The following is a 72,089-nucleotide window of genomic DNA, read 5'->3' as shown; positions in this document are numbered from 1 at the left end:
GAGAGTCGCAGTCAGTGGTGAACATAGATTTCTGATCGATCATCGCCAACTGACCAAGTCTGGCTTTGAAGTTGAGCGCTCAGTCATCAGCGAGAAGGCAGCCTAGCGTGTATCATTGAAGAAGTGTAGGAATGGACGGGTAGTAACTACCCGTAGCTTCCAATATACTTCTTAAGAGTGTTGATATATATGTTTTACTTGATGACAAATGTGATTTATATATTAATATTTGGACGTACTGTATTCGACCGGTGAGTTAATTGTATTTACGTTATGTTTATCGATATGTTTAGGTATCATTATGTTCTATAAATGCTTACTATTGAAATATCGTTCACTATTTAACAGTGTTTATAGAATTAAATATTAAAATTACGAAATCTTCAAGAAATACTTGAAGAATTAGTTGTAATCGATAATAGTCAACCCATTGTATCTTTTTACTTTGGCCTAGCTTTCATACACGTGTGCATTGTAATGGTGACTCTATAATGCTAAACAAATTTAGATTATTGAAGTGCGGTATTTTTGGTTACCGACTTAGGTTTCAAACTGTCACAATAACCCGATTATAAAATACTTTGTTGGAGATCAGTGACAAAAATTCTTTTTGAATCTAATAAGAAACAAGATACCTAGAACATACGATAGGCAAGATTGGAGGTTTTCAAGTTTTGGCTTCGCGTCTTAATATTTCGGTTCATCATTGTTACTGTTTAAAGAATTAACTTCGTGCTATAAGTATCAAATGTTTGATACAGGCTGTTAATTTTATCGTCCTTGTTTAAAAATCTGGCGCGGAAATTCCTTAAACTGGACTAGAATCCGATACAAACGGTGTATTCATATACATATACATTATATACCTGACAGATCACTGACTCGTAGCGAACTTGGTGTATTTACTAGATCTTAAAATATTCTATATAGATTGATTGGCGCTAACGTCACTGGAGTCGTTTAGTCTATTATCAATATCATCGAACTATATTTTTCTTTATTTTAGGAATTTGAAATGTGTATAGACAATGGCCGAATCTCCAAACAGTGATAGAAGTCACAGCCACGCAACAACTGACAATAAAGGCAGTCCGGCAACATCAATTCACGGCGACGTTTTGTCCCGGATTAACGAAAGTTTTCACGAATCAAAAGCAAACCAGATCTTCCGACTTCTACAAGATCAGGAAAAGCTTAGCAAAGTATTTACACCAAAACCTGTTCGAGGAAAACCAGCACACAAGGAAGAAGACGACGACAGTGACGATAGTCTGAGTGAAGATTCTTTAAAGGAGACGGAAAAACGACTTTCAGTTCGGTTATCGTTACACAGACAAAAAGGTGGTAGGTCGAAGTCTTCTATGGGATTTTATCATAATGGTGATGATATAAGTTCTGACGACGACAACGAGAAAACAAACGAAATGGCAGAACAGGAAAGGCAGATAAATACGAGGATAAACAGGCCTAAATCTAGCTATGTAAGAAGATCTACGATGTGTCAGAGTTTTGGTGACAGTGACGATGAATCGCGTCCTCAGGTTCGCCCTAAATCACGTTGTGGGGTTCGAAGCGGTGATCCGCGGAGCCGTCGAATGGTTCTTAAAGAAACCAGTTACAATCACCAACAGGAAACTCCCACGAGGGAGTCGTTGGATGCGGATCTCGGCAAAGATTCTGCGGACGGAACACGGAATTACGATAAATACGCAAATACACGATATGCGCCAACGACTGGTTTGATAAGGCAGCGGTCAAGGATCAGAGGATTTTGTGATACCAGCATGGCGACCGATATGTCTGTGTCCTCTTCAAATACCGACTCTGCTAATAACTGTCAAATACAGGAACAGACGACAGTTCTTTCTATAGACCCCCAAGACTCAGCACGAGAGTCTTCTCCTATACAAAAACACCGAAGGCAACAACTGAAATCCGCGCGGTCGAATAGACCGACGTCTGAAAACGTGTTCTTAGTACGACAACGGACGGAATCACGTCTTTTAAGGGGTTCCCATACGACAACGTCGAGGCCCAAATCTGATAAAACTTTACTGAATGCCTCAGGGAATGCCAAATCACTCTTGTCTATTGACATGAGTCCAAACCAGGGTCCAACGCCCTCAAAGACATATCAGACACAGCAGGCCCCTATAAACACACTTACGCAACAACAAAGGGTTCAACGGGACAGCTACGACCGGAAACCGCAATCGAGACCGGTCTCCCGTAGGAGTTCTATCCGAGCAGAAGGGTCGGGGCCCGTTCGGGGTACCACCAAAAACATGTCTGTGTATGGGGGCAGGGCACAGGCCATCGGACTAATGAAACTTCCCCCTCTAGATCCGGCCGTGAGTCAGCGAGCCGAACGTTCGCTAGTCATCCCTACAGGAGAAACATGTGCTTAGGTAATCATAGACACTGCCACGTACTTCCTTACCAAAATGTGCACAAAGTACTTCCGGTTCCAAATTACGGGAAAGATTGCAGAAAGGAAATCTTAAGGGAAGTTTAGGAACGGACTACCATATTTTTCTGGCTTGAGGTATAAATTCAGTGTTGTGCCATGCACAGTACTTTCAGGTTGGACAATACATATGGGGACTCCTTAGTTCTTAAGAAAGCACCCCGAAAATACAGGAAGATTACTTTTTATTTATTTCCATGCATGGAACAGTCATATATATGCCTTGTAATATTTTCAGAACATTTTCAAAATGTCTCTCTCATAACATTTGTCTTCGGGAACTTCAATTCTTAAAGCACATTTATGGATTGAAAATCTATTGAAGATATTATCAATTCCTATGACGTTCGATGACATGAAATGCTTGATTTCAACTCTTTCAGTCTGTATAGCGGAATATGTATAAACAAATCATATCTGGTTCCGGTGTGCAATTACCATTGACTGGCGGAAATCATGTGATCATTACCGGAAGTGACAGTGGAATCGCGAATGTTTCACTTGCCCAAATAAGAGTGACTGATGGATTTATAATGAACCGATGATTAATAAGGGCAGGTACGTTGAATGACGCATTTCCGTTCATTCAATCATGAATATTTAATGCAATATTGGAAGAAAATGTTTTAGCTTATTGGTCTGTCATTGGAAAGAGAAAAGATAACTAATTACTTATTCAAAACCAAATATAACATCAATGATTACGTTGTTTATCTATTCTCGCTTCCCATAGCCATTCCTTACCCAAGGTAAATCGTCGACTGTTCTGAAAACAAACCGGCAACTTCGTTTCAATTGATATAGCTAGCTTCTAAAAACAGCAAGCGATATTGGCCGTTTACAACAGATTGTCAGACAAATATAATTCTTTGCTTTCAATTTCAATGTTATGATTGAAATTTAAGTACTTGTTTCAAACCATATTTCTTGATTAAACACTTTAAGAAATGTTCGATGAAGTTGTTTCTTTTTACTGCAGTGTAGTCACAAGTGGTTATCTCGTGTATCCAGGCAACGTAATCACTTTGGCCCTAACGTGACCAATTCCTTTCAGCCTGTGATTAATTTGTCAATTCAAACGTGATTTATACAGAAGCTATCGATTTAATTTCTTATCTACACGACCAAAGTCCTGCATTTAACAAGAGTGTGTCATAACAGGGGTCGCAGAAAAGGGAAAATAGACATCACTACACAAAATAAATGGATACGTTAAAGAGGAAATGAATTATACATATTTTAACTTGTATAAAATATCTTTGCGGTTCCTAATCGTATTGACTTTACATATGTTTTGTGATCGACTGTGTATATATTTGTACTGGGGGCCCTTTAACGTGTTATCTCGGGATATATCATATAACTTCTGGCCCATCTGTTTGTAATGGCGGTCTCCTTGATCACAAGCTCCTGTTTACATACATACGCAATCAGAATAAACATAAATTATTTATATATGTTTGTATTTGTCGTCTTGTTAGCATTGCAAATATATATAATTATACGCTCTACTTCAAATTTAAACTCCCGTTAGATAATACGAGCGTGTCACGTGCACTGAATTAAATTTTCACTTTCACGCCCTTAATTGCATTTTATGATAATATTGCACATTGAATACTAATATGAACGATTTAGCATAAACGAGATGTACCAGATACTGATGACATTAACTTGAACCCCAATCAACGTTTATTTAGAAACATCACCCTCCAGGAACTTTCAATGGAACAGTAATTCTTTGCCATTTACTGCAACTAAAGCAATGCTAAGAGAACGTGGCGAATGATTCTTTCTTAGTGTTTTTGTTTTGGTATGCACTATTGTTCAGATATTTTAACATTCACCCTGGCTAAAGTTTAACGTGACGTGCATAGGCACTTGAGACATTCGTACGGACGAGAGAATTTGACACCAAAAGACTCCAAAGGCTATAGCGTCATTGACCATATGGTACACGGAGAATGGTACATGGAAAGGGGCTAAATATACATTTTCCGGAATAAGGGTATTTGAAAATTTGACTTGAACCTTGACTGGCATCATTGACCTCAGATACAATAGGTCTTGAGCGAATTAGATTGGCGCCTTTGATGCAAGAAACGCCAATTGCCTAAGTGAATTACTAACATTGTCAGTTATCACCGGATTGGTGATTGGTGATTGGATTATTTGTATTGAAAAACAAGCAGATTCATACTTCTACACTCTATACCTGTAAGCATGTTTCCTGCTGATACATGGCTGCAATTAAACTCTCGAACCAGACGTCATACCTAACTCTTCGTTTACACAAATAAAACATTGGTGTAAGAAGTCCATGAAATTTATACCAGAAACCATTAATAATTAAAACACCAGACCTGTAAAAAAGCAATCTTTTAAACGCATGTTATATGAATGTCGTATTAATGGTTTAAATAAGAATGTGTTACGGCATGTAATCTGTTTCTACATCTGCCTGCCGGGGGTCTTAAGAAAATATAGCTTTAAACTTTTACGTGGTAGGTTGTTTACGAGTCTCTATGGTTTCCGCTTTATCTGTATCCTCAATATCATGACGCGAAATGCATCTTTATTCCTCCCGATTGGGCTTTTAAATTGTACTTGTATATGTATATGTTTTTCAAACGCAACGAGATTGATCGTGTTGCATTTAAATACTACTTTTGGTCTTCAGTTCAGCGAGGATCAAGGAGTCAAACTGGACGAGAGATATGTATCTGTTAACTTTTTTGGCGACTGATACGAAAGCAACTTGACCGTTATTGTATCATAGCTACGGGGATATACACAACCCGCACGTAATACAGACTTTCTGCTTTTCCACTTGACATATGGTCTGACGAAATGTCGTGAATAAATTATGTAGAAAAGCACATTTACTTTTTTATGACACTTTCTGACAATCAATAGCTTGTTATCGTATGCATAATGAATCGACTACCGGTCTCGTCAGCCACCCGCTACGGTGTGGCTCTGCGCGTGGCAAACAGGGAGATATGTCACCCAACCGTTACGGTGTGGTTCTGCGCGTGACAAACAGGAAGATATGTCACCCAACCGTTACGGTGTAGTTCTGCGCGTGACAAACAGGAAGATATGTCACCCAACCGTTACGGTGTGGCTCTGCGCGTGACAAACAGGAAGATATGTCACCAATCTGTTACGCTGTGGTTCTGCGCGTCACAAACAGGGAGATATGTCACACACCCGTAATTTTTAATTCAAATTGGAATCGAAAAAGAAACATTCAATTACAAAATAGTTACACGGTTAAAAATAATGTAGCGTTTATCACATTGTCAACAAAAAATATCTTTCGCATTTAATTTAAAACCAAACACGCTCTATTTTTATTGTTACACAATTACATAGAGTATTTTCATCGTCACGTATCATCCGAGATTCTTATAAATTAAAGGAATTCTTTGAGAATTCAAAGTACAATGTCACCTAATGTTTCATTATGAAGTCATCTGATGAATTTCTGATTGAAAACCTCAGCTATTGGTTTGGTGCAGCAACCTTTGGGTATGCGATTCTGTTGTGTCCAAGTGTCGTGAATATGACTAAACTAAATGTAAATGTACTCATTCAAGGTTCAAGTAAAACTTCCAAAAATGCAACTGGGATATTGAACGGATCTCATTTAAAACTCGAACGACTTTTTGTTTTGTTTTTCTTTTGTTTTTTGTCTGTTTGTTTTTATTTTTTTTTTATTTTTTTTTGTGGGCATGTGTGAGTGTGTGTGTGAGTGTGTATGTGTTTGTATGATATTTAAACTCAGCAGATGTCAAATGTATATCAAACAGACAACATTTTCCTTTTCACAGTTACCCCGTTAAATAGACAAAAAACCTACATGTACACATAGCTAGAACCAAAATGACACACGCATGCTCATAATGTCAGTCGAAGCAACTCAGTGCATTTTACTATATCGTAAATCAAGATCTTAAAAAAACCAGTTGGTCGTGGCGTATTATTCTGCTAAGTTGGCTAGCAGTATACATTCTATACAAATCCCGAACATCAAAGGCAATCGTCCCATGTCTCTTATTTACCTACAACACTCAGGCCGAACGATTAGCGGAAAATTATTTTAAAGCTAATTCTATAATTATAATATTTTCGAAATTATCTCGTAAAAATGGTATAACTTTTTTCACGTGTGGCTCTGATTAACAGGTGCTGATTACAGGTTGTGCCACGAAGAGGTGATAGAAATAACAGCTTTGTTATTTTGTAATGTTACAGAAAGCACTTGAGCTGTATATACTTGGTCATGGAGCCATTCTAACTTGGCGTAATCTGCCATAAAAGAACGATGTCCGCGGTAGCGGTAGAGTTTACAGGCGTGTGGGACGCTTCTAATCAGTTAAACAGATTCAAAGTTGGTAACTAATGATATTCTCTGGCCATCCGTTCAGTGGTACATTTGACGAAGAAGATATCTTATTAAAAGAATATTATCAAATACTTGATCATAAAGGGAAAATGACATTGTATAGGCCAACGGGTCTGACAAGCATGTTGTGCTCGTGACTGCTCGTATTAACAAGGTGTATTACAAATTTCGTGTTATATTTCGAAGCATCAGTATACTTATTAGTTCAAACTTTTTCATTTAAAGACAATACATATTCAGCCACGTTTTATTAAAACTGGAAACGGAATCAGGTATGAAACGGTTTTTTATTTAAAAAAATCTATAACCATGACATATGACTTTAATTCATAAATAATTTAAGTGTTAGAATAGAAGGCTTTTCAATACTAACGTTCCATTTATTGTGATTCACACTCCATGGAAATTTATTCTAACTATGTTCGTTGTCGGCTACATTCATACTGCTGTATACGCCATTAAAATAACGAACAGTCTTTATACAGTCTTTCTTCAGTTCTGTAAACCGAACCCTCCTTAAACCGGTCAAGTGTTCATCTCCAATTCATGTGTCCACCGCCCAAATTGTTGAACCGAACCCTCCTTAAACCGGTCAAGTGTGTCTCTCCCATTCATGTGTCCACCGCACAAATTGTTGAACTGAACCCTTCTTAAACCGGTCAAGTGTCATGTGTCCACCGCACAAATTGTTGAACTGAACCCTCCTTAAACCGGTCAAGTGTCATGTGTCCAACGCACAAATTGTTGAACTGAACCCTCCTTAAACCGGTCAAGTGTCATGTGTCCAACGCACAAATTGTTGAACTGAACCCTCCTTTAACCGGTCAAGTGTCATGTGTCCAACGCACAAATTGTTGAACTGAACCCTCCTTAAACCGGTCAAGTGTCATGTGTCCACCGCACAAATTGTTGAACTGAACCCTCCTTAAACCGGTCAAGTGTCATGTGTCCAACGCACAAATTGTTGAACTGAACCCTCCTTAAACCGGTCAAGTGTCATGTGTCCAACGCACAAATTGTTGAACTGAACCCTCCTTTAACCGGTCAAGTGTCATGTGTCCAACGCACAAATTGTTGAACTGAACCCTTCTTTAACCGGTCAAGTGTTTCTCTCCAATGTATGTTTCCATCTTAAAAAGTGTTGAAAATAAATGTTCCGAAATCCAACTTGTAAGGGAGATAATTCTCACACAAAGCCACGACTACCAGTCGTATATGATGAGCTTTAAATTGTGACATAACACCTTAAGTAATGTAAGTTACATGTACTTTATTTTGATATATACGTCCATTTACTGTGATAAGGATATTAAAAATTGGGTTTATGAGGCAGTAAAACGTATATTTGTGATTGTATCATTAGAATATACGGAAGCGACTATAAATAATTCTCAATCTAATCCACATTAGCCAAAATCTCTTTGTAAAAGGAAATGTTCATTATGTATTTTTATCAATCTTGAACATGCAGTCATTTGTTAGTGGCGCCAATTAAACTTGTTCAGTTTTTATTTCAACGAGTCAATCTAGATATAAAGATGACTGCGTGAGATATCATCAAATTTATGCATCACCCTTACAGAAGTTTAAAATATCGTACATTTATTACATTTAAAATTTAATATTAATCGAAGAAAAATGACAATTTATTGCACTCAAAGCAGTTTTTAATTTATGATTTAAAATGCAACCACATAAAGTACAACTGGCGATAAAAATCAGGTTTTGCAAGTTTTCGCAGATATTATTTGTTTTTTCTTTTTTCTTTTTCATGTCTTAACCTGAAAATCTTTAATTATTAATTAAAACCAGAACCAATGAATCTAATAAAGGCCTATCGGCGGGTGTGTGTGAATCAGTGCGTAGTCACATGATAAATTTGCTTCAAACCAACACCTTTTAATAACCCAAGTAGTTGTTCAGATAAGTTAAATCAAATTTTGAAATTTCTTTTTATACCAGGTTTAAGCTGAATTTGATAACTTACGGGGTACATTGATTGAATTTTTAAAACTCTAACTTTTTCCTATACATGTATGTTAAAACAAAATGTTTAAGTTTTCAAATCAAGAAAAAATAAAACTAAAATCAAGGTGCGATTTGCATTTTGATTTTTGGTGCTTTTTCATTTAATTCAGTTTCATATACATCAAAATGAAAGAGTAAGATACGATAAATGGTACGTAAAGATGTTTTGGAAAGTTGGAAAGTTAGAAATTAGCCTCCTAAAAAAGAGAAAATGCTTCTAAAATATATACACAGCTAAGTCAACTCTGTATCAAATATATAAAAAGTAATATGCTAGATATACATTTCTTTGTTGGACGGAAAATAATAGGTCAGTATTCATTCGGAACATTTTGGCCTTTAACGGAAGGTACTGTAATCGGGACAAGGTGTTCCTAATGTATGTTTCCCACTATACGATTGTCCGAGGCGATAGGGGTTCTATTGAAAGGCGACCAATGTGGGTATTGTTAAGAATTATTGTTAAAGATCCCTCAAAGTAAAACTAGTCGATATGCTGAACCATAATACTTTAAATAATGTCTTTCTTTGATATCATATCTCCAGATGACTAAGGACACACATAAAGAATAATTTATTTACAAAAAAATAATAATTTCCTATAATTCAAGTAGTGTCAGATATAGATGTTTTAAACCACGGGCGTCTGTATTATATGTACATATATATGGTATAAATGTAGGCCTAGCAGGTAAATAAACAAAAGACTCACACTATGGTTTTACATATATATTTAAAGATAAATTACATGTACAAATATTATTCTAAAATACCCTATGGCCATTACGGTCAATACTGTCAATCACATAACAATACTGAATAAGTGACCATGTTTTGTTTTTCCTGACGACCTGCGATCGCCGGCCTAGTTTCAAACATGATCTGTGTAAACTCCTTGGTCTTTGTGTGTGCATTACGGAACCAAAATGTTTATGTTAGAAATTTAGGTGGACATAACGCCAGAACGGACGATATAGATATTTGACCGACAATACAGGTCATTTTAGATGTATTGCAACCAATACTCGGCTAGGCTAACTTAATTAGCCAGTGATCATGAGGCCGAAACTCTCTGGCCACAGTCCAGTATTGACATATAGCAAGGCTTGTTTTTCGTGTACCTGGCGAAAGTATACATACATATCTCAACAGGTTTTATCAAACGTCCATGGCTATATCTGTAGACACAGCTTGACTTTGTCAGAGGTAAGGTAATAATCATAAAAACAAACTCGTTTGACGTCATGAAAATTAATTTAGTTTAGATTCACAACATACGGTGACGTCTTCGATATATATTGCAAGCATGCTTTGGCTTCACAACAACGACGACGACGGCGGCGATGACAACAACGAAAACAACAACGACGATGATGACGACGACGACAACAACAGCAACAACGATGACGGCGACGACAACAACAACAACGCCGCCGGCGGCACCAGCAGCATCGACGACAGCGACAATATTAACAACAACAACAACAACAACAACAACAACAACAACAACAAAAACAACAACAAACAAACAAACATGATATTTAAATGTTATTAATGGGTATTTCACTATTTATTATTGATTAAATAACTACATTCAGTATTTCCAAACTAATTTGAATGTGGTACATTGTAAAATTAGTACAAATCATAATTGTATATGGTATACCATCAAGTATACATATATATATATATATAGCCTGTCCAAAGTGCTAAACTATAGCAAGTTTCTGGGTCGAGTACTGGTCAAAACCACTGATTGTCATTCTGGCTGCGTTGGTGTCATAAACACATTTTAAAATAATTTCCGTTTCGAGAAAGAGGCTATGTAGCCAATCATATTTAAGTACATGTAAACACAAATCGCCGATCGCCTTACAAATGTTTAACAAATACAACACCCTTACAGTAGACAGCTCCACACAAACATGCATTAGAAAGTCAAATACTGTCTCGGAAAGCATGCCTTGAGATCCCGGCGGTCTCAGATACAATGATGACCCCTCCTAAACAAACAACATTGGCTTAAAGGACTCGTACTAAATATAGACATATTTTGTATTGCTGTACAAAACAGGCTATATTATTTTGATGGACAAATTGTAGTAAACTTTTAACATAAAAATTAAAGGGAACTACTACCTTATATATGATTAATGTTTGTACAGGGTCGGTATCCGACTATACACCGGTTGAAGGAAGTGACGTAGCCGGTGAGGCATGAATACACGTCCCCGTGTTGACAGACATCGTCATTGGAACCCTGACACCATATTTGTAATGAACTCCAAAGGAATGTTAATGAGGCATGCTTGACGAGGTTTTGAGTTAAATGGTAAACGAACACGTTGTCTTCGTCATCGAACCATTAGAGAAGAATAGCGACGATATAATACTGTTCTATTGTATTTGAGTTCGAGTTGGCATCGCTTTATCATGGGAACTGGTTACCTGTTGTACCATATATAGATACAACAATGAAAATGGTACAAGAATATACACTAATACACACCTACATTATCGTAACGATATATGTATTGATCTTTCTATTTAAACACATTAACCGTTGTCTAATAGTTGTGTTCGTCTTTTAGAACGATTTTGTTTTTCAAGTGGGCCAACCAAGGACAAAAAAAGAAAAGAAAATAATACAAAGCTGGCCTTCATGACCCATTTTAATGTTTTATTTTTGCATTGTTAAAATGCCACTTCCTGTTTGAAGAAATTAAGTATTAAAGAGAAAGAGAAAAAATAACTCACTATTAAATAACATCGTGAATATAATTAATTTATAGATGTGAAAAATTCATACATATTGCAATATTTACCATTGTATGGCACTGCCACTATATAACCCTACCAATTCAGTTGCGAGTTCACCAGCTTATGAACTGCCAACTGAAATTTGAATTTGAAAATTTCAAAAAAAAAAAAAAAAAAATCGCACGACAAATAAAAAATCGCAGATGGTAAATATAAGCATTGAACGGCTTTCAGTTGGCATTCATAGTCAATATGAATGCCAACTGAAAGCCGTTCAATGCTTAAATATATCCCGAATCCTTTTACTCGATGATTTGGGAATAAGGCAAGTTGTGCGTAAACGCGCGGACGTATAGGCCTACATGTTGAGGGGGCCGACACTTTATCACTAGTCCTCCACCTCTGGGTTGCGAGTTCGAAACCTACGTGGGGCAGTTGCCAAGTACTGATCGTAGGCCGGTGTTTTTTTCTCCGGGTACTCCGGCTTTCCTCCACCTCCAAAACCTGGCACGTCCTTAAATGTTTGGTTTGGTTTGGTTATTTTGTTTAACGTCCTATTAACAGCTAAGGTCATTTAAGGACGGCCTCCCGTGCGTGCGACATGCATGCGTGTGGTGAATGCGTATGTGTGTTTTGGGAGGCTGCGGTATGTTCGTGTTAAGTCTCCTTGTGATAGGCCGGAACTTTTGCCGATTTAAAGTGACCCTGGCTGTTAAAAGGACGTTATACAAAATAAACCAAACCTACATGTTGAATTAGGTCATCTAACGTCATAATACGGTCAGAAGCGCACCACTGGACACGTGGACGTTTGTCTGTAATTAGGTCAGATAGCGTCCGTGGACGAGCGGACATACACGTTTGTAATAAGGTCAGATGACCTGAACATTAGTGTATGAAGGTATAAATTAGTGTTCAATAAGTACAATCGTTACAGCTAAGGTCTGTGCCATATCCCTGTAGGTAGACATTGTTGAGTATGGTCCAAATCATTGCGATGCATATCATAATTACATTTATGCAGTATCGGGAAACTTCTGGACATGAAACGCAGAAATATGGACAGATTGCCAGATCGTCGATTTATCTATGTCACATGCTATATATACCTATATGCAGATTTATATCTGAACTCGTGCCACGTGGCGCACAGTTAACGACACATGGCAGATACGTCACATGTCTTATCTAATGGAACAATTCCGAAGATTGCCCGAGTTTCTACGAGAAATGGCTAAATAGGGATATACAGAGGTATAATACTCCAACCTCCATTTTGTTTGTGTTCCAATAAACAATTAATCAGGAAAGTAGAAATCTAGCACAACGTTTGTGCTCAGCTAGTGATGGACCTAGAAAACAATGTTATCTACTGGGCGATCCATCGGAGGCGACTAATGTGTCAATCCTCCTGCAGAACCCGGGATTATTTTGTGTACTGTACACGGAAACGACACATCGGCACCCAATGAAACATCCTTTTTGGGTTTTTATTTTCTTCTTTACTTTCATTATCATTTTTTACTTTTAAGTTCCGATTGTCTTGCTCGGCAATGTCTCCTTTTTATTTGAAATATTGAGTATGAGGTAGACTTAGCAGACGTATGGTTTGGCTAGCTAGATTTTCTGACTCGCAGTTTTTTTTTACATCTCTTTATGTAAGGATATTATTTTTTTATTCAAAGATTTTTATAAGCATTAATGGATATCAGGATATACTCTTAGATAAGGAACTTTCTTTAAATTATTACTATACTTTACCATGGATAATTTTACTTAAAAAATTTAAGTTAAAGAATATTGATAAAACTTGGTCCTCAAACTGTTAACCCTTGTTTACCCTTGTTTACCCTTGTTTACCATACGGATTGAAACTCGTCTCCTCTTTTGTTTTCTTTGCCGCTTTGCATTGCTCCCTGTGAAACCATTGTGATGATGTTTATTGTATTTCCCAGTTGATTGCATTTACGTAAAAAAAACTGCAAAAAATACATAAAAATTAAAAAATAAATAAAAAAATGAATGGACATTGTTAACTGGATTGAAGCTGCTAATAAACACTAATATAAAAATTTTGTATATAATTCTGATTCCATTGATTTTGTGTGACACCTAGCTTTAAAGGTTAAAATAGCTGCGCGCCAGCAGGAGTGTTGCTAGGGACGCTTCTCTAACAAACTTTGGTTGCTAACGTGAAAAATAAGTGATCAAATATCTCATCAATTTTGACACGAAACATAATGAAAATTCTAACTGTTAATCAAATACCGGTTACACGGCCAGACGGGTCTGGTTACTGCGCATCCTACAGACCGCGACGTAGAAATTCAGTATTGACGCATGTGACAATCATGGGATTTTTTTTTTGTGTGCGAGTAAATGTGTTACCATTCTTCTAAAACGAACAATTCACTAGCATTAAAATACTTAAAAGGGTAAGAACACTAAATAAATATTGTGAATATGTTGGGTTTTTTTTTATTATTTTTTTTTTTTAAATAAAACACGAAGCCAGTTGGCCTTAACGGTCATCTAACACAAAGTACTGAATTAGCAGTATTGATAGTAGGGACAATCATAAAACAATCATTTCCATTTGTTTTAGAAATTAAACTTTCAACCCAAATTAGGATGAAATCCGCTCAGGCCTTCACGGGGAAGTTAGCTTTTTTAAGAAATAAAATACGGATGGAGGACGGCGTATGACGGCAGACGGACCATGATGGCAATAAGTCGTACCTGCCATTCGACCCATACATCGATTCTCGCGACAATATGTTTCGCGGGAGATATACGATTCGCACCACTTGTCATTTAGTCATAACGAATTTTTAATGTAACTTTGACATCTGACGGGTATACTCCAGTGATCGGGGTAATGTCATGATAGGACAATGTCCGACCAATATCTTGTTAAATAGCCTTAGAATCAAACCCAAACACGTCTCCTCGCGAATTAAAACAAATGTATCGTAAATGATGACGAGTATTTCTTCAATGGTCTCAGCTTAAATAATCTGACAAAATTCACATTTAATTTCGAACGGTTTTTGGAATTGTCCATATTCGCACCGTTCCATAATGGATGCCATGACACTTCCTGTTAGCTTCTACGATCTGCGCTAATTGAAGTTTTGAATTCAAAAACTATATTTTTTACACATTGAATTGGCTTTTTTTCTGATAGGTAGCATAGTCCATATGATTAATGCTTTGTGTCAAGGTTACTTAGTGCAGAACTCTGGATTAATTATTGATGCATTTTACAGTAATGCAGTCTTTGTGTACATAATTCTTAGACGGAATTTGATGCCCGCGAGTCTCTCAACATTTCGCACGTTCTTCACAGTACCGCAGGCGTATCATCTTCTGTCAATCAACCTTCCAAATTACACCATATTTGACAAAAACTTTTGAACTTGCTTTGTCATCATATGTGCATGTCGTTATGTTAAATGGTCTCATCGCAATACACACTCACGGATATCAAACACAGAATGGCCACACTGGAACGAGTTCGGGGTGCAGTGGAATGCCTAGTCATGAAATAGGTAATTTTAGCCAGTCTTAATTGAACGGACAAAGGGCTTTTAATTAAACTGACAGCCTGTATCACATCAAACCACCTTGTCTATAGCCAATCGCTTATCAAGAGATTGTTTCGTGTCCAAAACATAGTCTTATCATACGATATTGATATATTCGTTTGTCAACAGTTTCTGTTAGAATTCTTATACCTATTTTTGTGATGTTCCATTGTCTTGTTTACATTGTAATTACAAGTCAGTCATCTATTGTTCTCCGCACTGGATGACTTTATCACACGCGAAGGTAGGCTTTGGAACTGTTCGGTGTTACCCCAATTTGACCCCCCTCAAATAAGCATACGAATCATATTTCAGTAGATAATCGTGTATATTTAAACCACTGGTCTTTAAAACATTTGATTATTTACCGGATAAGATATATATATTTACATTTTGATGATAGTTTTCAGTGGTATACGATTTTGACATTTCATATTGACTTTTAATTGGACGACGTTATTTAAGAGGAGAAATTTATGCCAACACCGGATTTCCAGCAATCTTTGTGACGACACCAGCTTCGAAACAATAACAACTATTTTGTATACATTGCCAACTATTGCCGTATCTCAAAGAGATGATCTAAATAACACACAACATGCCTTCATAGCAAAATAGAAACGGGACGGATCCGTTGGTCGTCAGCAATGTTTACATAAAACTAGTTCAATTGAAACTTCGTTGTCAAAATGAAAAGTTGGAAACAGATAGACAAACACTATAAAACCGAATATGGGGAGGAATTCATTGAACTTTCATCAAGTATACTTTTATTTTTATTGTAGGATAATAAAGTAAAAGCAATGTTCCTCAAAGAAAAAGTGGAAAGTTGTTAACGGGAATCCCGAGTATCGTTAGAACTCATATAGGCATTCAGCCAGTCGGATAGGGACCCAAAAGAAAAATTATGTATATTTTTTATAGAGATTAAAAGACGAGTAATGATCATAATTAATCAATGGGAGATAATGCAGTTAAGATTTATAATTAATGATTTTATATTCCTTAATTAGCCAAGAGTGGTAACTCTACCAGCCTGTGCTTATTAAAAGATATACAATACACAATACCCGATAAGCATTGGTGTTTGATAAAACATTTCATAAGAGTTAATATAACTCAATAATATATCAAAATAATTAATATCATTTTAAACATGAGATAATTGTTAAATGTCTTTGAATCTCATATTGTTATCTTGTGAAATATTGTTTTCCTTTTTTTTTATAGGGAACAACCAACCAATTAAAAAAATAGGCTTTTGAAACATCCCCTATAAAAAATAGGTTTTTGAAATATTCCCTGTGTATGGAAAGTTTTTCCAGGGAAAAAAATGTCTGGCAGCCACTGATTGGCCAGTATGTTATGAAGTTCCAAAATAGATATATAGCCTGATAGGTAACTATCCATAGGTAATGTTGATATGGATTTTGTAAGTCCGATTGGATTATTTTTCAAAAGTTCAGGTCATAATAATCAGCAAGTAATGATATTAGATTTTTGAGAATTTTTACAGCGAAATTCACCCATTTTCAGAATGACTTCCCTGGAATAAGTTTGAGCTGAAGGACCCAACTTTTTTTTTATCAAGTGTTATATGAGACCATATACTTTTGTTATATATCATAATTGCCATATTGAATTCAAGAATTTTAATGATATGCTCCAAAACATTTGGTTGGTTGGTCTCTTTTAATTATTGTTTTGTTTTTTCACCAATGATATATGGATACATTTGTCGCGCAAGTGTTCGTCTCAGCTTTACGCACCAAAAATCAAATATTTTTATCAATCAATCAATCAATCAATCAAAAAATTGAATCAATCAAAAAGTCAAATCAATTAATCAATCAATCAAACATCTTTATAGTACTTGGGTTATATATAGCAATCCATCTTTTTAACATTTGATACTTTAAGACCCAAACAGCTACAAAGACCTGTATATATAATTGTATATAAATGGGCACTGATTCGGTACTGGTATAAACTTTGTCATTAATGATACTTTAAATTCGAGAATGAAAAGACATCGACCATAAACCGTCTGTTCCCAGACGTCAAAGGCGATATTTATTTAGCTGTTGCCCAGATTTGCTCTTTGGCATTCATTGGAATCCCTTATATCTAAGATTAACTTATAAAGAATTGAAAAGCGTGCATAGGTTGCTACAGAAGTCGTTATGACTCACATGACAACACACAAGATATGGTTTGGCTTGGCGTTTAAGTTCCCGGCGTTTTAACTCGACGATATACACCGCTGACCGACTACCGGGGTTTTCATCTACGTTTGTAACCATTCACCTTTCTTCAGGTCAGATAACCGGTTTCAACATTTTCATGTCAGTATCGACGTCATCAAAACGTTTGTTTGGAATTGAAACATTGTGTATATTAAGCGCTCTCTCAACAGACGACAGACGAAAGTTTAGCTGACCGTTCCCCAGTTTTAAATCTTGCGCGATTTACACATTTCATTGGACTATAATTTCATCCATAAAAAATCTTTATCTGATTTGCCGTATTTTATTTACAAAGATTAGGGATATTCTATTGCATTTACGAAATTATATTTTAGTACTCGATCCGTTAATAGCTGTGGCAGAATATTTCCACAGGGACATGAGAAGTTATTGTTTCAGTCTATGATTTGTACCTAAATTAGTGAGTATATGGCAGTTTTAGACGTTAAATGAACTAGACGATATTTAGTAAAAGTGATGCCCCTCATTGCTGAGCTTATTACGGTTTGTTTACCAAGTGGTAAGCCCAATTAACGTCTGAACATATGCTATACACACTAGGATAGGTCCCAATATACATTATAAACTGTACCGTGTTCTCAGGTCCCTGTGGATATCATAAAGAAGACTTTCGGCGCCAGCTCCATCACAACTATTTCAAAACTGTATTTGTAGCAGATAAAAGGTATATAAAAGTACATATACCCCTCTACCTTCCTATCTTTCTATTAATGATGATAACAGCTGTTAAAAAGTCTGGATAATTGACCTAACTATCCGTGATGAACCTTTTAAGTTTTTAAACATTATATTCACTTTTAAAGTACATGTCGAACGCGCCTTTTACTTGATGTGTATCTAAATAAGGTACCGTTGCTAATGATACTCGGTCTATCTGTGGAGGCATCACGTGATTAGAAATAAACTGATTTTCTAAGGGCGTATACATTTTTATGTCACAAATTAAAAGTTGTGGCACAAAATAGTGTTTAAGAACACAGTCAATGATTTATTGTTTCATTTTAGAGTTGAACAGAATCTTTTTATTACTCGTAGAAAAGCTACCCCAACCGTTAAAATAAATGGCCAAAAAAATATATATATATATATAAATAAATAAAAATAAGAAAAAAAATATGCTTATAATAATATCAAAACTTAAAGATCCGAAATTGAATTAAACATGTTCTCGTGCTACCGATTAGGAAATTTACACAACTTAATGTTTTATGGCCGACGAAACAAGTCACTGTGTACAGTAGATGAGGATTTGGTTTACGATGTACCGAACCTTTCACCTAGGTAAACAGTCTGCACCGAACGGACCTGCTTTATGACCCACAAAGAAAACTATTAAACATGCTGTTTACATCCGTATACAGGTCCTCGGAGTATCACAGGCTAAAAAATGTCGCCAGTAACGAACGCTTCAGAGGCAGTTGTTCTGAGGTTGTCTTGTCAACGACAGCAATGAACTCCCTGCGTTATGCAATCGAACACGCTTTTCTATAAATCATTCATCATCATATCCGTGTCATATCAACTCTTCATAACAAAGATCCCTGGATACCTAACAACGGAAATGACGTCATAATTTATAGTCTCGTATGTGATGTAAAGGTACCTTTTTGGAGTACTCATATTTCGTATATGTGATTGAAAACTCGCAAAAGAAATTACGTCACAAACATGTCGTTAATCTGCAGGCCTATTCAAGGATGTCAACTTGAATAACTAAAGCTATAGCTGTCTAAATAATACAAACGAAATTCAGAGGACTTGGTTTGGCTTTTATGGTTTTCATTAAAATGAATTGTGATATTCCTATGATATACATTGTACGTCAAAACAAGATTGAGTGTGGTTTGATTTTTTGTGTTTCATTGTCTGCCGACTGTGTACGTCATTTTAAGAAAAATGGTTTAAAAATGTAAACAGGATGTTGTTATATCCTTATTTTGAGAAGGTTCATTGTGCATAAACTAAATTTCGTTTAATCTTCGTCAGACTCTGGTCAAACGACTTAGAACACGCACTTAAAACAGTTCATGTCTACAGCAATCTGCTTATACTGTATACACATAGCATGTCAAATCCATGTCTAGAAATCGAGTATCATTTGATGTCAGCATCACCCTCTCAATGGATAATAGAAATGAATGTTTTACGTGTTTACAAGTTTTCTTCCCGTAGGAACAACATCAAGCCGGATGGCAATCACCTTTTTAACACTGTTGTATAACACACGCAATGTCAGCCCTCGGGCTTGCTTACATTCAGTTCAAAGCATGCCTCTTAAATAAACCTCGTTCTATACAACTATTATAGAATCATTGTTTTTTTTAAAGTAACTCTGAAACTTCGATTTATACATTTGTAAATTACATTTGTATTATATATATATATATATAATCAACTCTATGTTAAACGAACTAAATCTGATACTCAAATGATAAATCTGAGAAGACCACGGCACATTAAGAAAGATATACAATTTCTAATCCGTTGCCATGACAATATGGAGAACAACAAATCTATTTTCGTCGCGTTGTCAAGGAGAAAACCATTATCGTTATTGGTACACACGCATTGCGTCAGGGCAACTCGGTGCAAATATGATGAAGCCATGAAGTCGATAAGTGCTCATAATTTTTTAGAAAAAATCTGCATTAAGTTTTGTCACGTATAGAAAATACCGCGTGCATTATAAATCTGGTTTAAGTATCTACTCAAAATAAATTTTAAAAAAGACCAAACAAACTCAGGCATGTTTGTAATGCGACAAATATTATTTATTAAAGGAAAAAATGAACATTGAACCCCGATTCCCACTATGAAAAAATAAAATGATAATAAAAAAAAAAAAAAAAAAACGAAAACAAAAATAATCAAAATACCTAGGGTAATTGCACCTATCAATACATAGAGGATATATTACAGTGATTTCAGTAATACCAAATAAATTTCAAGAGTGGGGTTAATATTTCAATATTTAGAGTGCATAGCACCATCGACCCGTGACAATGCACTTGGCATTTTTTTATTTCCTTTATTTTTTTTCCATTTCGTCCCCACTAAATCTTTACTGTGTTGCATTCCAAAACCCGTACTATCGGAAAAAATGTCCCGCCTCATGTAAACAGTGCTGACAATTACATAGGTGATATGTTACTGATATCAATATTTAAAGATGCGAACAAAGTTAATTGAACAGTTCATTATTTGTCTAGTTCGTGTTTCAATTATCTCTTACAATATTGCGTCAATTTTCGAGTACGTTTTGGGTATCAATTTTGCCATGCATTTTATCATTTCCATCCATCGACTCATTTTCCGATTAATTCATCTCTTCTGACCGTTTGCCAAGAATAAATTTTGTTTGGTATGTTTCATTCGTCTCCGTGAACTTCACGTAGTCGGTAACAGGGAGGAAATTCACAATTGTCTCTAGATTTCTTCGATGAGAATATGGCATTCGATAAGGAAATGGACCCCTATGTCAGTTACCGTTTTACCACATAACTTACAGACAACGGGATCGGCTTCCGAAACAAATGACAGGTGTATTAGTTCGTCCAACTGCCATGTTTCTCTAACACTAAGTTTAGATATTTCCCAGAGGGGATGCATATCTTGTTTGACATGAACACTGGTAACCATCCTTTTCTGCCAATGATTCTCTCTATTTTTTCTCTTCATACGTCTGTAACACTCTTTTGATAAATGCTTTCCATGGACCTACAAAATGGAATGTCATCATCAGGATTGCATAATCTGAAGAATGCCTCGATATTGTACCTTTCCATTATCTTATGTACGTCCGGTATAAGTCCCAAGGAACGCTTGTTGTTGGTCAGCGATGCTATCAATCTTGTATCAAATACTGTATTCGTTAGCGAGCTGAAGTTAGCTGCGGATTCGTTATTCGTTATTGTGGATTCGAATCCCCAATCCGCTGCTGCAGCGGATTTGCAATTTGAATCCAAATGTTAAAATAATTATTAAAAAACTGAATTCCCAATCCGCTGCTGGCAGCGGATTCGTTATTCGAATCCCCAATAACGAATAACGAATCCACTGCTAACTTCAGCTCGCTATATTTGTTTCCACAGAAATATTTCCTCTTCTGTACAAACCTTTTTCCAAAGTAAAAGCTTGGACTGTTGAATTCCCGTGTTAATCTCACGCAGGCCTAATTATGATATGGCTATTGCGTTCGGAGAACGAGTGTCGAAACCTTGTAATTCTAATTGCGGCTTTACGTTGGAATATTTCTATATTATTCAACGAATAGTTAGAAAAATTGCTCGACAATTCACAGCCGAATAAGAGAGATAGTAAAATGATCCTTTTCCATATTGACAAACTTGTGACTCGGCTCATTCTATTTCTGTGGACTACAATTTAAATGAAGCTATTCAGTTTCTTCCTATTTTTATTAATGGATTCTCGTTAAGCAAGATCGCTTTTGAGGTTGATACCCGTGTTTATTTTTGAATTTTCTGTTGGATGTTTTCCCTGGCCGAGCGATACTTTGCATTTTCCAACGTCGATCCTTCTTGTTTCAGGACGTAAAAGCACAGCTGTACTCTTTGCCAATAGCGTTGAAGACGCTTTCTATTCCCGAACATCTAATCTTATTCTCCTTGTATTTTATCTTCGTGAAAAATCAACCTTTATTCATTTTCTGTCCTCCAATTATCCATCACTATTGTTTTACCATAATTTGAAGTTTGAAAATCATTTTTTGTAACAAGGTTCATCGAGGTATCCTATAGAATAAAGAGATATGCAGTCTGATTTGTAGTATTCATTTTTACGGTTTCTACAACAAAAACCGCGAAGATTTAAGCAAGCAAATATTTCGTGTCATTGAGTATGCTGTTTTATTGAATAAAGGATGACATCGTTTACATATGTCAGGTATTGTAGTGAAGAATAACATCTTAAACACACACACACATATACATATATTTAAGATGAAAACGAAAGATTTAATGCTCCTAGGATTTGAATAAATTACAACACAAAATCCAAATCGTTAATCAAAACAATGAACGTACCTCTTAGGCATGAAACAATGACAGGATCTGAAGAAAGGAAAAATCTTAATAAAGTTCCGGAATGATAAGCGTTTTCTTTTCTACTTTAGCAGCAACATTTGTAAATCTAGGCCAAATACAGGCTTTGCTCGACCTTATGCTGAGAACATGGAGTACAGGCGTGTTTAAAGCAGATAAAATATCGGCCGAATTATGAAGATATTGAAACCTTGAACTGTTGAAAGTGAGATGACAACATTTTGATCGGTTGTTTGTCTAGGGATCCTGTATAAGGGAGTGAATCTGTATCCAAGATAAGGGTTTGACCAATATCCCCTATCTGTGTGAGTAGGGGATTAAAGATGGATTGCAGTTATTGTCAATCATACGGTCGATTTTAACATGAGCTGTTTTACATAATAGTGTTACTGACCCACCTGTTAGAAACAACCAAGGGGGGCTAGATTATTGTTCTTTGAAGCAGTGTCAGGAAGAATATGTTAGTTGTGACATTTATAATCTTGTTCAAACTAGATATTGAAGTGCCTATATAATGCTTTATAGATTTAACACTTTCTATAACAGCCCTCAAGGCTATCCATTAGAATTGCATAATAGTGTACTTTATTTTTTGATCTATTGTGGTTTTTTTTATTTATAGAGTGGTCGAGTGGCGCAGTGGTAACACATTTGTCTTTCATCTCTCCCCGATTTGACGTAAAAAGATATGGGGTCACCTGCCCGACCACGTGAGGTTTTTACCCAGATACCCCGGTTTCCTTCCACAGAGAGACCTCAAGCGGACCAGCAAGGGCAATTAATTTAAGCTGATATAATGCGTATCACAATTGTTTTAAAATGAACAAAGATTCCTTTTCAATAGTTTTTCATTTTTTTTTCACTCAGAACTGAGAATATATATTTGTTTTCGACTTTCAGCTTGCAGAAATTATATTTTTCCATTAAACATGTTTTTCTCTCTTTTACACTCATTTAAATGGACACACATTCGCATATAACAAAAAACTCATCTTACACACTTTATAATACATGTACACCTCGCTTTTACAAGGACAACAAATTGATATACATTATTTAGACGGAGACAAGAACACGAAACCAAACCACCTTACCGAACACATTCTATTTATACTTATAGTTTTTCATTCTTGCTACTCTTGAATGGAATAAAACAAAAAGTTTATTTGAAATGAAAATCAAGATGAAATTTGATGGCCTATGTCATAATTACCTTTAAATATTTACTTAAAGCTTTGTTTTCCTGTTTAATGTATTATGAGCTTTAGCATGTGAAAAATTTAGGCACATTCCTTAAAACTTATTACTCCGGTTCTTAGGCTTAAATGGCTAGATATTGGATACATTATCCTAATAATACCGGTGTAATCTGACCAGTGGTCACTTGATGCTTTATTAACCTGGTTGGATATTTGACCAGTAGGATAAAGTATAGCTTACATCGTAGATTGTAAATGCCAGCCCTGTCATCCTTATCATACACCTTTCCAATCTTAATTCACTAAAGTCGTGATATTTTCGGGAACACAGGGATTTCATTTTCTTATTTAGAACGCCTCTGTAGGCTGTTTTTGCTCAATAGCCACCTAATTTTATAGATAAATTCACACCGAACGAGGCGACTGTATTAATAAAAAAAAGATCTAAATCATACTTTTATTGATCTTTACCAGCAGATCAATCATTGTTATCAAAAGATTTCCATCTCGACATAGGCTATTTTCTCGCGGAGATAACAAGCCGTGTCTGTGTCGTTCACGATATAGCTTAATTCATCAAAACATAATATACCGAAAATCGTTGGAACGTGGTTGTCATTGACGCTTATTGAAAGCGAAATTGATATGCCAGGTAGCGTATCGCGGCAAACCGTAGTTACACCCACTGATCACTGAAATAGCATGGCTTCCGGCCATCCCATAATGCTCTATTGCATGGAGTAGGCCGGATTTCGGTCAACACTATAGAGTGTTTTGTTTTGGAGAGATTATAAAATATCAAGTAAGCAAACATTCATTTCATATAAAGTCAATATTAAAATTCTAAAATATCAATTTTTCAATTATGTTTTTTTTTGTTAATACATAAAAATGTAACTTTATTTTAAGGGAAAATGTCTTAAAATAACATTTCTTTTATATTGTCGAGACCGCACAGCTGTTTTATCTGTGTTGTTTGTCTGCAGCAAATATGCCGGGAATTAATTTAGAAACAAGAGATAGAAGAGGAATGAAGCTCTTTATATTGATATAAAAATAACACGCTTTGCATAATATGTATTTCAATTCATAAAAGCACGTCACTATAAGGAATGTATCCATTACGTACAAAACCTATACCTCCATAGATGTAAATGGACATTTTCAAGTGTGGACAATCTTATACAAACGTATATTGTGTATACCGAAACCTGTTTATCACGCTTAAATTCATCTGAATAGTGACAGGGTTCAGAATATACACGTGTACTTAATGTTCTTTTGAAATCCGATATTCAAAATTATTAAATTCCACCTCTGCATCTAGATTTTGACATTTCCTTCTACCTGGTAACGTCGTCTTCTATAGATATCAACACTTAGACCCTTATTATCACTGACAAGTGCTACAAGGACGAAACAGCTGTATGATGTCCCTGTCATCACTGACGAGTCCTAGACGGACTAGACAGCTGTATGATATCTCTGTCATCACTGACGAGTCCTAGAAGGGCGAAACAGCTGTCTGACGTCCTTAGCATCACTGAGGCGTCTTAAATAGTTGAAACAGCTGTATGACGTCCTTAGCATCACTGACGAGTCCTGGAAGGACGAAACAGCTATGATGTCCCTATAACCACTGACGAGTTCTAGAAGGACGAAACAGATGTATGATGTCCCTAGCATCACTGACTAGTCCTAGAAGGACGAAACAGCTTTATAATGTCAATTGGCACCACTGAAGAGTCATAGGCTCTTCTCTATCTACAACGTAATCCTGAAGTATTGAAAGGTGCTAATGCCTTGTGTGTCCTTTGTAATCCTTTGACACTGGTTGTATTGTCTTGTGTCTATTGTCTTACTTGTTAAAAGGACACTTAGCTATTATTCCCACCCACTGCTTCGGGTGACGTCATAGCAGTTACGATGACCATAGATAGAGACATTGGTGTGATATCAACGATTCATTGAAACGAAGATAAATAATGACTATCGATTAACACAACGAATCATATGGGAATGACGTATCATTATCAAGACACCATATAAATGTCTATCAATTAAAAACATCTATATTAAAGTTATTCATGGCCACGTATAAAGATATGCATGTGCGCATTTTACTTATAACAAGAAAGTATGAGTTCCTTCCGAAATGTATTAATGGATGCAAATAAATTAACATTAAAAAATAATTTTAGGCATACGCAGTTTGCTTAGACGATGAAACTTTAACCTTAGATATAAAGACCATTCTATTACTATATCATCAACAACGCATCCAGTTTTATTCCTTGTACGCACTGTTGTCAATAAAGCGTGAATGCTTTGAGATTGAATATCCGGCTTAATACATATGGTGATTTTGATATAAACAGAAACGTGGGTTCAAAAGAAGGACTTTCAACGCGAAGGTGACTTAGATTTCAGTACAAGGCATAGTTTGGTGACAAGTATTCACTTCTGTGGTGATGTTTCACCACGATCTATACAGCACTGTAACCTTCGTATTTCATATGACGTGTTAGAGTTCTTTGTGTGACGTTACAAATCGATATTGCAAGTTTATTTGCTTTTCAAAGTGACAAATTGCCTATTTCTATAAGTTTGGACATTCGGGTTAAACGGTCGATATGATTTTTTTTGACTAGCAAAGGCTTTGACCTTCCATGAACCAAAGGACACAAAAACCTCAAACGGTGCCTACCATTGTCGATGTATTGTTATGTAAATAATTTCCGTCTATGTTGATCGGCTTGGCTCCAGTATGTCAGTACTATGTTGACAATGTCGCCATTTACGCCGATCTAAAATACACACTCTGCAAGGTTACATATAACACATTTCTGTTACCGAATTTAGTTTTTGTCGGCATTGTTGATTTTGCTGTTGTTGGTGTCGAATAAATTTGATTCGACATTATTTAGAATTGCGTAAACATGTTGTAAATATGCATAGATTTCCAAACAAAGCATATTCAGGAAACTGTGAATAGTTTGAAGTTGATAGGTTGAAAACTATGGCTTATAAATGGTCCTATTTGAAGCTAAAGACACTTGCCTTCCAAAACATCTGGTCTTATTTTCCTTGTAATGTTGCAAGGGTCTCTATATTGTATGTTTTACTAATAGGTTTTCCTTGTTTTATCAAGTTTGGGTTCGAATTTTCATCCTGATTTAAAAAATGCCAAATCATGTCGTGAAAACTGGTGTTTTGTCATGATAGCCAAATTTGTGTTGTTAAAATTAGGAATACGCAACCTCAGCCCATACCACTTAGACTAATTAATTTGTACAGTGTTTATGGAAGGTCCTAGAATAAAGGTACACTTTACGAAAAAAGAAAATTGTAAACAGATATTCAAGGTACTGGGAACTAAGACCAGGTGTTTCGGAAGCAGAAGGGGTCCAGTTTCAGGTACTACCAGCATGTAGTAGTCTTATTTTTGGCTCTCAAATCAATACCCCCTGAACAGGCATTGGAGAAACCATCTCAGATTACCGTAAACGACGTTAAATATTGTAAATCATCCTAAAACTAACAAATTGATGTTCCTCTTGTTCGCCTAGGTCCCCCTACCATCATATGTTGTCAGACTGACGCGCCTCACGTGATTTACAGCTGATTTACGTTTATTTTACATAAGTGACAGTAATCTACGGTATGTCGTGAAGTGATGGCCCCTACTGGAGGGTTTCCTAGGGGCCATACATGTGAACGGCTAGTTAAACACATACCTAATCCCTTCTGCCATCACGACCATCAAGGGACAATCTGTGCATTGTTGACACGCTACAAAAAGATTATCTAAGCAGACAGGCCACAACATAGCCCGTACATAACCTGGTGAAGCCGATGGAATTTACAGCTTGGATTAACATCGCGCGCGGTGCCGTACAGCGACCTCTAGTGACATCGAAACACTTTCGAAAGACCTAACAACGGCATGAATGCGGCTTACTTTGCACGTGTATAGCCTTACATTGATCGCCCACGTGCTATAGGGCCTTGGATTTATGGTAAAACGTCCAATAATTCAGAAAGACCGATAAATGCCAAGTGATTGTTTGTCCATTATAACGCATCAATCGAAGGTTTTACCATTTTGCAAAAGATTTGGCATGGTCTTTCAAATCCAACATCATTGCTGGACAGAAAATAAATACTCATGGATTGATAAGTGAATAGTTAATATCTCATAGCATACTAATATGTTTTGGCAAGTTTAGTTAATTACATAAGGCCTCGGTTTTGACAATAAACAATACTAAATGCCAGTAAGAAACGAAGAAACATGCTTCATAAACAGTTTGCAAAAGGTTTAGCATTTCTGAGCGGTTTTCTTTTCATCGCTAAATCTAAGATATTAATCAGTTTATGACAGCTTAACTGTTGAACTAGAATCTTATTCGTAATATTTAATTTTCAATCCACGATTTTTAAGGGGTTTTTATTGCTTAATCTAAGATAATAATCAGCTCATGACAGCTAGAAATGTGATCCTCTTCGTAATATTTAATTTTCAATCCATGTTTTTCGTTTTTGAATTGATAGGAATTCAGGAAACTATTGATAGAGTTATATTTCGACAGCCATTGACAGAAAATTGTTTTTGATATCTTCAATCTTGAAATATTTATATAATTAAAATTTATAATGTTTAACCGTCCTTGTATTGGAATATTAATATCAGAAAAGAAATGTACAGGATGTTCTTTGAACAGTCAATCTATTTTTGGTGATTATTTTGCATAAAAGGTGCGGTTTCTGTGCTTACGTCAAGAAATTGATGAATGTGACACAAAGCTAGGCCAAAGTCTCGTTGAGCGATTACAGACAGTCTTGTCCCCAGAGGTAGGCCATTTTTTGTTTATTTTTAATTACATGATTTATTTCCTGAATATAACAAATTAATTAACGACCTACGGTCTATAAAACGGGTGCCGATTTTAAATTTAGTATATCAAGTTTATTTGTGATAAAAGATAAGATAGAATAGCCGTTTAAATATCTCTATTTATCTCTGTAATCCCTCCCGACAGGTGTGACGAGGGACACACACCCGACATGGCAGGGACTATTTATATTGACAGGGTACCCATGTTTTGTTTTAAAATCATAAAAAAGGGAACATTTTTAACCAACAAATATCCGATTACAACCTCGATGTAATTAAGGATTGAGGACATCGGGTACATTAGAGTGATTTCACGTCAACTTAAACCCGTGTAGTAACAAAACCGGCCTCTTTTGTTCTGGAACCATAAGACGCATTTGCTGTATTGTTACGTTTTTTGGGGGTATATTGACGGTTCATTAGATACGGTGTATGTACGTAAAGGTTGTCTACCTATGATAGATTTGAGATCTCTTCCCCTTTGATCAGATCCCCCTGAAATCTAACACTAACGGCGCGACAGATATACGCCATTGTCGGTACAGGTTGTGTCCCGTCTCTGCTTAGCGCCAATTGTGATATTATGTTCCTGCAAAATACGAATTTTATTACCAAAATATTGAAGTCATCCTCTTGGTAAACTTATGTTCGCTGCGTTGTACGAGGTTCAATAGTCCCCACAGATTTTGCGGAAAAGATTTGGGCTCAAATCCTGTGTTATGCTTTCTTGACCATAGCACGCTTACTCTGATAAATCTTGTATCATATAAAAGTATGAAACTGTGTGTCGGTACTTTATCTTCTGAAAAACCAGACTTTCCAAACAAAATATTATCCTTTTTTATTTCATGTACTGCTAAGCATTCTTACAGGCGATTAAATATACATTGGACTGCATCCTTTTTAGATACATTTATGTTATTCATGGGAGAAATTTTCAATAGAATTGGAGTAATGATATTTTTCATTTTTGATGATACTCTCGTGTTGACGTATATCAAACTAGTGATGATTAACACTATATAAACAAAGTGTAATCGACATCAAGCAATGATTATTTTTAGTAAATTTCATTTAATTCAATTATGTGTAATCAAGGGAAAGCGATTGTAAAAATGAATTGCAACCCACCCTCGAGCAATATTTGATAACCATGTTAATTGTATAAACCAGTCATGACGGAATCGTCCGCAAGTCATAACCATAAAGTAATGGAGAACGGCAATCATCGATTAACAAAACTACTTCTCTAGAATCAATTTCAAATTATCAACAATTCACGGCACTATACCTCTTCTCTGTGGTAACAAAACAGTCCCCGAGGGCTCTAATAGATAAGATATTTTGCAATACGAGTTTCAAAATTGCATTGCCTACGATAAAATGTCATTTAATGTGAAAGATATACTAAAACAATTGATTTCCACAGAAGTTACGACTGACGAATTTCATTATATAACACGCTAATTAATTGGATTACAATCTGCCAAAGTTTTTTTCCCTATTTTGTCGTACGTGGTGCTAGTATAGGTGGAAAATGTTTATACAGCTTGATATTGAACATTTAAATGAATATTTAAGGGGAGGAAACAGATATAAATGTCTATGTTGATCTTCGGTGGAAAGTCTTATATTCAAAGAACCGAGACATTAATGTTGATATCCTAGAAAAAAATGGTTTGATATATAAATAAACAGTATGCATGTTGTATAGGCTTGTGAGAATCTCCAGAAAGAAACATGGTGGTCGTACTGTTCTGTGACAGACTCGGCCTACCCGGCGGGCTTCTGGAGATTGCGGGGTATGTAAATGGTGCCTTATGACGAACTCGGCCTAACTATTACCCGATCTGGCACAGGGTATCTAGGACAATCTTGGTGTCTACGTCACAAATTGTACAGATAATCATTCAATACTACGTGTTTTGATTCTGCCCCCTAAATTGACCAGAACTGACCTTTTGACAAAAATAGCACACGCTCTAAGTTACAGGCCCGATTAGTGTGTTTCGGAACACAAAGGGTGGCATTGTTTTGTACGATAAAGGGTGAAACATTCCGAAACTCAATACTGATGTGATAGTATGCACGACAAACGCTGGGTCAGACAGTGCGAACAAAAATTATGCAAGACTGTTTCTGTTTACACTGAAATTAAAGTAATGCCTTCTTTAAAGATTTATCCTTGGGCAAGAAAATCTTTGGTCTTAATTACAAAGAAACACTTGCTTTTTCGAAATCGATACACATTATTTGGGGTCGTTTTGGTAAATCTAGACACTGGTAACTAGACGTTTTCTAAAGCTGAGAGATGAAAATTCTTCGATAAGCAAGTCCACACACCTAAAGAGTTGTCACCTTGTAAACATATCGTCCAGACTGGGCGATTTAATTTAGTCCCTGTGACAATAGTTATTTCGTTCAACTTGCTAGATATATCAGCCATAGTATGCAGCTCGTTCCTGGTGAGTTGAAGTTTTACTGAAAGCAGAATTTGAGTAGACATTATTGTAGCTCTTTGCATCTTGTTGATATCGTAAAGTTGGATTCGATTTCTTTGATTATGTTTTTAGTCAAAGCAGATGTTGAGTAGACATTTTTGCAGCTCTTTGCATCTTGCTGATATCGTAAACTTTGATTCGATTTCTTTGATGATGTTCTTCTTTCAACTACAAACAATAATTATATGGTAATTGACTGTCATTGAATACAAAGCTATCCTCTGTCACTTTTTCCCATAAGACACTAATAATAAGCGGTTCCGTGGCGAAAATAAACTCTATTCTCATTTTGAAACGATAACTTTGAATAGTACTAAACTGGACTCATAAAGAATGGTCATGTATGGAATACATTGGTGGTTATCTATTTACTGATATTAAAGTTTTTATTTTCAAATCTGGATCAGCACGCACATTTACGATGTTACAAATGCTGTTGGCTTTGACCTATCAAAAGTTCTGTTGATAACATACGCTAATTCTTCGCAGAAGTCTCATGACTTCAACCTCGAAAAGATCATGGAAGTGGCCTTCAGGGGAGGAAAGCATTAACGTCAGCATCGAACACCAACAGAGTGGATATTGAGAGAAAAAAAATCAAAAAGGCAAACACCAAGCTCATAGATCTAATGACGACCGTAAAATGTCGTCAGAGTATATTCGATATCCTCCGTTGGAAAACCTGTATAAGTAATGTTTTGTTAATATATGACGAATAAAGTTTTCAGCAAACATTAAATTTCTGTTAAATATATGATGTAATTGATGGTAGATATCTTAGTTTACATGATATGTTGTCTTGTTACTATAGAATAAATATTGATTTGACACTGTAACTTATCTCCGCACTACTTAAAGGGCAAACTTCAATACATTTTTGTCATATAACTAGTTAAAAAGTTTTATTTTATTTTTCTATTTTCTTAAAAAAAAATTACAAGTGGTGGCGCAAACATATATGAAAAGCACATTTATATATGATTTTTAGAAATAGACGATAATAATAAAAACAAATCACACAACCTTTTCGTTTTTCTAGGACTCGTCAGTGATATCTGTACCCAGCGATATAATATGTCTTGTGTATAATCCTCATGTTCCAAGGTTTATTATTGATAGCGAAAGATTTATGTAAATACAATTCAATATACATACTTAATATTCATTTTGTAATATGTCTGCTTAATACAGCGTATTCCCATTTCACCTACAAGTATAATTCTTTCTCCCTTCTCCTATTCTTCCTTTTTTTCCCTTTTACCTATTTTTTCTACTCTGTTTAGGATACTATATTAGAATTATCATATGCAGTTTATCATTTGGCCATTGCTAAGTTTTGCATGTATAAAATTGTATTATGGAGAGGATATTAATACGTTTTTATAACTTACGTCCAATCCTTCTGTATATTGTTTATGCAATAAAAAGGATATAAAAATTCTGGAAATCCGGGAGGGAAGCTAGAAAAAAAATGGAAGGAACAAATATTAAATTATTGGATTAGTGGAAATATTGGGAAAAATTTAAATGAGTATGCAATACAAAATGACACTGAACCATTACTGTTATACATTTGTACATACCCAAGGCGTGGTATGCAGAGTAACGGTATATCCTAGAGACTTCATGGTGTGTCTTAAATTCCTGATTACAGGCGCAGATATTCCTGGTCCAGTAAGACGACATCTCTACAGGAGCGTCTCGTGGCCAGGAAATGTTTACCTTTCTGCATGCTGTTTTAACTGCGATCTTTTGTGGCTTTGTGACTCCATGTTGCCTTTCCTTTCGTTTTGGTATCCTCTCGGTTTGACTCTGCCAATACCCTTTTTTCTCCATGACTTAAACTGATTCAGTGTAATTCTATCTTTATCAATGTTTACTTAATAAATGTTTTTATAAAATATATTATTTGACAGAAAAATAATCATTTCTGTCAATAAAAGAAGAATATTTGCTTAATTTTTCATTCAATACATAAGTATTATAACACGTGATACAAGCGTATTATGTTGGTTGTGCAATGCATTTTTTTCTTAACCGTCGTTCATTATATTGTATATTCAAAACCGGGGGCCGCGGTGGCCGAGAGGTTAAGGTGCCCCGACTCTTTATCACTAGCTCTCCATCTCTGGGTTGCGAGTTCGAAACCTACGTGGGGCAGTTGCCAGGTAGTGACCGTAGGCCGGTGGTTTTTCTGCGGGTACTCCGGCTTTCCTGCACCTCCAAAACCTGACATGTCCTTAAATGACCCTGGCTATTAATAGGACGTTAAACAAAAACTAAAAAACAAGTTTCAAAACCCGAACTGTACCAGTCGTCAAAGAAAACCATAAGACAGTTTCTAGATAAATATTTCTTTATTATTGAAGTCTGTAGGAAATGATAGAATGATACAAATGTGAAGAACTTTCAAACTTCCCTGAGAAAATTCAGTCTTAACTGTCGTAACATAAATGATGGCAAGATAAGGATACAAACTACATCGCTACCTCTTTATACTGCCACTCGTTTGATAAACCCTTTCACATACCGCCAAAGCCAATCAAGATCCAATTAAAAAAAGTGTATTTCGATATATTGCTAAATCTGTTTTTATCGTTCAAAAACTGTTGGCAGTATAAAGAAGTTTTATTGTAGTATTATAACATCATGACAACACTATCAATGATTTATGAAACACATTTTCACATTAACGACATACTTTGTATACGGACGGACCAGTATTTACGGCTATATTGACAACAGATTTAAAAGCGCTTTAACGTCTAAAGTAGGACTTAACAGTTTTAACGAAGAAATTTACATCTGAATTTGAACACACTAATTTCTTTGGGTCTTTGGTTATAAAAACCCGTGTCATATATCACAACTCACGAACAGACATGTACGAACATTTCAACGAAGATAATTTAAATGCCCTTTGTCTGGCGACGTTTAATTTTGATTTTAAATCCATACATTTTAATTTCTGCGAAATTGTAAGGTTCAGGGATATTTTTGATAATAATGTATGAAAATATCTTTACGTTAAGAACGGGAACTGCGTAAAGTTGTGTAATCATTACACAGTTACTTTAGAAGGCATGTACCGAGTTGTAAAGGAATACGTACCTAACAATTATCATTAATGACATGGACATGTGACCAATCAAACACTATTCTCGCAACTCTCATCATATTCTCACTCTCGCGAGAACAATCACATGACCACAAATATCAAACAAGCAAACAGGAAAATATGCATCAAGCCTTTCTACTTCATCATGATTAGGCTTTGTCTCGCTATATAGGTTCTGGGGTGGGGTAGGTGGGAGGGAGTGAGGTTGGGGTGGGGGTTGGGGGTGGGGGTTAAGGGACGCAGAACAGGATATTTTTGGTATGAACAGCGAAAGAGGGGAAGGGTAACATTAGATACACTTGAAACCTATCGCAGACATTGATATGGCACTTAATTACCTGGCAGCTAATAACATTGACAAAATCATTAAATGATATGCACAGGCTTATCGCTATTACTGGATTTGGAATGGAATCAAAGCAGTGTCTTAATTACCGGCTATTATGTCGGCAGTATAACCCGACACTAAGTCGATGCACATATATTGAATAATTTTAACACCTGCGTACAATTTTGCCAGCTTCTGGTTAAAATACTTATAAACAAAATGTATAAAACACCCTCTTTATTGGGTAGTATTTCAATGTTCGTTTTAACAGGTTTTGCGATTGAAATGTATGAATGACTTAATGAATCATGGAGCTCAACAGTCTAGTAATTGTCACCCCGATTTTAACGAGGCATAGTCTCTTCACCGAATGTCCTGTGCAAGTTTTTTTTCCATTTCACACGCACATGAAGTTCACGTGCATCTTTTTAAAGCTATATTTGTAAACACAATTTGCCTTTCACATGACTAAATGTCGAGTATGTTCCGGACACTGTATTTACTTAATATGAAATTCATCAAATAACTGTCTGATAAAATTTCATTTGGCAGTATTCATATTACTATGATCACGTGAACGTAGAGACAAAACACTTGGAACACATTTTCACAGGTCGATGTAGTCTATGGGTTCCTCGGCAACAAAACTGTCATCTGAACTATTTGGATATGGCGGAGTAAGAGACGGTGACGGGGCTGATGGTCGCTCTGGGATATCCTCACGCGAAATTGGAGGTAACTGCTTTGAAAGTTTTTTCATGTTTGGCCTGATTCCATTTAATGTCTTTGGTGCTTTATTTGGTTTGCTACCGAATTCATTTGACTGCCGAGGTACAACATTTCTATTACTATCAGAACCAAGATTGCCATTTTGCATATGACCGTTCCACGAGCTGAGAATGATATGATCCTTAGTTCTCTCCCTTGCTAACGTAAGCACTTCCTGTAACATCGGGTCCTGTCGAGGGTCAGGCTTATTGTTCAAAAATGATACTTCATTGTCCACTAAAGTGTCATCATATGGTGAATTGACATTTGTTCGTTCAAAGGTCGAGCTCATCCCGACTCTTGTGCTTTCACCAATGCCCGGTAGGGGCGCTCTTTTCTGCAGGCGAATGTTTGTAGGCTGTCTTTCGTATTGATACTCGCGTATGAATCTCATGAACTCCTCCGTGCCAGGGTCAGGTCGTCGTAGCGCTACCTTCCGGCTGTGAGCCTGGTGGTCTAATCTCGGTGACAGAGATTGCTGCGGCGGTCTCATATTGTCGCCGGACAGTCGTTCCATCAACTGATTGGCCCTTCGTCTTGGACTCAGGAGTTGGAGCTCTTCCACTCCACCACAGTCCTCTCCGGCACTACTCAACACCTAAAAACACATCAAAAATACATTAAAGCTTTTTTATGGGTTAAACATTCAGCCAAGCTTCTCATATGTCAGGATTGAAACGAGATATCAGAATTTTAAACTTTTAAAAGTATACCGTTTCACATCTTCATTAAACAAGTATATGAAATGTTAAGAAACATCATAAAAAAGTGTTAAAAAATCAATCTCAACATTGATATATCTTCTTTTTATGACAATACAAGGCCTTCTGTAACAAAAAATATAAAATGTATCTGTTAAATTATCAAGATGAATATTTCCCATTACGTTTTCCGAAAAAGCCAACATCTTGGTGTTTGTTAATGGTGAAAAATCACACTGAGAACTACAAAAAAATGTAGGTTATATTGCTCCTCCAGGCGTAATTCACTGTGAATCTGTGCATCGGCTGTATTGCACCAAATATATCAGCTTATTTTTTCTCAATCAATTACATAGGATTAATCTTTGTACAATGTAACTGATGAAGCACCCACGATGTTTGAGTTTATCATATAAGTTAACATAATATACACCTTTAAGTTATGTTTATTTGTTTGTTACCGAGAAACAAACAAACAAAATAAGTTTCCTCTCGAGTTGTGATGAACCAATCAGAATACAACACTAAGATGATTGCTATTGATTTCTGTTCTATCCATCAATCATGTCTGCTATATATAGAAACATATGTATGGTTACACTATAGTATTATTTTCCTTTTCGTTAATATTGTATCATTATCGACAAATGACTAATGAGGACACGATATGACTAAAACCGATACTACAATGTTAACCAATCTGTAATGAAATCTACAAAACAGGTATGAGATATAAACACATGTTCATTACCCTGATGAAATTACACAGTGTGAGTTTTACAGGTGTAAATTACACGGTGATAGTTTCACAGGTGTACATTATACAATGTGAGTTTTACAGGTGAAAATTACACAGTGTGAGTTTTACAGGTGTAAATTACACGGTGATAGTTCCACAGGTGTAAATTACACGGTGTTAGTTTCACAAGTGTACATTACACAGTGATTTTATAGGTGTAAATTACACGGTGTTAGTTTCACAGGTGTAAATTACATGGTGTTAATTTCACAGGTGTAACTTACACGATGAGAGTTTTACAGGGGTAACTTTACATGACCTTAGTTTCACAGATGTAAATTACAAAGTGGCAGTTTTTACATATGGTATGTAATTACACAGTACAAAAAATTACATAACAATTAATTACACTTGTATCTGATCAGTTCAAAGTGTTAATTGATGGTTTATGATTAGAGATATAAACCATTTTGGTATATCAGGAAAAATATAACACAACTTGTAAAATGATCAGTGAAGATATTCAACATTAAATTCGAATCAAGAAATCATTGGCATACATAAATGTATATAAATACAATGTTATTCAAACAAAAATTTAAAAAAGACATACCTAGCTTAATGGTATGAACACATTTCGAAAAAGCAATGTTTTCAATATTTATCAAATAATTCATATGTTTGTATACTCGAAACAAATGCTCCCTCACCATTCAGCCAGTGTCTCCACAGTGGATCACTATGTGAAGTTCTACATGAATTCTTTACTCAGATAGAAATTCAGACTCACTCAATCACCTTAATAGCAGAAAACTTCATAATTTACATCTCTGTAAGGACTAATCCTCTTCTGATATTTCAGATACTCTAACTATTTTTTTCCAAACGGCATCAATCTAAATTCAGCTATTCATTTTACAAACCAATTACATGCGGCGAATATATCACAAGAAAACCATATACAATTCAATAAAAGGTAGAAAATTACCTGATAAACCATATTGAATTTCCCAGCCACACGAATTGCTATATAAATATACAAGTAGGTTCCTTATCCGTCCCTAGGCCCGTATCGCTGTATCCATATTACAGTCAAATGTCCACAATGTGTCTGTACCGACCAGCTATCGCTTTTGTGTTTATTCAAAAATCCAATGATATCTGGTTGACCTTTAAAGTGAATGGCAAACACACAAAATCCCTTTTCATCAATATTCCTGCCAGCTACAGAGAAGTCTTACACAGAGCCGTTATTGAACCGCGTTGAAAACTTGTTTTTCACAATCGACAAGGGCAGCTCCTTCTGTATTAAAATAGATATCTATATGTGTGTTAAAAGTCTCAACGCTCATCCGTATTCCACGTCTATGATGAGTCAATGCACAGTCAGTTCTGAGATTGCCGAGACCCAAAGAACGTCCCCACCCGATTGTCTTATCTGAATATCGCGAATTAGCCTACGTTACTTTAAGCACAATGGCTAGTGTATTTATATATAGCTATAAAGCTATTGAATATTAATGTGTATGTGGTATATTGGATACATAAGTAAACAGGTATTATATATAGACAAACGGAACGCCTGACTGGATGACCAAAGCCTTGCGTGTTAATGATCTGTACTGCCCTTTAAACAAAAGACCTTGTGAGTCAGCTCGCCTCTCCTGTCTTTTTCCAATATAATTAAAGCCTCTAAGTAGCTTTTAAAATGTCCCAATAGACGCCTCGTCATGGTTTGATTGGACACTAACCAACAGATAACTGACACTCTTCATAATTAGTGCTTGTTAGAGGCCAATATGCATGCAATACTATCATTGCCCCCCTTCATAGCTTTGCTATCATGATTTATTGATATGCTGGCTCCCTTATATCTTGTACGAAGAAAAAAACTTTCTTGGAGGTCGCCTCCGGATTGATATTCAGCACAATTGACAAAGACAGTAATTTCACTCGTATGATTTCAGCCTTGACTAATTCAAATCAAAATCTAAACTTTTATGTATTGAAATACCTAAACTGTATTTTGAAACATTTAAAAAGCAATAAAACAAGACACATATCTGATGAAAATGAAACGCCACCAGAACGATTGAATATCGTATAAAGCTTTTTGTCCTACTCAGAGCAACAATAACGACTTCATTGGAAACATGATTCCTCAAAATCGTCCTTGGATGAACCCTATCAATTTATATCCTTTGTAAAGGTCAGACGAAGGTTTGGTATGGGGTCGGATAAGTGAAAAAGATTCAAAAGATGGAAAAACTCGCTGTTGTTTAAGTATAATCAAGGGTGGAGTGGGGGTGCGGGTGGGGGTTGTCCTGTTAAGAGCGACAACGCCAACTTGATGGACAATATGATTCCTCAATATCGTCATTGGCTCAACCCTATCGATCGGAGTCGGATAAGTGACAAGATTCGGGATGTGTGACTCCTGCTATTTATGCATTGTATGCTCTTACTCTATGAGTCTATCACATTTGATAATGTTTGTTGGTGATAAGAAATGATTATGAGTCGATGATATATAACTGACAATTTCGGTCTTATCTTTACACTATTAAAGAGAAGCTTTATTGTAATATTTAGACGTCATCCCAATTGCAAAAAATGAAAAAAAAAAAAAAAAGATAATGAAATAAAATAGTAAATTATTTAAAAAAAAACAACAGTTATCATATACTTACAGGGCATACAGCAAGCTAAAGACGATACACAAAGACAATGCCATTACTAGATTATACATAAACACAAAATGTCAGCCATCATCATAACGCCCTAAAATGCCAGACATCATTACAATGCTCTATGATTTCAGATACATCTGAACTCTTTAAGATGTCAGACATCAGAAAAAGATGGCATAGAAATATCCCCGCAAAATATCATTCAAAATTATCAGACATTTTGAGGTAGACACGCATATTAGCAAACAAATTAGGTAGGTCAAAGAAGCATTGGTGTTTCCATTATCTGATGGGGACACGTTATGAAAAGACCTATTTTTAATTTCACTTTCAGCGTTACCTCGATTCACGCCGATTTAAGATATATCAGCACAACGTCGTCAATATTAGTTTTACCCACAATGTCTATTATTTGACATTGACGACAATACCATTAGCCTATATCGTTTAATACTTAGGGCACACCCCAAATGTTCGATTGTTGATGCCAAAGTGCCCTCCCAGTCAGTTAAACACCCACAATGTGATCTACAAAATGTACGTACGTTCGCTCTTCCTCCCAGTGAAATGCAGTGAAAGTCAACGAAAAAGGAGACGAACGCAGAGGACGACAACGAAAAAGGAGAGGAACGCAGAGGACGACAACGAAAAAGAAGAGGAACGCAGAGGACGACAACGAAAAAGAAGAGGAACGCAGAGGACGACAACGAAAAAGGAGACGAACGCAGAGGACGACAACGAAAAACCAGAGGAACGCAGAGGACGACAACGAAAAACCAAAGGAACGCAGAGGACGACAACGAAAAACCAGAGGAACGCAGAGGACGACAACGAAAAACCAAAGGAACGCAGAGGACGACAACGAAAAACCAGAGGAACGCAGAGGACGACAACGAAAAACTAGAGGAACGCAGAGGACGACAACGAAAAACCAGAGGAACGCAGAGGACGACAACGAAAAACCAAAGGAACGCAGAGGACGACAACGAAAAACCAGAGGAACGCAGAGGATGACAACGAGAAACTAGAATGACGTAGAGGATGACAAGAAAAGGCAGACGAATGTTGACGAATGTGGACGACAACCAAAAAACCCGAGCATGCCAACAATGGTATATTATGTTTACAAATGTTTAAACCACTTCGCAGTTACACTTCTTGCATACACGTGTTTTCACACCTCATAATTACAGATACGAGTTAAAGTACATTGAACTCAATAAGTTATACACAGGATCATAAGTACATTCCACCCAATAAATAGGTAATCAAGTAGGCTATTTTTACCTCTATACTGCTAATGGAAATATTACCTTTGAAATTTCTGTCATGAAAAAACTTGTCTTTTCTCGCGTTTGAAAAAATCATTTAAATATTATATTTTTTACTTTGAGTATAAAATTCAAATTATGATAAAAAGGGTATTTTCAGATCACTTTACTTGAATATACTGTCAAACCTACTTATCTTGAACTCTTAAGTAAAGTAAAATATCAGCTTCAGAGGAAAAAAAAATATATATCGGTTACCTCGAATTTGGGATTTTTCGAATTTTTTCATGGCCCAACTTACTTTGAGATAACGAGCATTGACTGCTTATCTTGAAAATAATAACTGATAAATTCTTCATTAGGGTCACTATAGATTAAAATTGAATGATGCTGCAATATTTTAACGCATGCTGCCACCGCCGACTGCAACCGACAAACTGTCTACACCATGTCGTTAAAGTTGTAAAAGGAATTAGCAGTATGTTTCCTTTAAAACGGGTGCATAAGTCCGTCATAAGTACACACAGTGACATTTCGTATAATAGATTGGATCAATAGAGAGATAAGAATCGAACATAAATATCATTATAGATTTCTATGAGTATAGGTCATCCATTCCACCATCTATAAATTACTTGCAACAATTAACAGCTTCCCCGCGGTATTATCACATAGGGGTCATATTGCACAGACTTGTAACTGTGGCTCATGGTATGAATTCACGGTCAGGGCCAATATCATTTGGTTTTTGTTTAAAATGTTGAATAAATAACAGTACTAATGGAATATAACTAACGAAGCATTTATATACTCAGTATAATATTTCTTATAGAACATTATATATAGATGCGTCCAATATCATTCAGGTGACATTCTATACATTTGTAATATAATCCAAGCTAACATCCTTAATCTCACCATCGCTTCAATAAACGTTAGTCAAGTACACATACACTAACCAATATTCTAAATGTTTTCGTTGTGTGTTTTGTTCGGTTGTTTTCTCTGTTTCAGTTCATTGCCTTTTCGTCTTAACACTGAGTAGTTTAAAAGTAGTGGTTGTGTGATAAAAATAAGCAACAAGGAATAAATTATGAAACAGTATTTCAATGTGTTTGCTTACATGGTTGTATTTAACACCGGGTGTGTCGATTGTATATTTTGTCTGTTAACGCTGTGGTATATTTTGTCCCCGTGTGTTGACACTGTGGTATATTTTGTCCGTGTGTGTTGTCGCTGTGGTATATTTCTATCGTTATGTGTTGACGCTGTTGTATATTGTGTGGTATATTAACCGTGTGTTGACGCTGTGGTATATTGTGTGGTATATTAACCGTGTTTTGACGCTGTGGTATATTGTGTGGTATATTAACCGTGTGTTGACGCTGTGGTATATTGTGTGGTATATTAACCGTGTGTTGACGCTGTGGTATATTGTGTGGTATATTAACCGTGTGTTGACGCTGTGGCATATTGTGTGGTATATTAACCGTGTGTTGACGCTGTGGTATATTGTGTGGTATATTAACCGTGTGTTGACGCTGTGGTATATTGTGTGGTATATTAACCGTGTGTTGACGCTGTGGAATATCACATTCATAACTAATAATTTGGTGTCAAACATCACAATCGGGAATCGGAAATTTGATACAGAAAAAAGTATAACGACAGGATTTTACACGTAGAATATGATGCACATGTATCGAAGTTCAGTCCACACCAATATTAAAAAGATAAAATGATAATACCTACCTATATATGGAAAACAAATTACTTATATTTGATAGGTGATATGTCAAGAGTATTCGATTTCAAACAACACCATTCCAATAACAGAGGTAAATGATATTTCAAATAAAATATGAACAAAATAAATGAAATTTCTGACATGACTGAAGCGCTTATGACATGATATAGGATCTGCCGAATATTTCATCAACACAGATCACATATCAAATTAACCTGACTGTGATCCAGTCGAAGATAAAGAAAATGTGGTGTGTGGTCAATTAAGCGGGATCATAGCTCCCTCTACTCTTTAGATACGGGACACGATCAAGACTAAAATATAATTTTGATATTGTAAACGTTCTAAATAAAAGAATCAAGATCAATTTTATCGATAATGATTTGGCGTACTTAACGAATGTTTTAATTTACAGAAACTGCAATGAGCGCATGCATAATTTTGAGGAATACGGGTCTTCCGTATATAATTCAGTGAGGTAGCCACCAGCTACTACAAGGAGTCCCCGCCTCAAAATGACAGCCTGCAAACCTACATTACGGAAACCTTTTTCTTAATCTAGTTAAATCGCGGTGGATCTGACTGTTCCAGGGGCGATTAACCAGCCAAACAAATAAAAAGACTTCTCCATATTCCAATGATGTCATATTTAACACATGGAGGAGAATGTGATCACTGCGAACAATTAAACCAACATTGCTGTCACTTTGAACATAAATAGTTAATCAGGAAGCAATTGTCACATCGATCTTAAAAAAAAGTAGAATTTTTATTAATATGGTAAAGTAATTTATTGGCCCTAATTTCAGAATTTGCAGTTTCTGACATGAGTGATGTATCGGAAGGCTGTTTTGACTTTTAAACGTCCCTTTGGAAGATGATGTTATCAGATATTCGGTATAGACTTACCGTTTGTTATGATGTAGTAAATAACAGTTACCAGGTAAATTAAGGACTCTAGATATCGGATTACGATATTATTTTTGTGATACGTCTAGCATTACATTAAAGGCACAATACTTGTCCAAACAGGGAATTGACAGCGGAGGTTGGTTAATGTTTTACATGTTAAACAGAACAAAATTAATATTACTTCGTCGATTAGCATATGCGATCAAGTCAAAACATGATGAATGATGCATCCAAAGCAACAACGCATTGGAAACCAATACAACAGCATCAACAAACATGTACAAAATATACCACAGCATCAACAGACAGGGACAAAATATACCACAGCATCAACAGACAGGGACAAAATATACCACAGCGTCACACACAGGGACAAAACATACCACAGCATCAACACACAGGGACACAATTTACCACAGCGTCAATACACAGTGACAAAATATACCACAGAGTCACGGCGATATATACCACAGCATCAACAAACATGGACAAAATAAACCACAGCGTCAATACACAGTGACAAAATATACCACAGAGTCACGGCGATATATACCACAGCGTCAACACAAAGGGACAAAATAAACCACAGCGTCAACACAAAGGGACAAAACAAACCTAGTGTCAGGAAACAAGGACACAATAAACCACAGCGTCAACACACGGGGACAAAATATACAACAGTGTCAAGAAACAAGGACACAATATACCACAGCGTCAACACACAGGGACACAATATACCACAGTGTCAAGAAACAAGGACACAATATACCACAGCGTCAACACACAGAGAGATGAAATATACCACAGTGTCAAGAAACAAGGACACAATATACTACAGTGTCAACACATAACAAAATATATCACAACGTCAACAAACAAGGACAAAATATATCACAATATCAGCCATGACAAAATGAAGGATGAAATTTTCCAAGGCGTTAATACTAGTATCGTAAACAAACGAAGATGAAAATATCACCCTCGCCATACAACAAAAAAGGCCAAATGGCAGCATGAAGATGTTAACATAGTTGGCACGAGGAGAAATCAAACTAAATAAAACCTTATTAGGTTTGGGTACAGATCATGCAACGTCAATAAAATAAATACATCATGAACATACAAAGGTGATATCTAACGTATCAAATAATGTAATGTATTTGATAAAGAACTTACAACTTACATGCCGATATGTACCTGTATATGTCCATATTCCTAACACGAAAGTAACATCCCATAAAATAGATGAAGAAACAATAGCGTGGCTCATTGCATGTTAATCATTTCACGCAGTAATTAGTTTGTAAGTAGATATTAAGATAGCCAAAGTGTCAGTGCCCCAGGGTTCAGTTGTAAAAATAGCACATAACAGCAACCTCAAACATGTGGCCGAACATACAACATGCTATAACATACAGCTTCAAATTGTTTGAATTAGTGAGCTTTGACCTGCTTAAAACTATTAAAATTAGTGAGCTTTGACCAGCTTCAAATTGTTTAAATTAGTGAGCTTTGATCTGCTTAAAATTATTAAAATTAATGAGCTTTTATCTGCTTTAAATTATCAAAATTAGTGAGCTTTGACCAGCTTCATATTGTTTAAATTAATGAGCTTTGACTAGCTCAAAATTGTTTAAATTATTGAGTTTTGACCAACTTCAACTGTTTAAATTAGTGAGCTCTTACCTGCTACAAATTATTCGAACTAGTAAGCTTTCACAGCAGAGTTACAAATTATTTAAATAAGTAAGCTTTGACCAGCTAACAATTCTTTAAATCTTTACAAAGAAACTCAAATCGTGTTCCTGATTTCTCTCCTGCTCTCTTTTTGCAATTTTCGCAGATTAAACTGTGAACCTGCGTTAATGGTGTACATACCTAGCCTGTTGCATTCCTACTAGGTAACACCAGAGCAATACAGCGCCTCTCTGTACAGTAATCCCCTATAGATTGTTAATCAAACACTTCACACGCTAGTTCTGTCCTGTGCCATCTTCCCTTGTCGCTCGACCATACCACAGGTATGTCCAAGGCATATATTCAGGAAGTTATACAATGTTCTAGAGACCCTAAGGTTAAAGACCACTCTAGTCAGACAATAGGTATAAACCTTTTCACTTGAATGCAGATACCTTCCAATAATCCTTTGTTGATTTTACAAATATTTTCTCATGTAGTCACACATTTCCTTTAAGTAGGTCAATGCCTTGTTAGAAGAGCTATATTATGCACACTGTGTCAAATGACAGTAAGTACCGTGTATTTGCAATTTTGTGCTGCCCGATAATCACATTCCACGGACACTGGTCAGTACAAATGACCCAAGGTTTAAAACAACAGTACACACTTTGTTGATTCACTTTTGTTTGGTCAATTGGTCAATGTCAACACTCTCAACATAATTGGTCATTTATAAAGTCCAAATATATTCACATTATGTTGGTCGTTAACTTCAGACATGACATAATAAATGCTGATGACGCATAATTCTACACTAAGATGAAGTGACCCGTCAGTCTGGGATTTGAACCAAGAACATCTAAACTCACGACCGAGGATAAAATGGTTAATTACCTGATCACAGGTGATCAAACGTGACCAGAGTCCGTATAGATGTATACGTGCATTAACTCACGTTTGTACCTGGATTTTCGCTGACCTTTAGTACGGTAGTATTGCATTTTAATTACTCCGGGGAATTTATCATCATGACTCAGGATTTTACCTGCTAACCCTACAGTACTTACATTAAGTACATTAAATACCATTAGTAATGGACGAGGAAGTGGTCTGTCCAGAAAATGGACGACGTACTGGTCTGTCCACCTATTGAAGGATCTCTATTAGGTAGTCCATGTTTAATGAACAATATACTTATCTGTCCAGATAATAGAAGATCAATTGGTCTGTCCAGTTAAAACAAGAAAACAAAAAACAAACAAAAACAAACAAAAAACGACGAAATATTAAATTTTTGGATGTGGATTAATATGGTTGTTCAAACTTAAAATCATATTTTGGGAAAAGAATAACATTTTAACATTTCTATTTCGAATATTCACCTATCCAAACCAAATACTATAGTCGAAAATCTAAAAATGCGTGTTTTTATCATATTATTGATTTTCCCATTCATGTGACAAAAATGTATATTTTCCATAATTCGTCTTAGACCCAACATCAATAGTCCAGAATTAAATGAGTTTACAGTTCCTATAGAATCAGATCTTCTCCTTCTTTACAATACCATTTAGTCCTTGTGGAGATATACGGACAAAATATAGAATAAAGGTGTCACACATTATAAAAGAAAACACCACTTTATTCAAAACATGTTAATTCGCCTACTACACACAGTCATTGTCACAAGTCAAAGTTAAAAATAAGATAAATACAATTACTAGGAACTTGTGATGTGCAAAAATTAATTTTTAATTAGTTGAAGTATGAACACAGCATATACCATACCGCGTAAAAATAAATAGATAAAACAAAGAGTGGTAGAAAGAAAATATATCAAGGCCAGTTATTGATAGTTATCTACCAATTCATTTAAAATTTGCTTTATTTGAATAATTGCAGGGCATACTAATATTTCTCTGGCATGCTTTTCCTAAATATTCATCAAAATTCGTTACAACAACTCCAATGGGAGGTATTGCTACCATTGTTTAAATAAACATCTGTGCCGAGAAAAACAAATTATACCACACACGCAAAACTAAACAAAAAATAGCCACGATTAATCAAGCACAACAACGTCAAGGTCTCATTAATGGACATTTACTCTCACATTAGCTTAATGTATGATGATGGTGTTAGATTATGAATTATTAAAACATATCTATGTTTTAGACATGTTCACGATAATTGCCTAAATGGGACAAAAAATAGAATACGATGTTAATCTAATGAAAATTAGCATGCATGATATGCGGTAAGTATTATTCTAGACTGAAATGTATTTGTTGAATATATTTCTTGCATCAATTTTTATGTTTGCTGAATTCAAGATTCATAACACCAGCATAGTAACATTTCCACTTAAAACTATTAATTCAGATACCTTCACGTACTGAGATAATGTATCATAGTATTGATGTTAGCAGTACGGTATGATATTAATACTGATGTTATTTAGTACAATATTACCTGGTAGGTATTTGATACTGCCTTTGTCCCGTCTATAAGGCAAGCGATTGAATTATCCTTATGGAACTTCCTGGATGCAGCAACTACATTACATAACAAACAAACAATACCCCATTGTACCTCTCATACCCGGCTTTAACCTAACACAGGAGAGTTCCACACACCTGATGGGCGGTGCCCCCACAACCCGCCATAGAAGTAACATTACACCCTTGATAACATACAATAAAACCCCAGATCCGGCCAATTAGGCTCGTGCGACAGGACTCCAACATGACTAGAGTGGTCGGGTCTCATTTCTCCCACTCTATGCCATATTTATTTCACAGGCAATAAACATGGTAATGAATCAAGTTTCTATTTCAATTAATTTCCGTTAGTTATGATGAAAATGGAGGCTTGTCAATTCTTTCGCGTTTTACTAGTAATGTAATTCGGGGTTTAATCCTCGTTGTCATGGAAACTGCATCAATAATTTGAAATCTGATTCTATCGTTACATGGAGGAGACTTGGAAAACAATTCATCACAGAACATTATGTCCTTATGTTTATTTTATGTATTTTGTGCCGGGGAGAAAATATCATTAACATGCAAAATAGGCATATATTTGGGATAGAATAACCATTATACATGACGCAAATTATGTATTATTCATTTTTACTTTTAATAAACACTAACTTCGCTCATTATCGAAATTGGAAATAGATATCATAGAAATTTGTTTGGTTTCTAGTAATTGTAAACAAAACATTTCTGCTTCACTGTTAAGAGGGAACGAGCTGATAATGTGAAAATACATGGATGTGTACAGTTATTTTCATTTAATTCGAAAAACATCTAATAGATTCATTCATCTGAATATTGTGTTTTAGGTATAGTTTTAAACTTTTTTAAAGATTTTTTTTTTTCAAACTGTAGTTTTGATTCTGCAGTCATTTATATATCATTAATTTTTCGTTTGTCCAATTGTTTAGACGTGAAACTCTCTGTGGTACATCCTGTTGTAAGTTTTTGCCATATTATAAAATATTAAAGTGTTTCAACGGTACTCTAAAGAGTTTAAACATGCACCATATAGTTTAAACCCAAGTAATGCAATTTGTGCTCTCTCTGATATCTGCACAACGTCATGTATTGATCGGTCTGTCAAGAAGTCACAGAGTAGAACGTTTTGACAAATACTCTTGTATACACAAAAGTCGTTTTGAATTGATAGGGTCATGAGAAATGCATACGGCACTTAAAATATAAACCAACTTGTTAAAAAATGGCGTGTGGAATCAATTTGGGTTTTCCTGCATGCTTGTGCTAGTACAACACATTACTGTTTTCACTCCTATTCGTAAGAATGATCGAGATCGGTTGCGATAATGCACATTCCATACAAAAACATAACAATGTCAGATATATTTCTATGTAGTGCATGTCTTTTAGATTTCCCTGGGGGCTTTGTAAACGTCAGGTTGATTAAAATGACAAAAAATCTATTTCGACACGGGTGGCACAGGCAAAAATTTGATCACGAGAAAATGAATAATGCGGATCACTTGATACGACGAATTGACAATTTTCTGCACGATGCAAGAGATTATCAAGGAATTGATATGTTCCCAAGCCACAAAAAGTCAGAATATTTAATCCAATTGATATTTTCTGTCGTCGGACAAATGAAATAACTTTTAAACCCCAACAATAGATGAAGCCACGTTTGTATTGCGAAGGTAGTTTTATATTACTTTCAATCTCTTGCATAATTCAGTGAGCCGTCTCCGGTTTTACAGAGATGTATGATAATTTGAGTTTGTTTGCCCTGATGTGATTTCTAAACAGGACGTATTTTGTATACAAACTACTCCGATATGTAAGGGCATGCAGTATATATATTCTAAATGTCAGTTCTAGATGATTATCAATTGAAATAAGAAACGTAAATTATAAATGTTATTTTCTTATGTGAAATATGTCAATTGATTTTAATACCGCGTCTGGGGAACTAATCTACAATCTGTTTTATGTCGAAATTGACATTCAGTGTTGATATCGTATTTTTTCGATCACATTATGTATTCCTTGCTCCGACAAGCAACTAAAGACAGCGTTGCCCTAATCAACAGACCAGATAGCATTAGTGTATATAACTCATCGTAAACGAGATATAAATTCATTATCAGCCGCTCAGGCAAGTTTATTTATGTCAATATCTCATACACCTTTCATTTTACAAGGATTATTGTAATCAAATATGGCCGAATAAAGTAACATCTAGATTTAAATTGAGAAGTTTAAAGACACTGGTTTATATCCAATATCTATGGGAAATACCAGCTGGGCGTGCTATTTCTGTCACAAACGGATGTAGTGATAGTAGCGAGTTGGTAATAAAGATAGTGGCGAGTCAGTACAATCGTTCTCTAATTGGAAAAAAAAACTATTGTAGTCGTTAAGAATGTTATTGATCACGTGAATTGTAAGGTAAATATCCAGGGATTATCTTTGATTTTTATCATTGATTTCTCGTAAATGCAAATAGAGACAGGAAACGTCAAACGTTATCACATATTTATCTTCCAATGAAAGGAAAATGGACCCCGGAATTTCTCCGATTTGTTTATCCGGTTTGGTACATCCGGATCACGCGATTCTTCTATTAAATGCTAAATGTGGATTTCATATCAAACAATAAGCTGTATTTGTAATTCATCGGAGAAAGTGTCCGTATTTGTAGGCTATAGTAGAAGTGTCAGTTGGGAGATGGCACACACAATTGATGGACATGCTCGCTCCAATTAAATATTTGTTTATAATTTACTTTATATGAATTAATAACAAAATGTCGCTTATTTCAATTATTTCAAAGAGAGTAGAAGGTATCAAATTACTAATACACTTTGGCACCATGGGCAATTTAATTGCGTTTTGTATTATGATATAGATCTAGGAGAATTGTGTCTTCTTCAATCTGTGAAATTAGTTACATCGTATATGGCGTGGCAACCAGTCTTTTTACACAAACTATATATTTAACTTGTTAGGTAGCATACATCCTTAACTCGAACTCAAATCACACATATGGTATCCTTAGGTAGCATATATCCTTAAATCTAACACAAATCACAGGTAGAATGTATAAAGTAACAAATATCCTTAACTCGAAATCAAATCACACGTATAATATGAAAGGTAGCATATATCCTAAAATCTAACATAAACCACGAGGTAGCATATATCATTAACTCTAATAAACATTACAAGTATAATGTCTAAGGTAGCATTTAAGGATTTAAGGCTATCATAAATCACAGATATAATGTGTAAGGTAGCATATAACCTTAACTCTAACACAAATCACATGTATAAGGAGTAAGGTAGCATATAACCTTAACCCTAACACAAATCACACGTATAATGTGTAAGGTAGCATATAACCTTAACTCTAACACAAATCACAGAAACAATGTGTAAGGTATCATATAACCTTAATTATTGCACAAATCACGGGTATGTGTTTGGCAGCATTTAACCCTATCCTCCAACATAAACCTTAAATGTATTTTTTAAAGTAACATACATCCGTAATTTCCTATTAATAATGATCTTAACTTTGCAGCAGCATTCTTTGTACCATGCACCAAAGCAAACCTTTCATTGCCAATACAGTACACATACTTTGATCATGCATACGCCAATTATACAAAATCCCATTAATATTAATTACGTTCAATAATATAAACAGATTTTATGTAAACACAAAAAGAGTAAAATTGTTATAAATGAGAAACGAATTACAATGTAATTTAAACCATACACAATTATCAAAAATGTATTTTCATTGATATAAACACGTTTGGTCCGTGCTTACATGTATTTGGGAATAAACATTCCGACCTTATCTTATTGTGTTACTGTACCAACAGAACGTCTTAACATACAAATTACCTTCTGCAGAGTCTAGGTTATTGATTAGCAATGCCTAATTCTCTTGTGTCTACTTTGTCTGGGTGTAAAATCCACACCGACGAGAATCGGGGATATTACAATCATGCTTGTGGCTGAACAGTTGCACTCTAAAGCAGTTGAAAGACAGTTGGAATGTGACACAATAATACGACTGGGTCGTCAACAGCATCTAGAATCCTTCTTATGGTTAATGAAATGGCTCCCAGAGATTAGGAGCAAACATCAAACAGAGGGTCTGCACTTTAACACGATAAAAGCTTCATGTTAAAGGTTGTTGTTCTTCAGTAATATCTACAAAGGTAAAATCTAATCTCCATGTGGAGTTATCATCATTGTGAGTACGGCAACGCCATCGTTGATTACAATACCGACGATCTGTTCATTCATGGATCCTACGTATTGACACATTAATGTAGGATTGTGGGTGTTAACATTAACCAAATATCATCAGATTATGTCACTAAGAAAGGCAACATTTAAATATATATCTGCAACCAGATGGAACAGCAAATCCCTCTTTCACGTTTTTTGCCTGTTTATCTACTGCAATATATTTAATTATTTGATCAAATTCCAACTGCTGTTTTCACATTAGACTCTATTGTCATTATGATACGATGTTGTGTTTTATCATGTCTATGCTATTATGTAACGTCAACCTAAATATATAGGTGTCATATTTATGTAAGTGTCTTGACACTTGTTTCTGATTCCTTTTTTGTATAATTTATATGTTGTATACATATCTTATGATAGAAATTGACAAATAAAACACAGTTCAAAGTAAATGCAACTTTTGTTGAACATCTGAATGAAACAGTGCTAATGTCGATTACAGAAATGGAGAAATAAAAAACGAGACTAGTACAACTAATGTTGATTTCAAAACATTACAACGTATAACTACTTAGTATAATGTCCAGTTAAGAAAACGAAATTCTAATGAAGGAAATTTATGTCAATTTCAAAAACGATATTGCAGTTTTAAAAAGTGTTCATTTCAGAAATGATGAATTATCAATGCTGTGTCAATAACACATAACGGTCGTTATGGGAAAATATATTTGTCATGACAAGATACTAAAGGGCTTTTTTAGCAGCTTTTAGGAAATAAAGCCTATTCATCATATATCAAGTACGGTACGCAAATGACCTCATCGATTAAGAAAAGGATTGTGTTCCTTCGTAAACACCAATTGACCCCAAACGCCAAACGGACATTCTTCAATGTTTGCACACGGCCTCTAGTTATTCATCCTCATATCCCTCCCTTTTCAGGACAAGTATACTAAATTATGTGTTGTTGAATCCTAAAAGAGTTCCGGACCATGCCGTTCCTACAGAGTAAGGACATATTGAAACGCATAAATTCCTAATACAGTACTAGTTCTCTTATCCTGACATTCTTTAGATATCATATTTAATGTTTAATTCAAAATGATTTCATGAAATATTTGGAATTTCAATTTCTGATGAATTCGAATTGCTTTATGGTTTTTTTTTTATCTCTCAATGAACAGCATTCATTAAGAAGCCCGTACAAACCGAATTGATAATTGGCTTGGCCTTCCTAAGTAACGTGACTTGTCAATACAGCTAATAATAGCATCTCGACTTATTTTCTAACAGGCTAATCGGATGATTGATGATCTGGCATGCAGTAATATCAATACCTGTTACCATAGCAACCACATGTTTGTTGTTGTGATATAGCTTGACCCCTACTTCACCACATACTTATAACAATTATTTTGTAAACTGTTTACAAACATAACGAAAACAATACGACCTTTCAATGGGCATTGTTAAGGATCATTTTCATGTCATGGGCGGGTACTTGCTGTTGGTAAATGAGCCGTGACCTTGATGCTATCATTCGATAATGATCAGGCCGTTTGTTCGATAAGGAGTTTTAATGACAAATTCTATACTTATCATACAGAAATATGATAACCAATATTGTTATAAAATCACTTCCAATTTAGTGTTACTAAAACATTTGTGCATAATCCTTAACATGTATTTATTGATTTGCTAACTGATCTGCACAGATTAACATGGGTAGATGTTTAAATTAACATATAGTGTCTTATCACCCGTTTAAGGTAAATTTATTTTCTTCATGATTTTTTCTTGAGCGTTTATAGAAATGTGGTGTTTGAAATATTTTTTTTTAATTCGTAATATATCACGAACATATATTCCACATTTACATTTACATATGTATATTGTACTTTATGTAATATGTGTATATACATATAAGTCATGTAAGTAAAAATGTTCTTTTATCTTATACTAGTGTGTTTGTGTTTCATCAATGGGGCCCGCGGTGACCGAGTGGTTAAGGTGTACAGACACTTTAACACTAGCCCTCCATCACTGGGTTGCGAGTTCGAAACCTACATGTACGTGGGGCAGTTGCCAGGTACTGACCGTAGGCCGGTGGTTTTTCTCCGGGTACTCCGGCTTTCCTCTACCCCTAAAACCTGGCACGTCCTTAAATGACCCTGGCTGTTAATAGGACGTTAAACAAAAACAAACCAAATCATCAATGATTTCCGTGAATGAAGGACAAATACACTGTAAGACTAGAATACATTTAGTTTAGGTCTCTGAACTAGTTTTTCTATTTTCCTGCACTAAATTTGCACCTGAACATAGCGAACGGTTTCTTTTAATACCAATTTAATGTGAACTGAATGAAATTGCTTTAATTGAATGAGTATCTGAGTAACGAACAAACCTACCACCAACATGGATTTTAACATAAACCGTTCGTTTCATCCTTTGAAAAAGAGCAAATCCATGTTAACTTCAAGGCCAGAAACGTGTGTGGCCTAGCACGCGATTTCTGCATGCATGTCTGATGGATGTGTAGATATATGTAATCTCTGCACACGCATGTGCATACAACAACATGTTTACACCACAAAGATCACGCACATACCGAATGCGCGACTGCTCATGCGCAAAAACTACGTTCTACCCCATACCCAGCGTCAATATATGACATTGTCTAGAGGCGTATAGTACATGGATGCATAATTTATTAAATTCGATACAAAACACATGTATTCAGGGATAAAAGGTCAGTGATCTTTAAATAGCAACGAGCACAGACCCTACCCGGTCCATTTCCCCCTATTTATCATCTACCAAACATTAAATCATTACCACGAAGTCATCGGCGGTTAAGGTCAAGGTCATAGACCGTGTACTCAAAATGTAAATAACCTGCCTATTGAAGATATCTTTTATTACACCGGTCATGGGATTTTTTATCAGATGAGCAAAAACAACACATTTCCCATTGCTAACCTTGAACTGAGCGAGATTGTATGCAGACAACAACAGAAATTAGTATACCCAATATGGCGAAACTGATTTGAGAAATTATCTAATGAACTGTATTTATGTCCTTCAGTAGTTTTTCACAAGACAAATCTACGTCACAAAGGTTATACTGATGCGTCAGACATCAAATAAGCCGTGTCTAATACAGGTGTTCATACCTGTCAATCTGTATCGAACAATGACCTGTAAATATCAGGTATTGTCTGTGAAAAAAATTGACATTCTTTAACACAATGAAACTTTTCACATCAAATTATGAAAATTGACTATAAACACGGACTCACCACACCTTCAGTAAAACATGTAAGTAGCAAAAACTGGCAAAGGAATGTTTTACGATAATTTTTGTAGAAAAATAAAATTGATGCATCAAATCATACTGGAACAATATAACGCCTTCCACTTGGCTTTACTGCCATTACGCCCGATATATAAGAATATTGGTATTGCCTTAATCATCATAAAATTTGGATTTGAAATACCATTATACTCTCACATGAACACTGGTATATCTCCATAACAGTAATGTAATGACAGGTGCATCATTGGGCTCACACTCCGTAAGAAAGATGTTTAAAAGTAGTGCTACTCATAAAAATACAAAAGGAGAATAAATACATTGTATTATCGGTTTGAAATAATGAAGCAAAAGACATAAGAAACAAAAGAGAACACTATAAACCGAGGTTAAGTCTTTGAATCACATTGTTGAGTTAGGTTTACAATGTCATCTGACCTTGGTATTGTTGAAAGTCCTACAAACCATTTTATGTGTATTTAAATTGTCCCTATGTTTGCAGATCAACGCTAAAAGTAAACGACTTGAATCTTTAGACCACAAAGTCGATAAAAATAACCCTTGTTACAGGTCAAGTGCATTGACCATCGGTCATTTAAAACCATAAACGATCAGGTGTCACATTGAATTACCTTTAAAGGGTCAATAATCTTTACTTGATTTGCTCAAATTGTATTGTGCCTATAATGTACATGTATCTGTCAAACAAATTTGGTAAAGATCTGGTCTTACTGCATTACAAGGTCACATAAAATGGTCGTACTAATGATACACACGTGAATCGTAGACATATAAGAATTAAGAAATAAAATATAACAATAATGCATATAAAAAAAACTTCATCATACTGCATGTCATTATGTGAGTGGTCAGAGATGCTTAGTACATCATATAGCTGTTTCGTAAATTTAAGACTCGTCAGTGATGCTAGGGACATCATACAGCTGTTTCGTTCGTCTTGGACTCGTCAGTGATGCTAGGGACATCATACAGCTGTTTCATAATTTTACAACTAGTCAGTGATACAAGGGACATCATACAACTGTTTCGTCATATTACATGTAGGACTCGTCAGTGAGGATCATTTTTGATAATGGATAACAATAACGTGTTTTATGAGACATATTTTCCATGCGTATGTCAGTAGATAACGTTATGTATAACAGGGAATGTAAATGAAGGCACATAAAGTAGAATTACGTACATGTAAGTACAATAAAACTTTCCCAAGACGATCATGCTTGCTATGGATTTCTACTTTTTTCTGTTTTGAAATTCAAATGAACAATTTCCTCTCATCCTACGGAATTTATCTAAACAAGTTTTACTGCATTTCAGTGATAACCTGATGTATCACCTAGAGGATAACAATGCTACACTTAGTCTAATCAAAACAAAATGGGGCAATCACATTTGAATAATTTGAATTTTTCACAAAATGTATCAAGGTGTCAAATAAACTGGGAATTAGTGTAAGAAAATATACACTTTTATCAAATTAGCATTTGCATAATATGAGGCCGAGAAGAGCCCAATATCCAACATGAATCTCACCCCGAAAATGTAAAGGAATAGAAGTGATAACTAGACTGGGTAGGAATACTCCAGAATGATAAATAAATAAACTGACCTACCTGTGAACAGAAACGGACAGCACTGTGTGGAAGGTGTATACTAAGCAATAAATGACGTTTTTATAATCATCATGGATCTTTGAACACAGTTACATGCATGACTGATTCTAACTGCTATACATGACGCGCCCGACTGGTCAAAGTCGAAATGACAATCTGACCGACTGATGTTATTGACGGATTCCAACTGAAAACGTCCATTTCAGTCTTTGCATTTTATTGGAGAGTATATAGGGAATATCTGTCGATAATCAGGAGAACTAGCTAGTCATTGGAGTTCTGTGACATTAAATAGAGACTTTGCACCTCTGTTAAAATGCTGTACAAAACATAAGATTTAATCGTCCCAAAAAGTTTTTTCCGATATTCGTAAATTTCACAATATAACTGATTTATACTCGACTGAATGATTTTCAAAAGAAAAATTGTTAACTTGCTGTGACAGAAGCACTATAATTGAACTAATCGAGGAATTTAAATTTGATATGTTTACTCAAACAAAATTAAGAAACTGTCAAATTATCATGTGACATTCAAGTTTAAAAGAGAACTGTCAATGTAAATATCAAATAATGCAGTTAGAACACTCAGCTTAAATGCAACCACCTGCTCTGACGTCATCATATATGGTGTTGCTAAGGATATTTCAATCTTGTTAATGACAGACAAAGATAATTACCTGTTGACGTCATCATTTAAATGATTCTAAAGTAGTATTTCTCATTAGGGTGATTAAAAGCATGTGCTATGCACTTCTAATTAATTTAACAAATTTATCTGATAAATTGAAATCAAATTAAAAATCACCTATCCTCCATTTAGCTACACATTTGAATTGTTGACATGTGTAAGATAATAAATGTAAATCATTTTTTGGAACGCTGTTTTTTTTCCCTTTTATTTCGGTTGTCATGTTTATGATGATAATGGCTATCTTCGTTAGAACATTAATTTTGAGTAGACAAATACTTTATTTTCTTAAAAAGGTCCATTAATGTAAAATGAATTGTTGCCCTTACTTCTATTTCGGTCCATTACATATTACAACATTGTATACTTTCCTTTGAAAACGTTAATTTCTGGTTGGGAAATAGTCATATGTCCCTTATAAAATGTCAATAAATGTACCGTTAGTACATCACCAGGTTCATACCAGTCAAGTTCAACTAATGCAGCTCCAGAATCATTAAAGACGTATGTTATCATCGGGATGTATCATTATAACATTAATTAGGTATGATCAAAGGCCAGAACATCATTAAGACTTTGCTGAAGTCAATGCCAGTACCATTAGTCAAATACCAACGTTCTTAATATACACATTCAGATACTCTATTTAGAAGAGATTTTCCGCCAGATAACCAAGTTCAATAACGAGACTTCTAATCAAGACGTAGTTACCAGGTAACACAGCATCATTATAAAGGAGATATCACCTTAAGATGAACAACTTAATGATGAATATACACATGTTTAGAAATTGATTGAATTTTGGGTAATTGCACCCCAATGAAGGTTTCTTTCGACTTTATTTTTTTTAGATTCTTATGTGTGAGCACTATAGGTGCTTGGTTTCACTGACGAGTCCTAGAAGGACGAAACAACTGTTTTTACTTTTGACTACTTTTCTTACTTTCATTGTGAGCTTCCCTCATATTCAGACCAGAAGGCAATGTAGTATGATCAACAAATATTATACATCTGCTAAAGCACTAAACATCAAATCATAACAATATCATACAAGTGGAATACTCAAAATATATAATTTACTTCCGTTTTACATGTATTTACATTTGTATGTCCCATCTTCCTCATATATTGTCGCCTACTTATTGTCAAAATGGGGTCATAACATATTTCAAAGTGTTATGTTTTCCGCAGATATAAAACTCTAATTATATACATATATCTGATAGGTACTTGTTACTTTGTATATATGCGTGTTTCATAGTGAATATATCATAATCAAAAGTTGTGTAAGGAAGGACGTACAGGCAACATAACACACACTTCGTCCATGTATATGTAATAGGACTAAACCATCGTCATTACTTACTAGACCCTATATATGATGTATTAGACTAAACCATCATTTTTACTTACTAGACCCTATAAATGATGTATTAGACTAAACCATCATTTTTACTAACTATACTCTATATATGATGTATTAGACTAAACCATCATTTTTACTTACTAGACCCTATATATATGATGTGTTAGACTAAACCACCGTTATTACTTACAAGACCCTATATATAATGTACTAGACTAAACCATCATTTTTACTTACTAGGCCCTATATATGATGTATTAGACTAAACCGCCGTTATTACTTACTAGACCCTATATATGATGTATTAGACTAAACTTTCATTTTTACTTACTAGACCCTATATATGATGTATTAGACTAAACCATCATTTTTACTTACTAGACCCTATATATGATGTATTAGACTAAACCGCCGTTATTACTTACTAGACCATATATATGATGTATTAGACTAAACCATCATTTTTACTTACTAGACCCTATATATGATGTATTAGACTAAACCGCCGTTATTACTTACTAGACACTTATATATATATATATGTAACCAAAGAAAATACTTTGACAGATCTTTAATTACTGGCCATCTTATTTACACAATATCGGTTACCGTTATGATATCTCCTTAACCCTGTGAACTTTTTTGTGTACATGAACACCTTAGTATTGACTCCAACGAGGCGTATTTTTACCTGTACTAAAACGTTCCTACTAACATAGCTAGGTACCCAAACAATGGTAATGCTATAGCATGTTACAGGTAATTTTGTCTGACAGGTATAATATCTAGGTACGTTAGCAGACTAATGGTATACTTAACAACTCATAATGTTTCTCTAACACAGAACGGCTAATACTACTTAATGACAAATAAAATAGTGTATGATAATTACATATATTAAGGGGGTATGTTACGTTATACTTGATTACGTGTTTTGAATAAGGTAAATTAAACTGTAAGGCCACCCTGATGAAAAATTATCAATCAAACACGAGAAAAGTCGTTGGACTACTTTCTTCTTTTGATATATAGCCAAGCTATTAATTATTAATCATGAACCCGAACAAATATATAGTGTGTATCATTACAGTTATAAAAAATCACAGTTATACATTTCGTGTTATTGCATGGCTAAATTATGAAATTTAAATGTAAACATAATTTCCCGTTGTAGATCTTTTCAGCTATCAAACTTTGAAAGTAATTTTAAAGTGAGACCTTCCATAGCTTTATGTAATTATCAAAGCTCAATATCCTTAGTGAATGACACAAAAATAAATAATAAACAAAGTTATCGTCAATAAAAACTGGGCGGACTTTTCACCGAACTTGTTTTATAACCCTCAAAAGCCTTTTTTGTCTAGACAACTTAAACATACAAATGTAATTTTACAACAGGTTTTACTTTTCTTTTCTAGTTTAAGTCGTTTCGGTACATGTTATGTAATTTGGTGAAGGACATGAATTCGCACTTTGAATATCATTGATAATGTACTTTTACAAGTAACTGAGTATTGTAAATAGCAAAAGGTTATCTGATTAAATACAACTTCTTCTGAAAAATATTTTTTCATTTGAAGCATATTTAATGATATTATCCCAAAACGAAGAAAAGACCCATTTTATAAATCACAACTGGACCATACGGAAACCCGCTACCTCATTATCATAGTCAACTAGAAAAGAATGTCAGATATCTATTTCCGAACAAAACATGCAGTCAAGTATTTACATTGGGGGAACAAACAGCTTAGCAATATCACTAATGACTTAAATATATGAATCCCCTTTTACATGCTTTGTGTATTTGTGTTCTGAAGCAAAAATTTTTTTCTAAAAATAACCATCAAAGAAGAATATATCTAAATGCTAACGTCTTTTTAAATCCATTTTACATTGTGTTACGAACGAAGTGGGAGTAACACGTAATAGATATGTGCGGCATCAGATGACATAGATATATCTATGTTTTATGATAGTGGGGCACTTTCGGTATGTGTAAGCACAAGAATATATCCAAATACTAACGTCTTTTTGAATCCATTTTACATTGTGTTACAAACGAAATGGGAGTAACACGTAATAGATATGCGCGATATCAGATGGTACTAAGTGGTATAGAGATATCGTACATGTATGTTGTATGATATTGGGACACTTTCGGTATGTGTAAGCAATTATATAGATATGCCCACTGGTTCATTCTCGAAATATATCTTAAAGTTAGCATCTTCTATGATGATATTTGCTTAGATGATTTATTGTGAAAAATTTTGGATACACAAAAAAATGTAAAAAATTCCACATTTATTACACTATAATTGAAAATTGTAATATTTTTCTTGACGCTAACAATGAGACACTAAGCAAACTTATAGAGAAGATATTGCAAAAGAATAAATGTAGAAAAAAAACATGACAGAACAAAAGATAATTTCATTTAACTTCAGAGTTGGAATAATTACATCTCTGTACGCAGATATGGGTTTAAGAATCGAATCTGCTTAAGAAGATCAATTATTCATTGAAATAGGCTCAAACTCACCTATAACTCATGGAGATGCCCGAAGGAGCAATTGTATATCGATAGTTGTAAACCTGAAAGAGAAACAAATGTATTTAGCAGAATGTTAGGAATACCATTATATATACTAATGTCATTCAGTGAAAATATACACATTACCTTGTATATATCAAGGTATAAGTTGTATAATATAATATTTATTGTGACAAAACAATACAAACATTTGACATTGGTGTGGAATTCTCCACGAGAAATGTCTATTGCAGTCAATAGGTTGGCATCATGACCATTGTGCAGATATTGGATTCCGGTACCAACAAGGAGTACTCAATCATCTTCAACCTTACGATAGACTTACGAGAGACAATATAATGGTGATCACACGTTATTCTTCCGCAAGAAGAAGAAGAAGAAGAAGAAGAAGAAGAAGAAGAAGAAGAAGAACAACAACAACAACAACAACAACAAGAACAAGAAGAAAAAGAACAAGAAGAATGTACATGTATAAATGTGAAATCAATATACATGTACATTGTAGTTCTACTTTTAAAGTGAGAGATTTTTTAAACATTTTTTATCGAAAACCTTTAATGGAAATGCGATTGGTTTTCTTTGTCCTTGCTAAATAGCCTTAGTGTATTCTAATTCACGTTGGCAAGCATGGTAAATTTCTCACAAACATTCTGGTAAATATGGTAATCGTCTCTCTCTCTTCACCACTTTCAGATTGATGGCAACATTTATAGACCTATAAAGTCGATTGCGGAAATTGTTCTCTTCGAAGTTACCCTAAGTCGTTACCGTCGTTCGCCCCCAAAGCTAATGTCGTTGGTAGTTAAGTGCTTTGACCTGAAAATGGCGGATGAATCGGAAATCTACCTGTTTTATTGTTCATTTATCGGGAAGTCATCCGATTTGTCATGAAAAAATGACGAACATTATCAACCATTACAAATATAAATATTCAGAATAAGGCAATTTAAAGGCAAATAATGTAACATTATATTTATAGGTAGTGGTTTTAACTGTATAATGGAGGTTTTCTATATAGTTAAGGTCGTTATGTGCTGATGTGGTTGTTGTATGGGCCATCCTAGTATCCAAATAGGTGTAAACGTTATAATATTTTCTTTCAATTATTTGGAATATATTATTACTGTATATGACAATATTATGACAGGGGAGAATTACAGAATCTCCTAGTTTTACTTGCCCGATCAATACAGCTGACATGAATAGCCAAATTAACCCTGTCATCCCCGCTGGTTTTATCTGACGTATTGACAGGTCATTAAAAGGCCGGTCTTAACCTCAGTAATCATAAGCTACCTCCCATTCCCCCGAGAATGAGTCGACAGATTCATATCACTGTCATCTATAACCGGCCACAGTATCAATAGAGAGTTGACTTTAAATTAATATCAAGATAGTATATATTATGTTATATATCAGACTTTGCTTACTATTAAGAAAACTTGCTATATGATATATAATTAATTTGAAGAATTTTTCATGTGATATTTATTTAAGATAAAAAATCAGACTTCAGCTTCACGAAATATTAGAAATAGTTATTTACCTCAATTGAGATTTCCCCACGGGACATTTTTGAATTAAAACAAATAAAAGAATGTACCTAACTAATCATGGAGCTGTTTACGTCGCGCACTGGTTTTGGAACATTTAGTATGTATGGTTAGGTGATTATGTGTCGTAGATCATGAGTACGAGACCAGGACGGGACCTGACGGGAGGTCAAAGTATCAACGTTCGTCGTTTGTGTTCCTATATTATATGCTTTAGCATAAAATAAAACATTTATAATTTGAGAATTTTCAATTCCTTACAGTGAATACTGCATAATCCGACAAATATATATCACGTCAGTACTTAATCTAGATATGTGTTAATGTAAAAAAAAAAAAAAAAATACTTGCAAACAAAACCTGTGCGTTCTGACATCCCGTCTAAATGGTATACGTCGTACATAACATATTTCCTTTGTTTGATCTGTATCCTCCTCATTAGTAACATATAAAGGCGTCAATATTTAAACACAATTATTTTGTAATCAATGACTCAAGCAATATGTTATCGCTAAAATTAATATACCTCAAAATATATCTTTTTACAGAATACTGACGATAAGCTGTCGATATAATTTCAAATATTGACCCTAAAATGATATAGCATCCCCACCGAAAATGAAATAAAAAAAAACCATCACATATAAAACAGACCATCATAACAAATGAATAGATAATGATTCAGGATTTTTTTTTTTTTTTTTTTTGTGCTGAATTTTAATTCATTATCGTTCATGTTCAACAAAATAGAGAAATGAATTGATCAAATGGCTACGTGTACTTTTAGCAAATACACATTTGATAAAAACTCATGTCGAATCTAGGCGTATTATATGCCGAACAATCAATGATATGCGGCCTAGAGTGAACGGTGGGTTTTTTCTCAAACAACTCCATTGTACTGCTTGTCGAGTTTGGCCCGAATCGATGTTTGCCCCTCTTGACATAAATAGTTGGATTAGGTATTTTATCCCCATGAGTGACATGTGAGTTTTGATGGAATTAAGCGTTGTTACCTCTTCTCGTTTTATCAATAAGATGATTGTTTTTCAGACCTCGTTTTTAGATATTTAGGTTTTTGCGTGGCTCAGGTAAATTTGTTTGATCAATAAAATGATATACGCTATAAAACTATTTATTGATATAACAAACTCTTACTGCTCCGACAAAGGGGATAAAAACAATTACTGGTAAACAAGAATGCCCCGTCTTCTAAATAACGTCTAGTTTAGTTTGTCGACCATAATAATAGTTTGCCTGACTATAACACGTAAGGGAGGGAAGTAACTAGTGAATTATTTTGAACTTTTTTTTCAAAACACAAGTCACATTTAGCATTGCAAAAAATTACCAACATCTAAATCTGAATATCGGCATGACTTTAAGTCAGCTCAAGAAAGAAAAATGAAGAGAGAACAAAATGCTTGAACTCTTCATTTGATCGTTGTAGAAGCATATGAACAAAGCATGAGTCCAGATATAGTATAAAATTAACAGTCGAGGTTGTAATGAAATATCTGTAGTGTTGGTGTGTATTGGAATATCGTGAGAGACATTACCTTTGGAGGGTATTGGATAGTTGGACTAATTATCAACTATTACCTGTGTGTAGTAATAGAAGCTAGCGTGTAGTGTATACATGGACAGTACAAATGCTGTATATAATTGATGTCACCTCCTTCCCAAAACAACATACCAGTAATATAGTCTGGGGAAGGTTTAATTGCCAAGCAAAGCAAAACGGTAACTTTCATCTCAGCTGTGTTCAATTATCAATGTACCTCCAACTAAAATATTACTAACTCGATGGCGTGTTTACATCATTACATATTTAAAAATTCATCGTTTCTCACCCTCCAGTTGTGAAATAAACTTCATTTACACCATGGTACCAGAAAATAAATTATGTGTTGTATCATTGTTTGGCTGATTATGACGAAGGTTAAAGGATCACAAACTTTCACCAACGTGGTAAAGCGTTAGACTCACGATTGGGCATCATATAATGCGTTACTTGGTTTTCTCCTGCCAAAAACTGACCAACTATACATGTATGTTACAATTTGGATATTAAGCTTGATCTATATATGTCGATTGAACTTTTAGTCATCGGCTACAGTGATAGATTTTGGACACGTGGCCAGTCATAATTTATACCCTGTCATCAGATTCTTCCTTTTTCCTTCCTTCTCCATTTCGGAAAGAATTGTTAAATGAACTGTGTCGACTGATTTTTTAAGCTATTCAAATTTACAGAAGGTTGGTGAAATCGTATGAATAATATGCATTCAAGATGCAGGGATTATGCAGGGATGGAGTGTATGAGATTAAAAAATCTTAACTATGAATAATATGTTCAACACCGGAAGACCATTAGGATGTGTAGTATGTAATATGTGAGATAAATACTCCCTAAAAATAAAAACAGTGTGTATAATAAATAGGTAGTAAACCAGTTCAGCACACCATGGCTATGTATGAAAATAACTTATGAAACTAGGAAATCATTGCTATGTATCAAATGAAGTGTATGAGACAAGGAAACCACGGATATGTATAAAATGTATGAGTCCAGTTAACCACGGATATGTATAAAATGAAGTTTATGAGTCCAGTAAACCACATATATGTATGAAATGAAATGTATGAGTCCAGTAAACCACATATATGTATGAAATGAAATGTATGAGTCCAGTAAACCACATATATGTATGAAATGAAGTGTATGAGTCCAGTAAACCACATATATGTATGAAATGAAGTGTATGAGTCCAGTAAACCACATATATGTATGAAATGAAATGTATGAATCCAGTAAACCACATATATGTATGAAATGAAATGTATGAGTCCAGTAAACCACATATATGTATGAAATGAAATGTATGAGTCCAGTAAACCACATATATGTATGAAATGAAGTGTATGAGTCCAGTAAACCACATATATGTATGAAATGAAGTGTATGAGTCCAGTAAACCACATATATGTATGAAATGAAATGTATGAATCCAGTAAACCACATATATGTATGAAATGAAATGTATGAGTCCAGTAAACCACATGTATGTATGAAATGAAGTGTATGAGTCCAGTAAACCACATATATGTATGAAATGAAATGTATGAGTCCAGTAAACCACATATATGTATGAAATGAAATGTATGAGTCCAGTAAACCACATATATGTATGAAATGAAATGTATGAGTCCAGTAAACCACATATATGTATGAAATGAAGTGTATGAGTCCAGTAAACCACATATATGTATGAAATGAAGTGTATGAGTCCAGTAAACCACATATATGTATGAAATGAAGTGTATGAGTCCAGTAAACAACATATATGTATGAAATGAAGTGTATGAGTCCAGTAAATCACATATATGTATGAAATGAAGTGTATGAGTCCAGTAAACCACATATATGTATGAAATGAAGTGTATGAGTCCAGTAAACCACATATATGTATGAAATGAAATGTATGAGTCCAGTAAACCACATATATGTATGAAATGAAGTGTATGAGTCCAGTAAACCACATATATGTATGAAATGAAATGTATGAGTCCAGTAAACCACATATATGTATGAAATGAAGTGTATGAGTCCAGAGACATTATGCAACATCTGTAATTTTCGGGAGAAACCCTTCCTTTGTGAAAATAAGTGTCTATTACTGTACATATACTGAGGAACAAAAGTCACGCGAACCCCAATACCAACCAAAATAACTAAACGAAATTAAGCGGTTATATAACTGATTTTATTGGGAATTGTGCAATATTTTATGTCTTTTTACATACTTGTGGCGTAGAAGAATGTTATGTTATCGAACTCTTCAAAACACACTTTGCGGTACGAAATTTACATTTAATTCATCGCGTTGATATAAAATGAGTTTTTATTGCATTCATTGCAAATCAAACCTACATTGTGCGATTATTTTCTCATTAGTTTTTGATTTCTTGATTTGATTGCAATGAAATTGATATACGTTGAATAAACAAGTACCCGTATGTTTTAACTTTCAAAGAAGGGTAAATAGCAATTTTCCTACATAATCTGTAAATATATTTGTTTTGTTTGTTTGTTTCTTTTTGTTTAACGTCGTATTAACAGACAGGGTCATCTAAGGACGTGCCAGGTTTTGGAGGTGCAGGGAAGCCGGAGTTCCCGGAGAAAAACCACCGGCCTACGGCCAGTACCTGGCAAATGCCCCGCGAAGGTTTCGAACTCGCAACCCAGAGGTGGAGGGCTAGTGATAAAGTGTCGGGACACCTTAACCACTCGGCCCCCGCGGCCCCTTAGTTCTCTCCATAAGAGACTAGTAAAGGATAACACTTTGATGAGAACATAACTTTTGTTTCCAAATCAAATGATGTATTTTTCATGGCTCTATTTTTTGCGGTTTAACAGGATTTATATATTTTTCACAGAAAGGACACGCCATGTCATATTTGTCGCTTATAAGTTATTTCCAATGTATTTGTTTACAATAGGATATATAAAAATAGCGAAATCAAGAAAAAACCTTTATAGTAAGTTTGAAATTATTATAATGCACATTAATATTTATATATATAGTAAATTGATCAAAATGTACTATTGTATATAAAGCTACCAGTGCCTATGGATTCAAATTATAAGCAATTATAAGTAATAATAACAATGAAAGAAACGTTCGTTTAAAATCTCTCTGTCATTTTCCGTTATAACATTTGTGACATAGCAAAATTCCCAATGACTATCTCCATTTTTAATCTTCAAATATTCACAAAGATAGATTTAATTTCATGTGATATACTCTAAAACACGTTATAATGTATGTCAGAACACGCACAAGTGATAGACAGTGATAAGCATGTTTTCATATCAATTATACAACTGGAATTCATTATATATCCTTCTTCCTGGTTGTACCGGTGGTATTTACCAATCCTCTGCATTGTGGACACGTTTTGTGCATTTTCCAATGTAATACAATCCCCACATGTACCCGGATACTTATTGTCTGAATTTATATCAGAGAAATTATATTTCCGAGAAATCATCCGTTTAAATTTGATCGTGAACATGTTTTCCCGATTTTGTTCAGACCTGCTTTGCATCAGACAAAGGCAGGAACGGCGGCATCAACTGCTATTTCATCTTTCAATTTATTTCATGATTACTTGCATGTTGTTTAAGTCGTAGTAAACGAGGAATAATTTACATTTTGAAACGATTAATTGTAAGTCATATTAATTAACCCTAATCACCGTTTTGTGATCAAAAGAATTCCGACTAATAAACGAAATCGTAATCCTAACTCAAAATTAATGGAAGGAAGGAAACTTTGAACAATAAAAAGATATAAATGAAAAATAATTGAAAACATACCGGAAGAAAACTAATGCAAATCTAACGACTTTCCTTCAATTTACAAGAAAAGAAATTTCATTATAAAGTAGTTTTTACTCTATTTGGATTTGAATTGCTAAAACTTTCTTTCAAATCATCAACATAATGAGAGATACAACATGGAAAGTATGCGTGATATTATGAGAATGACACATAGGTCGAATTAGAATTATCTGGTTTTTTTTTTTTTACTTTCTTTAAGAGGTATACATCAGTATATGTGAGACTTATCAGTGATAATAATTGCTTTGATAATTAGCATATAAAAGCTACATCACAATGGAGGACAAAATCCAATAACTAGACATTGTGTGTATATAGGGTGAAGTGATGTTCCTGGCAAACATCTTCATATGTTAACAAGTGTAATATGCTGGTGTACAAAGTCTTATGGGTTCCACACGACATACAAACCGGTATTTGGAAGATTTAGAGAATCCCAAAGGTATTATGATTCATACTAATCAACAATGAATAGTGGTAGCTTATTTGAATTTCACCTGGACATCAAAGCTGATCTCCTCAGTAGATCATCGAAGTCACGTTATCGCAGTCTTTGATTGGAGCATTGATGCTATGTCAGGTAAAGTAATCTGCATTAGAAAGCCAATCTTGCTTTATCGAAGATTAATATCCTAGCCAAGACTGTGATGGACTTTCTAGTTTTATATCATCATGAATTCGTTGTGAAGCACATAAGGTCGACTGCTGTTATAATTCATTCGACCAATGTGACGTCAAAAGCAATTGCAGGATGAAAGCGGACTAGAAAACAAAACGTTTGTCTATCCTTTGAAGGTGAAAGTCTAACAAAAGGAGTCAGATTAAATAATAGGTCGGGGAATATGTATAACTTTTTTAAAATGGTTTTTGATGCAACAAAATTCGCGGAAACGAAACTGGTTTCTTGATTATGTTCTAGTATTCTGAATATAAGCTAATTATTTGGAATTCTGAATCAACACTTTTTATCTTAACTTTGAATGTACCTTTTGATTTCGGTCTTCGCATCAAATCCCGAATAAAAATAGATGAATCATTTTGTACGTAAAAAATGGCAACTGAAAAGACATTGAAAACAACGGAAGGCAACATTATTTCGCTCAATAAATCGGGTTAATTATAGAAGTTTCACTATTGGTATTTCTGATGTGATGGAAACATTTCACAGACATCATTCCAAAAATGTTTTCTATGAAAACGTATAGGCTTAATTAGTTGATTGATCAGGACTACAGAATGCATGGTTTAATCACAGTGTTTTGTGAATAATCTTCATTAAGCACTCATTATCTACGAAATAAAGTAATGTAGCTTCTCCAGGACCATCGGCTACAGTTTCGATTTTCAACGTGATATCACTATGCCAAACGCCGAACAAATAGATAAGACCCTGACCAGTACAAAGACTACACATATCTGCGTGTTTTCAATAGCGTATGATGAATGTAGCGGTTGGATAATGATTTTTCTGTCAATGAACATATATCTGTTTTATACATATTGTATTTTTAGGTTGTCATGGTTAACACATTGATGTATAATTCTTATGATTGTGTGAATTAGACATTTAGATAGGAGTAAAGTAATAGATAGTGTAAATACAGATTTAAGATTAAACTACAGCATAAGGTTGCTTTAGCATATAGGGAGTCGTCAATGTTGTTAAGGGCCAAAATCGTCAAAAATGAAACAGGCCTAACGAACCGCCTACCAAAAAAAAAACCTGCCTTATCAAAATCAAACCTGCCAAACCAAAAAACAAACAGGCCTAAGCAAAACCAAACCGGCCTAACCAAAAACAAGCCCGCCTAACCAAAACCGAACCGGCCTAACCAAAACAAAGCCCGCCTAACCAAACACAAACCGACCTAACCAAAAACAAACCGGCTTAACGAAAAAACAAGCCTGTCTAACCAAAACCAAACCGGCCTAACCAAAAACAAACCTACCTAACCAAAAACAAACCTACATAACCAAAAAACAAAAACCTGCCTAGCCAAAAACAAATCGGCCTAACCAAATATGTTTAACCGAAAACAAACCTATCTCACCAAGAACGAAATGGCCTAACCAAAAACAAACCGGCATAACAAAAAACGAACCAGTCTAACCAAAAACGAAATGGCCTAACCAAAAACAGACCGGCAAAACCAAAAACGAACCAGTCTAACCAAAAACGAAATGGCCTAACCAAAAACAAACCGGCAAAACCAAAAACGAACCAGTCTAACCAAAAACAAACCGGCCTAAACAAAAATCGAACCGGCATAACCAAAAACGAATCGTCATAACCAAAAAGAAATTGGCCTTACCAAAGCTGTTTAACCAAAAACAAACCAATAACAGACCGACCAAATCAATCACGTCTAACTAAAAACCAACTGGCCTTACAAAACATGTCTAATCGAAAACAAACCAGTCAAAGAAAAACCAAACCGGCCTAACCAAACCTGTTTAACCGAAACCACACATACAGTTGATTTGTCATTCTAGAACACTTGGATAAAGCCAGGAACTGATGCATCATATTAAAGTATTTACAACATGTATACGTATAATAGTGTTATAATCATTCATACACATTTTGTTAAACCAAGACAGCACACCCGGAACGCTTGCACGTGTTCATGTGACTACATAAAAATGTATTGTATGTATCTAGTTACCTTAAGAATTGTTCAATATCATTATTATGAAATTTGAAAACATTTTGTTAAAACCTTAAAAAACGACTAGCTAAGACTTTCAAAAGTAAACTTATGTCCACTTGTTTCTAATTTCTTATTTCGTTTTTGGAAAAAAGACATTGAAATATTGAATAACAGTGCATTTTATTAATAAATGGAATTAAAATATTTTATTTAGAAGAGGACAATGCACTCTCCTTATATGTCTTGCAAAGTATTCAATAGCAATGTATACATAATTAAGTATATCAAGAAGTGTTCACCTGAACATGCATATATAAATGTTGCAAAATACTTACCAATGCCATAAACGAAATCTGATACCTACCCTTTTGTTCAGAAAAGGAGAATACATACTTTAAATAAAACATAATACAGGAGTCTATCACAGTGTATAGTTTTACACAATTATTGAAATTCAGAATTTACTTCTATTTTGACATCTGAAAACTTAGATTAAAAGAACATCTTACATAGCATTATGATATGTGTAATTTACAATTCATTAACGAAATTAGGAACTTACCCTTCTGTTTATAAGTCAATTTTGCACACCTGAGATTTATCCAGGAACACGTTGTAGAAGGCGACATTCATATCTCACAAACAGTAGTCTAGTGTCGGTCGATACCTGTCGCTAGCTCCGCGGCCTACTATCTGTAGTAAAACTCCGGATAACACTGTCACAGGCGAGAGTAGAAGTTTGTGTGGGGACAGCCAGTTACATATGCCAGGTGTACATAATATGCACACAGCCCACCAAACGTTTGCTCTTGCTCATAGTTACTTCACAGCGGTAGACATTCACACAGTAGAATATAATTGAATCACATGTGAAGAGGATTCAATTGATATTGTTTTGCCACTATTATGAAACTTCGGATTTTGTTTGGTTCAATTTTTCTCACCGTCTTAAAATCGTTCATGTTAAAATATGAAGATATTGTATATAATTTTTTGTTCATATTTGTTTCTGTGTTT

General features: G+C 35.0%; 3 protein-coding genes across 8 annotated transcripts in view; 2 read left to right on the top strand and 1 right to left on the bottom strand.

The window, feature by feature from the left end:
- The window catches only part of LOC117323048, a 3,705-nt gene extending 286 nt beyond the window's left edge, over positions 1–3,419 (top strand). The window contains exons 1-2 of one of the 2 annotated variants that reach the window (XM_033878047.1): positions 1–251; positions 1,007–3,419. The exon at positions 1–251 is cut by the window's left edge and continues 15 nt beyond it. In XM_033878047.1, the coding sequence (XP_033733938.1) occupies positions 1,029–2,408 (1,380 nt within the window). In that variant the 5' untranslated portion in view covers positions 1–251; positions 1,007–1,028 and the 3' untranslated portion in view covers positions 2,409–3,419. The remainder of the gene's footprint in view (positions 252–1,006) is intronic. The other variant, XM_033878046.1, reaches the window with a different exon arrangement.
- A 30,096-nt stretch (positions 3,420–33,515) lies between these two features.
- Positions 33,516–71,820, bottom strand: LOC117323047. 5 transcript variants are annotated; one of them, XM_033878042.1, is made up of 3 exons: positions 71,635–71,820; positions 61,450–61,502; positions 33,516–35,989 (listed from the first exon to the last, which is right to left on the bottom strand). In XM_033878042.1, exon 3 carries the CDS (start codon positions 35,906–35,908, stop codon positions 35,231–35,233), a length of 678 nt encoding a protein of 225 aa, XP_033733933.1. In that variant the 5' UTR covers positions 35,909–35,989; positions 61,450–61,502; positions 71,635–71,820; the 3' UTR covers positions 33,516–35,230. The 5 variants fall into 5 exon arrangements, with proteins under 5 accessions (XP_033733933.1, XP_033733934.1, XP_033733936.1 ...); XM_033878043.1 differs by having other exon boundaries at positions 71,664–71,820; XM_033878045.1 differs by lacking the exons at positions 61,450–61,502; positions 71,635–71,820 and adding an exon at positions 47,604–47,741.
- Positions 40,057–40,425, top strand: LOC117324583 (UPF0329 protein ECU05_1680/ECU11_0050-like). The gene has a single exon (XM_033880503.1). The coding sequence runs from the start codon at positions 40,057–40,059 to the stop codon at positions 40,423–40,425; it is 369 nt and encodes a 122-aa protein (XP_033736394.1).
- Positions 71,821–72,089: the final 269 nt, after the last annotated feature.

The sequence above is a fragment of the Pecten maximus genome, chromosome 3, assembly GCF_902652985.1.
Source record: "Pecten maximus chromosome 3, xPecMax1.1, whole genome shotgun sequence".
Lineage (NCBI taxonomy): Eukaryota > Metazoa > Mollusca > Bivalvia > Pectinida > Pectinidae > Pecten > Pecten maximus.
The sequence above is the reverse complement of the archived record's forward strand: the minus strand, read 5'-3'. Positions and strand labels throughout refer to the sequence as shown.

Coding starts and splice junctions, on each gene's coding strand:
- LOC117324583 (XM_033880503.1), top strand. CDS start 40,057: ATGTACGTACGTTCGCTCTTCCTCCCAGTGAAATGCAGTGAAAGTCAA.